General features: G+C 33.0%; 11 protein-coding genes and 2 long non-coding RNA genes across 16 annotated transcripts; 8 read left to right on the top strand and 5 right to left on the bottom strand.

Annotated features, from left to right (window-relative positions):
- The first annotated feature begins 6833 nt into the window (after positions 1-6833).
- Positions 6834-8216, top strand: LOC8274745 (histone H1). Its single transcript, XM_002520951.4, has 2 exons — positions 6834-7201; positions 7298-8216. The coding sequence occupies exons 1-2, from the start codon at positions 6989-6991 to the stop codon at positions 7988-7990; spliced, it is 906 nt and encodes a 301-aa protein (XP_002520997.2). The 5' UTR covers positions 6834-6988; the 3' UTR covers positions 7991-8216.
- Positions 8217-10180: 1964 nt separating this feature from the next.
- LOC112535163 lies at positions 10181-19062 on the top strand. The gene is made up of 5 exons (XR_007214702.1): positions 10181-12003; positions 12779-13932; positions 18301-18547; positions 18673-18797; positions 18926-19062. It is a non-coding gene; the product is annotated as an uncharacterized LOC112535163 (long non-coding RNA).
- On the bottom strand, positions 14575-19079 carry LOC8274746 (calmodulin calcium-dependent NAD kinase). Of its 2 annotated transcripts, none has more exons than XM_002520952.4 (9): positions 18938-19079; positions 18640-18816; positions 18292-18515; positions 17595-17656; positions 16716-16937; positions 16365-16491; positions 15810-16132; positions 15530-15674; positions 14575-15001 (listed from the first exon to the last, which is right to left on the bottom strand). In XM_002520952.4, the coding sequence occupies exons 1-9, from the start codon at positions 18945-18947 to the stop codon at positions 14762-14764; spliced, it is 1530 nt and encodes a 509-aa protein (XP_002520998.2). In that variant the 5' UTR covers positions 18948-19079; the 3' UTR covers positions 14575-14761. The 2 variants fall into 2 exon arrangements, with proteins under 2 accessions (XP_002520998.2, XP_048226541.1); XM_048370584.1 differs by having other exon boundaries at positions 14779-15001; positions 15412-15674.
- A 632-nt stretch (positions 19080-19711) lies between these two features.
- Positions 19712-21817, top strand: LOC8274747 (putative pentatricopeptide repeat-containing protein At1g12700, mitochondrial). Its single transcript, XM_015720406.3, has one exon. The coding sequence runs from the start codon at positions 19859-19861 to the stop codon at positions 21773-21775; it is 1917 nt and encodes a 638-aa protein (XP_015575892.1). The 5' UTR covers positions 19712-19858; the 3' UTR covers positions 21776-21817.
- A 4742-nt stretch (positions 21818-26559) lies between these two features.
- On the bottom strand, positions 26560-28944 carry LOC125369137. The gene is made up of 2 exons (XR_007214684.1): positions 27231-28944; positions 26560-27009 (listed from the first exon to the last, which is right to left on the bottom strand). It is a non-coding gene; the product is annotated as an uncharacterized LOC125369137 (long non-coding RNA).
- A 2642-nt stretch (positions 28945-31586) lies between these two features.
- Positions 31587-33860, bottom strand: LOC107261400. The gene has a single exon (XM_015720347.3). It carries the CDS (start codon positions 33858-33860, stop codon positions 31587-31589), a length of 2274 nt encoding a protein of 757 aa, XP_015575833.2.
- Positions 33861-35895: 2035 nt separating this feature from the next.
- LOC8274748 (fructokinase-1) lies at positions 35896-40097 on the bottom strand. 2 transcript variants are annotated; one of them, XM_002520954.4, is made up of 5 exons: positions 39517-40097; positions 38559-38809; positions 38173-38464; positions 37076-37228; positions 35896-36734 (listed from the first exon to the last, which is right to left on the bottom strand). In XM_002520954.4, the coding sequence occupies exons 1-5, from the start codon at positions 39856-39858 to the stop codon at positions 36348-36350; spliced, it is 1425 nt and encodes a 474-aa protein (XP_002521000.1). In that variant the 5' UTR covers positions 39859-40097; the 3' UTR covers positions 35896-36347. The 2 variants fall into 2 exon arrangements, with proteins under 2 accessions (XP_002521000.1, XP_015575894.1); XM_015720408.2 differs by having other exon boundaries at positions 38559-38849; positions 39517-39653.
- Positions 40098-40546: 449 nt separating this feature from the next.
- LOC8274749 (iron-sulfur protein NUBPL) lies at positions 40547-44890 on the bottom strand. Its single transcript, XM_002520955.4, has 9 exons — positions 44713-44890; positions 44495-44618; positions 44188-44310; positions 43767-43864; positions 43307-43433; positions 42672-42757; positions 41993-42118; positions 41551-41735; positions 40547-41428 (listed from the first exon to the last, which is right to left on the bottom strand). Exons 1-8 carry the CDS (start codon positions 44737-44739, stop codon positions 41565-41567), a joined length of 882 nt encoding a protein of 293 aa, XP_002521001.1. The 5' UTR covers positions 44740-44890; the 3' UTR covers positions 40547-41428; positions 41551-41564.
- Positions 44891-45822: 932 nt separating this feature from the next.
- On the top strand, positions 45823-47884 carry LOC8274750 (cytochrome P450 94A1). The gene has a single exon (XM_002520956.4). It carries the CDS (start codon positions 46101-46103, stop codon positions 47592-47594), a length of 1494 nt encoding a protein of 497 aa, XP_002521002.1. The 5' UTR covers positions 45823-46100; the 3' UTR covers positions 47595-47884.
- A 2097-nt stretch (positions 47885-49981) lies between these two features.
- Positions 49982-53707, top strand: LOC8274751 (probable myosin-binding protein 4). 2 transcript variants are annotated; one of them, XM_048371310.1, is made up of 3 exons: positions 49982-50281; positions 51394-52130; positions 52225-53707. In XM_048371310.1, exons 2-3 carry the CDS (start codon positions 51416-51418, stop codon positions 53544-53546), a joined length of 2037 nt encoding a protein of 678 aa, XP_048227267.1. In that variant the 5' UTR covers positions 49982-50281; positions 51394-51415; the 3' UTR covers positions 53547-53707. The 2 variants fall into 2 exon arrangements, with proteins under 2 accessions (XP_048227267.1, XP_015575839.2); XM_015720353.3 differs by having other exon boundaries at positions 50900-52130.
- Positions 53708-54976: 1269 nt separating this feature from the next.
- Positions 54977-56974, top strand: LOC8274752 (cytochrome P450 94A2). The gene has a single exon (XM_002520958.4). It carries the CDS (start codon positions 55186-55188, stop codon positions 56707-56709), a length of 1524 nt encoding a protein of 507 aa, XP_002521004.1. The 5' UTR covers positions 54977-55185; the 3' UTR covers positions 56710-56974.
- A 1577-nt stretch (positions 56975-58551) lies between these two features.
- On the top strand, positions 58552-59223 carry LOC8274753 (inhibitor of trypsin and hageman factor). Its single transcript, XM_002520959.4, has 2 exons — positions 58552-58712; positions 58875-59223. The coding sequence occupies exons 1-2, from the start codon at positions 58694-58696 to the stop codon at positions 59072-59074; spliced, it is 219 nt and encodes a 72-aa protein (XP_002521005.1). The 5' UTR covers positions 58552-58693; the 3' UTR covers positions 59075-59223.
- Positions 59224-60879: 1656 nt separating this feature from the next.
- On the top strand, positions 60880-61464 carry LOC8274754 (proteinase inhibitor). The gene is made up of 2 exons (XM_002520960.4): positions 60880-61037; positions 61160-61464. Exons 1-2 carry the CDS (start codon positions 61022-61024, stop codon positions 61351-61353), a joined length of 210 nt encoding a protein of 69 aa, XP_002521006.1. The 5' UTR covers positions 60880-61021; the 3' UTR covers positions 61354-61464.
- Positions 61465-70294: the final 8830 nt, after the last annotated feature.

Here is a 70294-nt window from a genome sequence, read left to right as displayed (position 1 = left end):
CACATAAAACAATAAAAGTAAATCTAAACATTCTAAATCAGTATGTTGAGAGGGTAATAGTCATAAATTAAAGTGACTAAACAATAAACAAATATGCAATGCAAATGCAAATGCTTATGATCTAAAACTATATGCTAAAGGTAGTATTTAATCTAGTCATTTATTTAGTAATCTCCTTATTTTATTTTAAGTCTAGATCTAATGAATGAGACGATGATGTGTCTTTTTTCCTAAGTCACCTAAAGCTAATGATGCAACCTATGTTTCTTATACCAACATAGATTAAAGTAAAAATGATATTTATAATACTTTTAAACCTAAAGATTTTCATAACAATTACTATTGCTAAATTAATATGACGGTTAACTAACAATAATAACTGAAACTAATAAAGATATGAAGGTAAAGAAATCATTCATTAAATAAATAAATAACAAGGTTCATACAAAAGTAAAAAGACCAAACTAAACACTTATGAAAATTAGCCTAACATATTTAACCCAATGATCATGGTATTAAATAGAAAGACAAAAAATAATAAAGTAAAAACTCCCTCTAGATCAAGAAATTCTTCAAGTAGGAAAAAGATTGGTCCTCACTCTTTACTTCTTGAAAAGCTCATTAAATCCTAAGAAGAGTAATGAAAACTAAAACTATATGTTTATGGAAATTGTAGAGAATTATGGAGAGAATAATGGTGGCAGGTGTAGAGAGCGTGTAGGAGAAAACTCTCATTCTTTTTTTTTTTTTCTTTCTTTTTCTTTTTGAGGTTTTGGAGAGATTTATATAGAGAAGAGTCTTCCTTTAAATAATTCACTCTAGAGATAAGTATACTAATATAAATCTATCTAATAGATAAGACTTTAAACATCTTTATCTCTACAAAATACTATCCCATAAATAACTCTTAATATAAATTATAATAATTATACAAAATGACTAAAATATTCCTTGGACCTTTTAATTAGTAGTCCATGCGTCTTAATCTTGGGCCTTGATACGAACATGTTCCATTAAGTTTCTTTTAGCTCCATATTTTCCTGTTTTTGCTAATATTCCTGAAAATAGACAATTAAACTCAAGTGAGATAAAAACATATATTTTCACCATTTTAGATATAGAAATATATCATTAAAACTCTAAAATACCCTTAAATATCTATACATAATTTGGACCGATTAGTTAGTATGTTAAATAACCATTGAAGGTATAATGTATCGTTAAATAATATTATATTTTATTATATAATATTTAATGATACAAATTAATAAAAATATCTTATAATAATTAAACATTTTATAATTATTATTTTAGCTCAATTGTATTTATTATTAAAAACATTTATAAAAGTTATTTTAAAAGTAAAAATTTAAATGTAAATTCTACTAATAATAATTTCTAATTTTAAATACCATAATTTTAAATATTATAATTATTTAACTATTAAGAATAATTTTAAAATAATTATTAGTATTTTAAAATATAAACATTTAATTATATGAAATCAATTTAAAAATAAATTATTATTAATAAGGATAATAGTGTCCAAATAAATAAAAGATTAAATTAGCTATCAACTGACATGAAAAAGCTCTAAAATAGAACTAATATAATCAACAGTTGATTAAAACTAAATCAGCTATCAACTGTTATTTCTTAAGTCTTTACCAAACGCTTTAATATAGTTATTAAGTGAGAAATAATTATCAGCTGCATCAAACTTCTAAATCAATTACCCTCTTAGTCCCAATTAATTGTTAATTGTATCAACTCTATTTTAGAATCTTTTCTTATCAGCTGATAGCTGACTTGATTTTTTTATTTATTGGGACACTATTATTTTTGTCAAAACTTATTAATAATAACTCATTTTAAATTGATCTTATATAGCTAAATTTTTATATTTTAAAATAAATAATTATTATTTTAAAATTATTCTCAATAGTTAAATAATTATAATATTTAACATTATGGTATTTGAGATTTAAAATTTTTATTAGTAGAGTTTAAATTTAAATTTCTATTTTTAAAATAAGTTTTATAAATACTTTTAGTAATAAATAAAATTGATCTAAAGAAAATTAACTATAAATTTATTAATTATTATAAGTTATTTTTATTAATTTATATCATTAAATATAATGTAATAAAATAAAACATATTTAATGATAAATTATATTTTCAATAGTCATTTAACATATTAACAACAACTGCTAATAAAATTTTACCAAACAATTTAATTTATCAGTCTTTAGCTACAAACTGCATTGATCAGCTGAAACAAATAGGTCCTAAATCTTTATCCATTTCTAAATCCATACGTCCAAACCGCTCAACCATTTGCACTTGCTAAAATATCTTTCACAAAATAGTTATCGTGTGATTTATTAAAGGAAAAATTGTAAATTTTTTATCTTAATTTCTTAAACTTTTTTTGTTTCAATGTTTAAAATAATTTTTGTTCAATTAAGTCTTTGAATCTGCAAAAATTATTTAATATAATATTTTTAATTAGTTTTATAGATTAAAATACTTATATGACTTATTTTGAACAATAAATTGATTTAAATAATATTAAGTATAATCTTATATTCTCTTAGTTTTTCTTTTTTCTATCAATTTTTAGGAATATTATTCTAAAATATTTCATTTACTTTTCAAGAAATTAAAAAAATAAAATAAAATTCTCTCTTTCATTTATCAAAATAAAAATTAAGAAAAACTAAATGCTATTTTTTATTATTTTATTTTCTTACATTCACTTAAAAAAATAAAAATAAAATATATTCTTTTCTCTAAAAAGTACATAAAAAAAGAAAATTAATCTAATATACTTGCTTTTTAAGTGTTAAAAAAATTAATAGAAAATATAAAGAATTAAAAATATAAGAAAAATAGGATAAATCATATAAAAAATTGTGACTAATGAGAAGTAAGAATTTATATATGAAAAATAAAATAAATTATTACTCTAACATGTAAAACCTACAAAAAATATTATAATATACATAATTAATAAGTTTAATTACTTACTTCAAAAAGTAATTCATATATTTAAATAGAAAAAATTAAAATACTAAATTCGTAATTATTTCAATTTTGAAATAGTAAAAGTGTAATAGAAGTAAATGGTATTAAAAGGAAAAAATGCATTGCGTTTTGAGATTATCTTATTTTGTTTGTACATTTATAATTCAAACTTGATAATTCCTTTTGCTCTCCAGCTTGATTATTAAATTATTTTTCTACAACTATTTTTTTTAAATTTAAAATGAATTAACTTTATTAAAACTGTGCTATTTTTTCTGATATAATTGAATTTAATCATTAAATATCATTCTCATTTTCTGACACGTGTTTTCTAGGTTTCCTTATAAAATATGTTTACGATTTTACGATTTATTTTTTAAAAATTCTTACTTATACATAATGTATTTACTATAATAAATATAAGAGTAACACACACACACACACACATATAGCCTCCAAAGTTTGCTACAACGCAAGGGAGGATTCTAGAACATTCTAGAATCATCTGGAAGAATCTGGAAGCATTTAAAACATTCTAGAATCATTTGGAAGAATCTGGAAGCATCTAAAACATTCTAGAATAATCTAGAAGCATGTATAATGTGTAGATAAGTATGGAAGTGTGTAGAACATTCTAGATACTTAATCTTAGCTATTAGATAAAATGTATCCTCACTGTCCATTGAGGAGGTGGAAGCCTATATATAGCTTAGAGATTTCATTTGTAATCATCCAGTAGAAATCAAGATATTTCTCTTTACAAAAGCTCTCCAAGTTGTCTCTAGCTCTTTAGTATTGAATGATTGTCATATATACTCTATTATTTAAAACTAATAAATATGTATCAATCATCTATTAGTTTGATATACATATAATAATATATATAGAACTGTGCAAGAATTTTCCTTTTTATTTTATTTTATTCTGATTGTATCATTGTCTTTTTTAAATTTATCAAATTAGCACTTAAGATAGTTTATTTGCAGAGTGCTACTCTGGTCCATTTTGGGTTAATATTGTAATAAACTACAAGTTTTATAGTTTAAGGGACAATATATCTCATACAATTCTAAGAACATTGTGCTTTAATATATTTTTAGCACAATTTTAACTTAAATAGGAATGGAATTTAGTAGAATACATGTCTTATAAAAGGTAATCGAATCCAAACTTGTTTTAGAATAATAATTATCCGGAGATTATTCTAAACTTGTTTAAAAATGTAACTTTATTATACGTACCATTCAAATTTGATTATATTTTATTTGTTCATAGATGAAAAAGTAAAAGTAGGACTTAATAATATGTATTGACATATTTAAATTTTCTTTTAGCATTTTCAAAAGGTAATTTCATAAAAATACTTTAATAATCTTGTAACAGCTTTGGAGAGTTCAGTAAAAAAAGTTCACATTAAATATTGATCCAAATTCTAATTTGGCTATAGTAAATATATTTTCACTCAAGTTATACTTTTTTTATCATATTTTCTCCTAGCACAATTCAAATGGTTTATTATACATATTTATCAAAAATTGAATTGATTTTATTAAGGTAGAAGTTGAATGAATGAGAGAACATAGAACCCAACTAATAGATTTGGACTTGGATCTTACCAATATCAAAATAATTAGAGCTAGGTACTTTGTTTGTTGGATAATTATTTTTATAAATTATTTTAGTGATGTGGGATCTCTAATACTCTCAAGTGTAATTGAAATTTGACTTTAACGCTTAATATCACTTGAACTTGAAATTCTCTTCCTAAAACTTGAGATTAAACTTAAAGGCAATGGCAACATCTACCCTACCTGCTGGGACTAGACATTTAGATGAAAAGCTGAAAAATTAAAAAAACCAAACTAGACTTGCTTTAATATCAAATTATAAAATTGAACTGATTTGATTAATGTGAAAGTATAGAATCCGACTAATAGATTTTGATTTAAATTGAATAAATATCAAAATGACTGTAACTAACCGTTTAATTGGTTAGATGTTTATCTTTATAAATTATTTTTATTTCTTATTCCTTAGAAATTGAAATCTCTCACAATATAAGTGTAGATCTATATAGCTTGAGAAACTAATAGCCTAACCCGATAAAGTCACTGGAATACAAACAATTTAGTAAAAGTAACATTTTCTTATATGTATATGAATTATAGAGTGCTTAGTTCATTTATTCACCAACAAAGTCAAATCTATAAATTGATTTACATTTTGTCTGTTTGATTAGCAATGCAATAGATTTGGATGTAAAAAGAATTTTAAGTGTTACTAGTAACCATTTTAAATATTTACCAATCCTTTATTCTATACTTGCATGATGCGATTTTAATTCATAATTGAATTAGAGTATGTGTAATCTTTTTATTATAGATTGACAATCAAAGAAATTTCAATGCATAGTTATCATATTTTTAAGTCATTTCAATATGTTTATGTTTTGTATTTTGGAGTAGTTCATGAAAGGTGTAAAAAAAGTAAATAAAAAGTCATATACCATATGATGAATTTAAAAGCTTAGAATTACTAATCTACTCCACTACCAATTCAAATGGATGGATTTATGATATAGTTCACATGTTGTATGTTTGATGAACAATGCAAGTAGTCTAAGTACAATAAACCTAAAGGTGCACAATTTCTCTAACAACTACCCTAAATTTTCACTATTGCTTTAGTCCATACATGCACGAAGTGATTTTAACTCATAGTTGAAAAGAAGATATAAAATGTTTTTGATATTAATTCAACAAATTAAACATAAATAAATACATGCTTCTTACATTTTAAGTCATTCAAATGTTTGCATGCCTACCCTTTTTAAAGTAGTTGGCAGTTGATGTTAAAAGTAAATAAAAGTCATCATGCAATCTAATTAGCATGCTACATTAGTTTGATGTATACTAACATCATATAATTATGAGATCAATATTATAAGCCGCCATAAAATTTTTTATATAAGAACAAATTTTAAAAAATTATTCACGTGATAGAAAGATATATTAGTTTTTTTACGAGAAATGAGTGAAAAATTCTCGTAAGAAAATAATATAAGTTTATAGTCAGATAATTGTATAAATTACCTTCTTTGGTATTGATGTTTGTTCACATTCTATACTTACATTGGTAACCATTTAAATGTATTAGGAATTATGAAGTAATGAATCATGTTATTTTTTTTTCAAATGCACATACCATATATACATTAGCCTACTTGATATACTTATAATATATGTTCAACTTTAGTCTCATTCGCATCAATAATTTGGCATTCAAAACTTATCGGATTTTCGCGATTCTTCGATCAATATGTTCATTTACTAAGCTATTACCAAATAATACAAAAAAATCCAGAATTGAATCAAGGCATTCTTCTAAAATATCTGAAAACCACAATAACATCAAATGAAACCCTAGTTTTGACCTTTGTGGCTTCTAACTCAAAAATCTCCCAAACTACTAAACCTCACAAAACGTGCCAGGACTCATTGGAAAGCTTATGTAATAAGCTAAAAAATGCAACAAACCTTACAAAATTCCGTCGAGTGTAACTCAAATTAGAGCTAAATAAATTGAGCTTAAAAGCACAACCATACAAACTTTCCCATCCATTCTTCCTAAACCACATCCATTCACACCCCTTCTGTCTAACATTATCAACCGTAGATAAACCCATTATCCAATGGCTATTATTTAAACTTGTAAAATGAAGCGATCCGCGTGCTAGGGCTATTAGCCAATCAGAGCTCGGCTTTTGGATACTCTCTCACACATACTTGACTATTTAAATCCCTTTCATTTCGTCATCTTCTCACACGCTCAGGAAAAAAAAAAAAAAGAAAAACAGATAAACAAAATCACCAGGACAACTCAATTCCTTCTTTAGATCCCAAATTCAATCCAATTCTTCTTGAATTCTCTAAAACCCTAACCCTAGATTTTAAATCTAATGGCAACTGAAGTTCCAGAGCTTCCTGTCGAGCCTGTTCCTGAACCTGAAACCACTGAGCCAGCTGAGGAGGCTCCTCCGGCCACCACCCCTAAGGCAGCTAAGTCAAAGAAAACTAAGGAACCCAAAGCCAAAAAAGCTCCTGCTGCTGCTGCTGCTACTCCTAAGAAACCTCGTCTCCGTAATCCTTCCTCTCATCCTCCTTATGAAGAGGTGCGTATTATATCATTAATTCATGTGGTTCTTGTTTTGATTTTTATTTTTGGCCAAGTGTAGATCTGATTTGTAATTTTTATGCCCTCTTTACAGATGATAAAGGATGCTATTGTGACATTGAAGGAGAAAACAGGTTCAAGTCAGTATGCAATTACTAAGTTTGTTGAAGAGAAGCATAAGCAGTTGCCAGCTAATGTTAAGAAGCTGTTACTTTATCATTTGAAAAAGCTTGTAGCTGCTGGTAAGCTTGTCAAAGTTAAGCATTCGTTTAAGCTCCCCCCTGCCCGGTCATCAGCTTCTAAGCCGGCTACTGCTAGTCCAGCTCCAGCTAAGGCTAAAAAGAAATCAGCTGCTTCTGCTGCAGCTAAGCCTAAGGCTAAGACGAAGGCTACAAAACCCAAAGAAGCTAAGAAGCCAAAGGCTAAGCCAAAGGCCGTAGCTACTAAGCCCGCTGCTAAGGCTAAGCCAGCTGCTAAAGCTAAGCCGGCTGCTAAAACTAAGCCGGCTGTCAAGGCTAAGTCGGCTGCTAAGCCAAAGGCTGCTGCACCTACTAAGGCTAAGCCAGTTGCGAAACCCAAGCTGGCTCCAGCTAGGCCCAAGCCAAAGGAGAGGCCGGCTAAAGCTGCAAGGACATCTACAAGGACAACACCAGGGAGGAAAGCTGCTGCTCCTAAAGCAGCTCCGCAAAAAGCGGCATCTGCAAAGAAGGCACCGGCTAAGGGTGTGAAGCCAAAGAGCGTCAAGTCGCCGGCGAAGAAAGCTGCTACTAGGAAGGGGAAGAAGTGACGACGACCGCTGGTGGTTTAGTTTCGGCAGTAGTAGTGGTTTCTAGGGTTAGTTTCTGTAAATTTGGTGGCTTTGTGGGTGTATTTGGGTCCATGTATGCCCATTTAAAAGAAAAGACATCGGATCTTAATTTTTTTATTTTTTTTTTCTTTTTTGGTTTTAGGGATTTGAAACAGTATTTAGTGTAATGATGAAGAATGAATTAATGAGATCAGTTTTACAGTTATGTTGTGTTTTATTTGTTAAGCTTGTCTCGCACATTTTATTTAATTAACGGAGATGGATTAAGGAAACAGTGGCAGTTATTTTGTGTTATCTCCCACAAGTGTTCATTCATATGGCGCCATGCCCGTAAATTTGATGTTTCGTTCTGTCAATTGGAACATGATATACTGACTAATGGAAAATCGTTGGACGAAAGAATCAGGTCAGAGGGAGTCTGGTGAGTGCACTGCATGCTTAAAGGGTTTTCATTTTACCGAACTACCAATTAGTAGCAGCCTCCTTTTTCACGGCTGATTTTAGTTTGAAGGAAAGCTACGGTTTCGATTCTTTCTTCACTTGTTCACTATCACAGAAAGGAATTAGGTTGCAATCGGATATATGATGTCGCTCCTAAACAGGTACTTACTAGCTTCTTCCTTTCAACTTTACATTGCCCAGTTCGTACTGAAATTTGGGGGCTCTTCTGATTTTTTTTGGCTTACAGGGGATACCCCTGGAGAAAAGACAAACTCTTACATTACAGGATTAGGTAGCTGCTGTGCTTGCCATTGGTTTATTTATTTTCGGAAGGTGGGAGTTTGGAGGCTGTCTAGAGACGTGAACTTCGTTGCTAGCGTCAACACAAGTGAGTTTTTCAAATTCACATGAAACTCTCGTTGATTTTGCTCTCTGTGTTCCATGGACTAGATTTTGGGACCAGCACTTCTCTAAATTCAGGTATACTATTTGCGTTTGACATTTACTCTTATAAACGCTCATTTATTGTAGACTAATCTCACAGTTATAATCTTGGATTCTTCTTATATTATGTGAAGTTCCCTCTGTCAATATTTTTTGGCTCTAAAATTCATCAAGGTTTAGTAAGTGAGGCAAACAATGATGGTATAACCTTGGGGTGGGTTTAGGTGCTTGAATACTCCTTCATTATAAATTATGGAACAATTTAAACCTTCAAGTATATTTGAACAGGTTTATGCCACACTTCAGCGCTTCATACTACCCTAATTTGTAGTATAATACACATTAGATACCTAGAGTAGAAAGTATGATCTTTTAACTATGCGGGAAAAGAAATAAATAAATGATTGTACATAAATAAGTAGTTATTTTCTCAGTCGTGGACTTGGTGCTAGAAATTTTCTGTAAACATTTAGAAAACTTTAAAGCTTTTACATCTGCAGTTTAGGTTTTTATGACATCTACTCTCCAACTTCAGCTTGCCTTTACCCCTATGTAGCTTTGTTGGGCTTACTTCAGAATGGACATAATTACTTGGGCATGATCTCCTAAACATGAGGAAGAAGTACCAAAATTAATGAAACTATGTTGGACGTGGACGTGTCCAATAATTTATCCTTACTCTGAGCAGTATAAGACACGCGTGTCTTTACATTTTAAGCTTGAGAATTTCTGGGTTGGAAGTTTTCAGAGGTTTGGATATTTTGTATGGGATTAAATTTAGCATGTTTAAGTTAACTTGTATAGCTGTAGTTATGTGGAAGCTTTAACTGGAATGAATTGATTATACAATAATCATAGGAGCAATTATTTAATATCGTTTTCTAGATGGTAAATATACGACCTTTAATCATTCATTGATATCTTTGGTAACTCATTTGATTAATTTATTTTATTGATGGTTTTGTCTAAGATTAATGATGACTGACATTTTGTCTTTGGTCTGGTAATGGATAGACAGCGTGTCGGATGATTAAATTAGTCTTAGTAGATTCTTGAATTTGAATGCCCCTTTACTGATTCATAATTAAAGTAATATGTATATTTCCTTTCTTAGAAGCTAAATCAATGTTCATGATACCCTTCATATTGTGTTTTCTTACCCTTACATGCTTAGTAATTTCTTTTTTACTTTTGTAGTATATGCTTGCAGTTCACAATATCAACTATTCTGACTGTGGGGACTAAGTACAAGGGGAAGCAGGGAAAGTGTGAGTAGATTCCATGATTGCATAATTGATGATTAAATATTCCTCTGAAAGAAAAAGAAACCCTAGATTGAGCTATAGCTGAAGAAAGAATAGTGGATTTCTAGTTGCAGAATTACTTAGGAACTGACTGAATCCAACTAAAAGCAACAATCTCTATAGTATCTTCAGAATTGTCAACGATCGATGGGTGCATTTTTCAACATGAGCTCGTCAATCATTATAGTAAATCTTATGATGTTTTTTTTTTAACATCTAGGGTTAAACATACTAATTCTATTGTTTGCAATGTTATACCTACTATTGTTCGATTGGCAGGTTATGGCAAAAGTTTATCTGCCTTAATATAACAGGATCTAGTTGGAGAAGTATTGGTGGAAAAAGATCGAATAATCTACTTGCTAAATATGGTGCTTTTCTTGCACATGTTCCCATTATAAAGAAATACGAATTTAACAAACCGCATGAATAGTCTTGCATAAGTTTTGCTCAGAGCTGGCATGATCTCATGAGCATTACTTAATTATCACGACTCAGTGTTCTGTTTGCTACAAGGGGAGGTGAAACTATTGTTTGATAGTAGTGATACGACGATGAGTCAATTAGTTTGTTGAGGAGGAATATCATATGTATTATGAGAAGCGTGCTTCATTGATGATGATTTGAAATAGTTGATGTTGATCTTAGAAACTCATGAACACTTGCTTACTTAGGAAATGGACCTATCAATGATAAGTTACTTCTCATGTAATATACAGGAAGTGTAACTTCTCTTTAGGGAGAATCTATCAAAACTATTTCTTTCCTGCCTATAATATCATAGAAGTTTTAGTTTCAGCTATCAGACAACCTTATGAGACTATTTTGTTGGCACCTGGCATCTGTCTCTGCAACTTTTTGGAAGTTAATTTACTTAATGGTTTCCATTATGTCCCCGTTTCTCTGCTGAAAAATATTCCTCTGTAGTCTTCCTATTTACGCTAGAATGATTTTCTTTTTCTTCTTTTTTATTTATTTTTTATTTTTTAATAGACGATCTCTTAGCCGTTCATATAATGATTTTAAACACTTTATCATATAACTTTCTTTAGTTTTCTCTAGAGTTTCCATAGTTTCCACATTTTACACCTAGCCTAATTTTTCCTTTCCTATCATCTAGGCACTCATCCACATAGATAACTGTTCTTTTTTCATTTATTTAATTTCTCTGCAGTTTTCTTCTTTGATCTATGATTTTCACTTAACTAGTTAACTGCATAAAGTTTCTGCCAGTAGAAAAAGTTGTGGTTAGTCGTATTACTTCAGTAAGCATCAAGCCAGTTATCATGGTCAGAATTATGCAAGCAGCTTTAAGTTTTATGATTCTGCATCATCCTTTTAGGCTAGTGAAGCATAAGACTGCATATCAGACTGTTGAATAACTGTTTGGTAAACTCACCTGTTTGTATATTTTAACATTGGAAACAAGTTTGAAGCTTGATATTTAGCTTATTTATTATGAACTAGCTAAATTGAGAACACTCAAAATGAGCTCAAATTAGGTGCTTTTTCTTTGCTTTATTGACGCACATTGAATAAAAGTAGAACGTGTAGGGAACCATATTTTCTCAAATCCATATGTAATTAAGTTATATATCTATATATTTGAGTAAGTTTATGTTATAGTTCTAACTATTATATCTAATTCTTGGCCGAGTAATGAGCTTCAGCTTGGTTCATGCGCTCATTAACTTGTACCAAGCCAAGGTTGAGGACTTGAAGTGACTCGAGCTCAATACCTTTATGAAAGCCAACCTATGCTATTCTAAGCTCTGTTAGGCTGTCCTGAAGGTGCACTCAAAAGTAAGCGTTTTACACACATCTATCAAATTAACAAGGTTAAGGTTGAAGTTTGCACTTACCACGGAAATTATTTATAACAATCTGGTGTATAATCTAACATAGATGGACTTTGGTACATACCTGGTTTGTTTTGGTGACTTTATGAAATTGAAGCGCATAATTCGGTCAAATGGTTTTGGACATCTGCATATTGCAAATAGCAATACGTGTATACAAGTATGCCAACTGTTGGATGGGAATTCGAATCCAGTGATTGGCATGCTGAACAGCAAACTAGGAGTTGTAAAATTGAGTTGTATACATGTGGTGGCAGTGGTTAAATGTTCACGATTTGTGGGATTTAATCAGTTTGAATTCACATTCTCTCTTCTTTGTGGCACAGTTCTGCACTTTATGTTTAATGTAATGAATCATTGATTCCAAAAATCCTAGCAGGACAAACTCAGGAGTGAGGAATTTTTTTCAATTCAACTTGTAAGACACATGTCCCTTGACAGTGTACTTCTACACGTTCTGTTATAAAGGTTAACAAAGTGGATTATTTTGATATAATCAACAAAGTTGTATGGTAAGGTTGGTAAGTTAGTTAGTCGTATAGAGGAGAACCATAAGAACTGTCGAATATAATAAGCTTGCATCAACATGAAGGGTCGAGTCCTCGTCTAAATTTCCGTGTAAAGCAGGCGTATCTCATATCAGCCTAGGACTGTTAAGCCCATAACTTGATTTACTAGTACTTTGAGTATTAATATCCTTTATTTTTGTTATTTTGTAGGCTGAAACTTTCTTGTGCTGGTAATGGTGAAAGAGCAGGCAGGAGACGGCAACCGAGGACACAACAAGAAAGAATACGTTAAATTTCTTTAGTTGTGGTTTTATAGACTTCAAATGACAGATCTACAGATAGAAGAATAAAGATTCTGAACTTTTGTGTTATTATATATCATGTATCTCTTGTCAACCTGAAAGAGGATATGCTTGTGATTAAGGACAAACGACTGCCCACTGCAAAAAGAAAAGGTGTAGGTAAGAGGGAGTTGATGATATAAATGGTGAAACAGTAGGGAAAAGAGGAGCAAAATGGAAATGGTTAGAGGGTTGGAGGAATGACATGATTGCCTAGGATTTCCTATTAGTATAGCCCAAAAGAATAAAGTTTATTCTTTCTGAACCGGATTAAGAAAAAAAGAAAACTTGCACACTTCCTTTTTCTAGTTTTCTAGAAATTTTATATGTTTAGCTTTGCAAATTGGCATGTTATCACTCTTCTTCCTGTATTTTATCCTTATGTTTACCCGATTTCACTAACTGTATCCTTAAGCAATGGGAATGCCTCTATAACAAATGAATATATTGACCAATTATGACTCCTGCAAATTGATAAAGAGAGGTTGCAACACATGAATCAACCATGTTAGTGAAAATACAAAACTATGTAACCACTGATTTTGCTTTTCTCATGTTGCTTTTTGTTGAGCATCAGTGGCAAAACTTGCTTGAAACTGTGTCTCGCACTGGTGAACTGTTTTTTGGTGCTGAAATCTGGACATGACTCTCATTTTTCCTGTTGGGGTGGTGGTTTATCACTGGAGCATGGTTGGGTCCTCTTTACATGTAAAAATCAGTCTTTTAAAGTGAGTCCCTTAATGTGTTCGTGTTGCTAGTTTTACCCATGCTTGTATTATACGCTTATAGTACAAATATTATGGTTGAACCTATTTATGAATAAGATTTTCCACTTTATTTGTTCAAACATATCTCCATTCCTGAATTTTACTTTTCGCTAATAATCTCTCCTGTTTTTTTCTTCATTTTTCTTTTTAGTTTGTTTGGCATGATACCGCTTGCTTTCCAGCTATTGAATGCCAGATGGAATGTTGAACTGTGATACCATCAGTGGTTGTTGATATTGTCGACGATGGCCTATAGGTATGCGCTAATTCTATAATTTTTCTTTTGTTGGGTTGCTGATCTTCAATTAATTTTTATGATAGATCATCAATCTATGTATTGGTCAGAAACTTGTGCTAACAATATTTCTAATCTCACGGGCATACAGTAAAAGTAAAAAAATTATTAAATTTCCCTATTCCACTGATTCTACTGATGTAGAATAAGGAAAAGGTGTTGATGCTAGAATTGTTTTCTCTCTTATGATTCAGTAGCTACTGAAGCCACTGATCTATTTTGATATGCCAGATGTTTTGCTGTTAAATTATACATTTAGGAATCCAAGTTTGATCCAATGCTAAATTTTTGAATTCGATGTCTTAATGTTGCCAGAATGTTTGTTTTTTACCCCACAGCTTGAGTATTCATATTCTTCTTTTGAATTTTACGTATTATTTTAGCACTGGCAAAGCTGAGTGAAGAAAACACCCGGTAAATGGATATGTTGTAAATATGATTCTCTCTCTTTTCTTTCTAAATTTCTTCTGTCTCTTCTTCAATCTGATGTAAACGACGCCCTGTATCTTCAGCTTCGCATTCCACTCAAATTTTGTAGTAGATATAAATTTTGGTGGGGTTAGAAAGGGATGGACTACCCCCTATGGTGTAGAACAAGTCTGATGGGCCGGACAAAGTAAAGGCATAAATTTAAAAGAGGAACAGTAAATAGTAGATCAGTCATATTTAGTACAACCCAGGTGGGGTATTCCTTTAACAAATATGGTGAAAATCATATGCCTGCTTCTGTCTGATCTTTTGCTTCACAAATCTTAGAAAGCTCAGAACTTGATCTGCCTTGCTAATTGGATTATGATTTTGATCTTTCTACTTTCTGAATGCAATACTTCAACTCCTTTTGAATGTTTAACCTTGATGGTGATAATACTATGTCGTTCCAAATTGAACCAACAGCACAAGCGGGGTTAGGAGACTTGTAAAGCTCATATATTGAGTCTGCTGCCTCGTTCAAGCTACCAACCCTTTTTAGACAGTCTATTTCATCTGGATCAACTAGCAGAGTCTTGTCTCTTTCTTTCCATCCTATCAGCTTCAGAGTCATTATTATGTTAGTATTTTAATGAAGCACATGCAAATAAACGTTTTGGTTACAACAAAACATGACAGCTATGGATACTTGTGTGATTCACTTTTCTAACTTTGTTATTTTTGTTTGTTCTTTTTTAGCACTAGTAAGTCAGTGGAGTAGGCTTTTCGTAGAGAGAGAATTAGGCTTGAGATAGTTTTGGTAGCTTCAAGGTTCCCTCAGCCCTGTATTCTTTCTGCTAATTAGCGTTCCAAACTTGTGAGCTTCCAGGCTTTATACCTTACAAACTTCCAAAAAAAAGGTCCCCGTCTACGAGGCACTCAGTTTCATGAGATTTAGGAGAGGGCCTCTATGTTATATAATTTTCCTTTCTAAATAAGAAAATGCAAGTTCAACTATCACATGCAACTTACCCAAGTTCAAGTGAAATCAACTCCTTACTGTGCTTCACTTAAACAGACATTCTTCTCCAGTTAATGTAGCCTGATTAAGAGTAATCAAGCAAGAGATGGTTAGTTCTCGAACTAGTACCTTAGGAGCGCCTTCCAAAGCATTGGTGCAGTATAGCCTGGCATTATCAACTAGTTGGCAGTAGGTTAGAAATGCATTTGCAAATCTCTTGTGGGATTTCAACTGTGAATTCACCCTCACTGCTCTTCTACACATAATAGCTCTCCTGCATTCATCGACATTGCTCCATTCATTCAAGCATCTCAGGGAGAAACACTCTTATTCCTCTTCATTTATCTAGTAAAAGATTTTAGACACAATATACGATCACATGCACTAGATTAATAATTTGCTACATTACCTTATACCTCTGGTAACGGCTAAATAAGCATCACAAACAACCCCAACCAGCTCGATCCTATATGGTTTTCGCTTTTTGCGTCCATCTAGCAGTGGCTGTTCCTCTTCCATTTGCTCCCAGTAGTTCTCAGTTATAGTTCCGCCACTTTCTTCTTTATAACCAATTCCCATGCGATAACGTCTGCGATGGACATTTCTGGCCATTGTTATTGTCTGCACAACAAAGGGCGCCCAGGAGAGAGTGCCATCCATGATCACATCCCGCCCTTCATTCAGTGCTGTCACCAAAAGAGAAGATGCTGCGTTTGTGGATGATTGGTGAACCTGTATGATGAAAAAAAAGAAAAGAACTTCATCTGAACTTGGTAATATTTGTAGAATCTTTTCCACAAAGTACCAATGTTAAGGGGGAGGTAATCTTGGAATTAACTCTGTGTGAATCTATTTTATCTAAATTTCCTGAAATTATTATTAAATGCTCTTTCCAAGATCTTGCAGTTTGGGTGGTGCTGGTAGTGTTAGCGGGGTTGGGAAAAGGGGTGGAACATTATCTTACCAATTCAGCTGTTTGGATCATATCAGCATGTCCTCTGGAGCTAAGGGCTCTGTATATGACGTCTGACTCTTTGAAGGCATCTGCCTCAATAATCACTGCATTTCCTGCTGCTCCTGCCCAAAATGGTCTGCTCATGATTCAGAAAAGCAATAAATGTTGTATCAGTGTAGTTTGTTTTGTTGGTCTTTGTAAGTCTGGTTATTCATCTTTTAGAGAGCTGCTCTGCTAACATATTTCTCTGAGCATAAATAGGTGTTATAGATTTGATGCAAACTTGAAGACAGTAAACAAGTACTTTGCAGATGCCTAGAGTGCCAAAAATCATTAAATACAGAAGAGAAATGTTCTTACTCTTTCAGAATGTCCTTGAGCACAGTACTCTTCCCAGCACCCATTCCACCACCCATGAAAAGGAGCACTGGACTTCTATCAGAGTGCGCCACTGGAGCCATGACCTCTGTGCATTGTGAGTCATCGTTTGATGCTAGTCCCATTGCTTTCATTTCCTCTACCAGTGTATTGAACACCCTAGCAACCTTCAAATTCTTGGTCACCCTCTCGAATCTTTGTTCCCTGAATTAGGAAAGGAAAAAGAATGACACGAGAAAGAAAGAGCAAGTAAATGTATTGCTCCTGTTCAAATGGTAGCTTATCTGAATGATTTTTTCCATTTGATCTTGAGATTTATAGAGAATGCAGTCTCCATAATGCAAGAGCTGAAGCTAGACAGACTAAGAAATTTAATTTTTAGATGATCAGTTTCGTACATTCACAATCTTCTACAAACAATTTTAACAACCATTCCCTGCATTTTCTTATTAGATGCTTGCTTATATTTCATAAACTATAGTTGAATTAGGGAGAGAGAGACAAGTGACATTACAACTCATTAATGCCCTGCATGAATAGCGCTTAACGTTTATTAAAACTGGCTAAGAAGTACTGACACTTCTCGTAGGATGGAGTATCTGAGTTGGACACGTATGGGACACGACACTAACACCAACACTACATTTGTATCACGTCTTAATATTTTTTTTCTTTCTATATAACCGTATTGGAATTTTCGTGTCATATAGTGCTTGTGTCCCGTGTCTGAGTTTGTACCTTTTATGTTACAGGGTAAACTCTAATTTTCTTGATTTTATCTCAAGTCAAATTCTGATATTTGATTCTCTACATGGATACAAGCCTCAATTCACATTGGTTCTAACAGTAATGATACTGTACCTTGTTGCTGCCATAACAATATGCTTGAACTTCCTTTTGGGTTCCGCATCAGCGCTCAATACCTGAAAGTTGATGGTTAAAATGCAATAAAGGTCCAGATATGCATGTTTTTCTTTTAAGAATTCATTTGTCGTTAAAATGTTAAATACTAATGTCATTTATGTTACAGAATGGAAGGTGCATTTCATTATTTGTAGTTTAAACTCGAATCGTTTATATGTTTATCTCTTAATTTCTAGCATTTGATAAAGTCTATCGCTAGGAAAATGTGTGAAAGTAAGAACAAACCTGTTATTTTTTAATAGTTAAATATTTTTTTTATCAAAATGGTTATATATTAACTGTTATTTCTTTGATCTTAATATTATGGTTTCAATGCAATTATCAAAATGTATTAAAATTCAATAGATTATTGATAATTTTAGCATCACTTATATCTATATATAGCAAAACTATTTACTGTTTGTATTAGTATCTCGTGCATCACACATTATAGAATGACTAATGATTTCCATATTCAACCAGTGAAATTATTCAGATCGACAATTTTAGATTCTTGATCCATTATGATCAACCTCTTATCTCATGATCTTGTTTGTAATTGTATAAATACCAGAGCATTACTGCTTGAAAAAACATTTTCTTCATAACATCTCATGTACTCAACAATACATTTAGCTACCCAGATCTTAATTACCTGATGCAGAATAAGATCAGCATGGCTCCAGTGGAACGCGAAATAGCTAAGAATACACCTCTCAAACTCCTCCAAAAGCTTCACGAAAAGCGAATCTGCTTCAAGTTCATCTGCAAAAAAAGCATATATATCTTCTTCACAGCTTTCGCTCTTCCTGATGTATTCTGCAGCTAACTTGCAGAGGTGTGGACATTCTCTCCTATCCTTGAATCCCATTTGCCTGGCTGCACAATCATCAATGAGATAGATTTAGATGGTAGGAAGCATTGGAACATGATATTCATATTATCAGAAAACGTTTCGTATGGCTTGTGAAACATAATTTTATGTGTATGCATGTGTATTTACCTACATAATGAGAGAACCTTTCGAGCTTCTCAGTTTTGCCTCCTGCCTTTTGCTTTAAACGAGGCATGATCTTCCAATTTTTTCTCTGCCGGAGACGATAATGAACTGCTGCTGCAACGAACAAACCAATTGAAGAGGCTATAAAGATCTGTGTGAAGGTCGGTTTGCTGTTATAATCTGAAGAAAACAAAAAAGAAAACGAAAACAAATTTTATTTGACAGTTTCTCAACTAGATCAACACAGAAACAAAGAAAAGGTCAATGTACTAATTTTTATTCTTTTCAGGTTATTGATTACCCCTCTGCATGTCTGAGAGCTCCAGGGTAGAGAATTTTGTATCTGATTTAATGATGTTCTGAAGACAGGAAACAGATTTGCCATTGCTTCTTTCTTCGTAGCTGCATGGTCTCCTTTATATTTGCTTAGGGCCGTAGCCATAAGAGTTACAATGGGCGCATGCCTCGTCACAGCAATATCAAGTGGTGACACATGTAATAGCTTTAGCTCCTGTAGCATGGGGACATGCAATCTCACTTTGAGGTTGATTTTGTGGATGAGAGGGTATTTAGGGAAGGGCCATAATGCTCTTAATTTATGCATTTACAAAGAATTAGGAGATAATATGCTCATATCCCTGACATGTTTTCTTCCGATTGATTAAGAATCTACAATTTGTTTTTCACTCGCTTCCAATGTATTAGTTGTTTTGCTATAATATGCCACATGATATTTACATTTAATCATTATCACACATCTACCGTTAGTTATTCTCTTATGCAATGATTTCTACTCATTGAATATGAGTAGGGCTTTGTGTGAAAGGGTCAGTCTTCAATTTTTTATAAATAAAATTTTAATTTTAATAATTTTTACTTAATATAATTGAAAACTTTTGGATGATAATTTTATAGAATTTATTATAAATTTAAATTTAACTTTTTTCGTAAGTCAAAACAATCTATAAAATTTTAAAAATTTTCATCTTTAAAATTACTTATTTTTATAAATTTAATTTTCTTTTTATCTAAAAGATAAAATATATTAGTTTTTAATGAATAATAAACTTGGGGCGTGTTATGTAGTTCCCAAACTAGGGACCGACTGAGGCATACTATTACTAATTTAGCTTTCCGGGGTGTATAACTGTAATTTAGTCCCCCAACAACCAGAACAAAACCCGGTTTCCATGACGATTTCCATAACTCTCTCTCTCTCCAAATGGCCCGCAAAACTTCATCGTCTTCTCTATACACTGCTACATCATCGCTTTCTGCTGCTTCTACAGCAAAGTTATCATCTTTATTCACAAGCCTACATACCCACGCAATTTCTAATCTTAAAACCTCTCCAAAAATTTCAAATGAACAATTCATCAATTTCAAGTCCAAAACTTTACCAATAAACTCGACCCCTAATACGCAAAGCGACAACCCACTTGAGCAATTCTTGGAAATAAATTGCAAGTCAGGTGATTTTACTCTCCATGAAGCACTGCACTTCTTTAATCAAATGATCCATATGCAAACCACTCCTGCATTGTCAAGATTCAATAATTTGTTTGGTGCACTGGCTAAGAAAAAGCAATACTTGCATGTTATTTCTATGTGTGGAAGAATGAACTCAATTGGGTTGTTGAAAAATTTTATTTCGTTGAACATTTTGCTTAATTGCTTGTGCAGTGTGAAAAGAGTTTTTGAAGGTTTTGTGGTTTTTGGGATGATTTTGAGAAAGGGTTATAGGCCAAATACTCGTACTTTTACTAATTTAGTTAAGGGATTGTGCTTGGAGGGTAAAATTGGGGAGGCAGTTAGGGTTTTCAAGATAATGGGTGTATTTGATTGTAGGCCTAGTGCGATTACATGTGGAGTTTTGATTAGTGGGTTGTGTAGAACAGGGAATACATGTAATGCTCTTAAGTTGCATGAAGCGATGATTAATGGGAATAGTGACTTTGGCATCAATTGTAAACCTACTGTAGTTTCTTATAGCTGCATTATTGATTCTCTTTGTAAGGATGGCTTGGTAGAAAGGGCGAAAGAGTTTTTTGTGGAAATGAAGGAGAAGGGGATTTTTCCAAATGTGGTTACGTATACCTCTCTGTTACATGGTCTATGTTCCGCCAGTGAGTGGGAGGAAGCCAAACGTTTGTTTATTGAGATGGTTGATCACGGTTTGCTGCCTGATGTAGTAACATTTAGTGTGCTCATTGGTGCACTTTGCAAAGTGGGAAAGGTAAAAGAGGCAAGTGGATTGTTTGATCTGATGGTTCAGAGATATGTAGAACCTTCAACTCGTACTTATAACATTTTGATAGAGGGATATTGTTTGGCAGGTATGGTTGATGAGGGGAAGAAAATTTTTCTGTCTATGGTGAATAAGAGGTGTCAACATGATGCTGGCAGCTATAGTATATTGATGAAGGCATACTGCAAGGATTCGGAGGTACATGGAGCTATGATATTGTACAGGGAAATGATGGACAGAGGCATTCAACCAACTGTTATCACATATAGTACTTTATTGAATGGTCTTTTCTTGGCAGGTAAGGTTGGAGATGCAAGGAAGCTATTTGGGGAGATTCAATTTCAGGACATGGTGTTAGATTCAATTTCATATAGTATATATAATGTTTATTTGGATGGGCTTTGCAAGAATGGTTGTGTTTCAGAGGCATTGGATGTGTTTTATGGTTTAGAAAACTGCAAGTTTGCATCAAATGTTGCAATCTTTAACTCCCTCATCAATGGCATGTGTAGATCAGAGAAGCTTGAAATTGCTTGGGAGCTTTTCAATAGATTGTGTAATGAAGCTTTGCAGCCAGATGTTGTAACATATACTATCATGATCTATGGACTTTGTAAAGTAGGGCAACCGCAAAAGGCATATGATCTATTTTTGGAAATGGAGGAGAAAGGCTGTGCTCCAAACGTGGTCACATTTAATACACTCATGCGTGGACTCTGTCTTAATAGTGAGAGACCAAAAATAGTGGAACTTCTTCATAAAATGGCAGCAAGAAAGTTATCTCCGGACGCATCCACTTTATTGATAGTAATGGACATACTCTTGAAGGATGAAAATTACCATGAATGTTTGAATTTGCTTCCTACATTTCCTGTTCAAGAGGCAATGTAAATGTGATGTGATGAATGTCAGTTGTTAGCATCGTCTTCTCTACTTTCCTTCCTTTCTTTCTTTTTTTTTTTGGAAGAATTTTGGGTTCGAAATCATTTACAGAACTTTTTCCTGTCATTTCAAGATTGAAAGTTAGTGATAATGACCACAAAAGAAAATGAAGGTAATAATTAGATACCCACACTTAGGACCCGCATGCCTCATCTTGCACCCAAATATTATTATCATGTGCTAATTAAAATGGTACTTTTAGAGGAATGATTTAATTAAAATTATTAGGAATCTTTTTGGTATTTATTATTAGTTTGTTTTTTAAAATATAGAATTACAGAAAACTAAATCATAAATTTGAATTTTAACTGATTAGCAGCTATGAATAATTAGGTACCAATACTTGTTTAATGAAACATTAGTTTCTTCCAAATCTATACTACAAAAAGTGGATTCTGGAACATACACATGACAAAGTCTCCCTTGAAAGTTGCAGCATATCACATGGATTGTAAAGTGTTATACTAGGTTGTAGTGCCGACCCTTTGACATGATAATAATTTGTTTTATTCTTTTTAATAAAATTTCTCATTTTATTTATTTATTTATTGCCAAATGGGACCTAAAGATGTACTTGGGGGATTATTGTAAGATGCTAAAAAAAAAAGGGTAGATTTGTATGAACTACTTTTATTTAACATTTGGCAAACAAATTTTAAAATTAAAACAGATAAAAAAAAGAAAGAAAAGCAGTTGAGGTAATGGACTGTAAAATGGATAGGAAATGAGAGTTGCATAATGAGAAAATAATAAGTGATAAAGTTTGTTGATTAATTGAATTGATGAGTATTATTAGCTAAGCTAAACAACAACACTGTGCGATTGTGATGGCCTACAAAAGTGTTGTCTTTTTTTTTTTTTTTTTTGTTGCTGAATGGTGTTTTATAATCCAATGGCCACATCGTATATGTTATGCAATAACTCTACCTAACCCTAATCTTTTATTTTCATTATTCACACAATTTGCTCTTCTCATTTCAGATTTTAACCCACATACAGCTGTCTTCTACTCATTGCATTTTCCTATAATAAACTTAGTAAAAGACTCCAATCTTAAATAATTTATATTCCATTTACTTATGTTTTCAGGAGTTAAGAAGTTTGCTATGTTATTGAAGTTATTAGAGTTCATCCTATAGCTAATTGCTACAGTTTCTTTATTATCTTTCTTCCTGGGTTCTATTTTGTATTGTCTGTTGTTATAGTTTTGTTCTGCAGCATGTGAATCATCTTGGACACAAATTGTCACCACACCATAATTCCATACATTAAAACAATATAATAAAGTGTTAACGATGTTGTATATTTCTTATAATATCCAGAAATATTTTAGATAATTGTATAAAGATTAAATTTCATATTAGCTTTCTCAAATTTACTATATATACAACATTTATATTTGGAGTTCAAACAAATAATTTTATCAACTATATTCAAAATTTATACTCCATATTTACTTTATAGATGGGTCACAATATATATATATATATATATCAAGCGGAGATAATGATATAAATTGTTACTGCATTTTGTATTTAGTTTCATTTTGATTATAAAATTTTAATTTGTTTCATCCCAATCATTCAACTCTAATTTTGATTGCAATTTAATCACCTCACTAGTAAGAAATTGACATGTCACATTTTTTCTTTTTTATTCTTTTCTATTGGTCTTTTTTGCAATGTGACTAAATTGAAATAAAATTAAAATTGAATGATTAAAATGAAACAAATTAAAATTTTGTGACTAAAATAAAATTAAATACAAAATTCATTGATCATCTGTATCATTATTTCCCGTCAAGTATAGCGTTCTCTAAAAAAAAAAAAAAGTATGTCACGTTCCTTAGGAATATGAACAGTTACTTAATTAATTGTAGTGTAAAAGGCAGAGAAATCATCAAATCAGAGAGTCTTCAAACTCCCCCATTATAATTTGTTAATATTGAATAATACACTTCCAAAAGGAACATAAGAATATGAATCTTTTAAGAGGAAATCACGACTTAAAACATGGACTTGGTTAATGTGTATAAAATTATGCTTGAGAAGGATGAAATGTGAAGCACATGAGAAGAAAAGAAAAACATTAAGAAAATGGTGGAAAACAAAGAGAAGGATATGTATTTCTCTTGTCTGGTAACCCTAACCCTAGACAGTGAGAAGCTAGACCTCACTTCCATTTGTGTATATGCATGCAATTACTTATCATGGGGAACACATAAACAAACCAGACCCCATAACTTTGGTGCTCTACTTTTCTAATACTCTTTTGATTCCTTCAATTAATCTTCGTCCTGTCAAATCCCATAAAAGGGGCTAACTTTGGTCCCAATTTCAACTCTACTTTTCGCACTGGATTCACAGTAAACACATAATTTCCTGGCAGACATTGATATTGTGTCATTTCATGTATACAACAGCATACTTATAACTGCTTCTTGCTTTTTCTTTAGCTTGTGTTCCTATATCGCTTCATATGTGACCAATGATTGACTAATTATTTTATTTTGGGATGGATCAGAGAACTCTGAAGCTCCAAATATTCTTTTTTCTTATAATTCAGAAGAAAACAAGTTTAAATTTGAGTTTTTATTCCAATTGAAATATGTACTCACTTAAGACTAAACTGCACTTGCGAGCCCATGCTTAATGACTGCTATTATCAACATATACATGACAACTTCCGTGATCACCTCCAGATCTGACCCACCAGAAATTATTATAGCTTCACATGTACATGGTAGTTCTAGTCTTTGCTTTTTTATTTTCTTTGTATATATTCTTAACCGACCCATACGGAATTAATATGTGACCCACTTGGTAGATATAGTTTGTCATGAACAAGAGATGTTATTATAATGATTCTCAAGATGAACTCTTTTAGTACTTTGTATTTTCCTTTGCAGCTGCTCTCTTCAAGAAAATTGCTTCTAATGTTTAGACTAACCAACACAAAGGACAATTGCATTTTTACAGTCAAATTGCTTATATTAGCACAACTATTTTTGCCAAATATAAAGCTAAAGACATTAAAAAAGTAAAAAGATTGGAAATGAAATCATACCGCTGGCCGCCTTTGGGTGGCTGAATTTTCATCTCTGCTTGCTTAGTTGATTGCATCAGATCGACACCAACAATTTCAAAGATCCTGCAGAGATTAAATCATTCGAGAATACATAGTTATAAGGAACTAACCTTTCTCGTATTTCTTATTTCCCTTAGATTGAGAAAGAACTGATAAAGATCATTGTTAACATACGATATTATCAATATTCAGGCTTCTTGGTTAAAGAAAGAGAGTATTTGCAAAACAATTAGTGTGTAAATATGGAAATCAAACCTAGTTGGGGGGAATGAAGCCTGGTCCGAAATCATTCAGTTAATGTTTCAGCTTCACAAAATGAATGACATCGAACCAGACAACATTCACCTCAACTGTTAATACATGTGAGAGAGAATGTGTGTGTGAGAGAGAGAGAGAGAGAGAGAGAGAGAGAGAGAAAGAAAGAGATATGGGATCTGAAGAATTTGTGATATGGCCATGCATTTTATATTATATCTTCATGGGGTCCTTTAATACGTATAGGAATGATATATATATATATATATATTAATTGTTGGTTTGAGTCACAAGACAAGACACTGAGTCCACTTTCTACACCATCTCTAATCTTGTTTTCACACATAGGGTTTGGTAGTTTATAACATAGTTTTTCTACTAAACATTCAAATAATAATTGCTTTTGTGTTGAATACCTTTTTCTTCGAACATCATAAATTGGTCTTAAAAATTAGGTGTCTGGTGGCGAGGTCAACCCAAACAGCTTCTTTTAGCCTCTATAATTTTCCCTAAGGGGCTCTGGCCAGCAAGCTTTCTGGTTTATCTTCTCAAATTCTCCCTTTCAAAATCACAATGATAACTCATGCATAGATGTTCTAATCATGATTAATCAATGATACCCTTTAGCCAGCTGAGCTTCGGTTGGTTTTTCTACAACTTCAATTACAGTTTAATTTAATTAGATGATTTATGGGCTATCACGTCTAGTTAGCCAGACTAATTGGTCTAACTCTAGGGTTCCAGCTTTTATGAATAAGGCGGAAAGTAAATTTACTTATTAACTGATTGCTGATGATTGAATTATTAAGTGTGTGTGCATTTGGCATGCACTTTGCACTAACAAGTAAATAAATACAATGGCAGTCATTGTAATAAAGATAATATAGGCCTAATTATTGGAGCTAAATTAGTTTTGGAGAGTTTTGCTTGGAAGACCTTGATTCTGTTTCTTTCTTTCAGAATCTCAAGCAAAGGATTTATCTTTTGCTTGCCACTAAGGTAAAGGGTGGGAGGTGGAGAACCTTCACCAAATGATGGCACATGCAGCTTGTTTGATGCCAAGCTTAAGCCCCAAGCTTAAAACAAATTGACTTGCTAAAGCTACACCTGCAGCATTGGCTGAAAATTATGAAAAAAGTCTCAACGACATGGACAAAAATAAAAGTTGAATACAAATTTAACCAATTCTTACTCAATTAATAATTAAAATGTAAGAGTTGGAAGAAGGGTGCGGATTTCATTTCTAATTTTTCTTCTGTTAGTTAGCTAGCATTAAAGTAGGTATCTTCAGATTTATGTTGGAAAATATTATAAGAAAAGAAAAGAAAAGATTTGCAAGTGCTGTGTTGATTTTTTTCCAATCTAGTAAAGTTGCTTTTCATAAAGGAACAAAAGCTAAATCTGAGTTGGTGTATTTAGCATATTACTTTGAGTAATGTATTATTGAAATTCTCAAAACATACGTGAGAAAGAATATTATCATCATCAGAATTACACATGATATGCAGTCATGCAGAGAAATCCACAATATTCCTTTTCAAAATCAACTTCTGATTATTTAAAACAGAAAAAAGAAAAGAAAAGAAAAGAACATATTGCTTTTTCATATCATCCTTATTCTTTCACAGATTGGTTAAATTAGATTGATCCAAGTCCTTCCTTTGTCCACCCATTAATTTCTTCTTCTTCTTCTTCTTCTTTTTTTTACTGTAACACTTATGTGTGGTAGAATTGATGAAACTTATAAATTCTCAGTTCTTAATAAGGAGGCCTCTTGAAGACATGAGACATGACATTCCGTTTGTCCTATAGAAAACATTTCTGTACTTAATTTGTTTTCTCTGCAGATAACATCAAGTGGATCTTATTATGTAATATTATCAACATAATGAACTAGTTGTGGCTGAGGTGCAGAAAATCAATTAATCAAGCAGGTTAAAAATTCAAGACTTGGCTACAAAGATGGTAGTTTTCATTTCTTTCCATGAAGTTTGTGCTTATCATTATATTCATGCACTAAATAATGCAGGAAAGAAAATGATAGCAGTGTAGAGAGTTGTACCTTCTTTAAAGATCCTTCAATCTTATGTATACAAATCAAGAAAAGAAACCAATGTCCTGCTATCACAACTTCCATGCATGAGAGTTTGGAAACAGAAAGTTTCTTGAAACAAGCTTATTAGTTCTTATTTGTTGGAGTACTAGAAGGCCATTATTCCAAGAATGTCATGCATACATTCTGCATTACTTTCTTTCTTTCCTTTTTTTTTTTCTCTTTATAATTTTCTTTTTCAGATTTTATAGTCTTTCATGCAACCACTATAATTGAGTGGAATTCTGCAAAATATATGTTCAGGTCAGATGACAAAGTACTGTTGCAGAATTCTCAGTCCTCTGTAACCTGTAACTTGTAACAGATGTTCATGTGGTGAGTCAATAGAGCAAACTTTGCAACAGATGTTGTCATAACTAATTAAATATAATATAATAGAGGATGAAATGCATTAGGTGGCTCAAATGATGGCATACTTGCAAATAAACAAATAATCAATTAATTATTACAACATTTTCTATACTTATTTCTAAATCCAATTAGTCCCATCAAACTTATGATGCCTAACAAGCAAAAGAGGATCCTGAAAGCAGAAAATGGTGCAATGGATGAGACAACAACATATACACAAAATAACTATTGATTACATCTTGGATAGACCATTATTAGGATAGGAGATGTAGTAGTAGTACTACTGGATGAGATAGCAAAGCCAGACAAGTTAACAAACATTTATGAGATCCAGCTAAGGTACTCTGTATTATTATCACATTCCTGTGGACACTAGTCATGGTGGAGCTCCACCACCATGAAATTCAGCATCAAAAAAAGGTTTTTAAAAAGATGGGTTAGCAACACCTCTCTTTGCAATACGTCCAAAAGGGTTCTTGGCCCAGAAATCTATATATTGTGAAGAAGAAGAAAAAATATGAATCTTTAATAGAAAAATGTAGAGTTAAAATAGACCTTTTGGGTCCCCTTTGTTTGGAATTGTTGACAGAGATAAAGTTAATCTTGAAATGAACTTCCAAAGAAAATTCATAGATCTAGCTAGTAAACCTAATATCAATTGAACACAAAAAGTGAAACGGAATCATTGCTTAGGGCTTTAATATAAATTTTGATATAGAAAATAGCATAAAAGTCAAAGAACCTTTACTAATAGCATTCTGTTTCTACATTTCAAGCAAGGTCCATTATTGAAAAGTGTGGCATTTTAGATCTTTGAATAGAGGTATAGAATTGAGAAGTGGTAACAATTTTCTATAAAGGAATTGTACCTACTGAACGAAGGGTATGTAGCAGTCACTTTTTCCTTTTAGTCTGGTTGAATTACTTAATTGTTAAATTATAATTATTAAGCAATAATGTATCCACCAATATGTCTTACATAGAAATGGGTAGGTCCTTTTTGCACTGATATTCAATTCCATTGAGTAAAATAATGCTTGGATGCTAAAGTATTACTTACCTGAAAATAGCCAATAAGTGTAAAAGTGAAGTTGAGGAAACCCTTGTTTCAACAAGGAAATGAACTACTAGGAACAGGAGTCATGATTTGGTGCTGATATATTTGTCAAAGCATCTCTATATACAAAGACATGATGAAGGAATGACTTGCCTAAATCTCAAACAAAAAGCCCTACATAAGTATGTACATAAAAAAATATCAGAAAACCAAACAGAACCAGCACATTAAGTTGTACATAATGTAGTGTCCTTTACCAAAATGGAAATATGTATATATACACACACACTGTGTCAAGCTTTTATAATTTTGGCACTAAACTGAATAGTAACAAAGACTCAACCAGGCTTGCCAGCTTTTTTTTCTTTTTTGGTGAGCTGCTTGATTTATTTGTCCTCAAATTCTATTCTGACTGATTCAACATTATTTAAGATTGAAATGTACCAGAATTCAATTCTTATCAATCTTCCAATCCGAAAAAATTATAACAAGGATATGATGAAAACAACTAAATCCTGAATTAAGCAATGAATGTTTAGGACAATAACAATATAAAACCTTGCATCTTCCTTCTTATGTTTCGTATATAAGGAACTTCAAAAGGGATCAAACACGTTCAGACAAGCATCAGAGCCAGAAATTCATCAAGATACAGTTATGGATTAACTTGCCTGGCAAAGGGAGACAGAAGTAGTAATTTATCAAACAATAATATTGGTCAGAATTGAGCAATTTATCACATGTAATCGTAATGTAAAGGCTTTGAGATGATTTGGTGTAGTGTAACTAAAAGTCTTCTTTTCCGAGCTTAAATTGGAGACTATTAGGCCTGTGAGGATTATTGAAAGCCATAATCAACATGTTTCAAGAATAACAATGTATTAATATGAGCAGACAAAGAATGGTGTTCCAAAATGTCTGCATAGAGCAGCAAGTTGTGACCCTTTACAAACATTATATATATATATATGTTGGTCCTTAGGGTTCAACAATTTCTCCATTTGTCCTTAATATGTGTGCATTTACATCTTACTTTATTTCCTCTTCAAAGTAGTTTGCTATGGTCGTAAAGGAGAAACTCAAATTTGGTTATTAAACGATGCTGGCGCCCTTTCCCATTGTACACACTAGCTAAATTAAATGCTTCTAGAACACCATTTCTATGCAAAGAAGTTATATGGAAACTTCTCTTTTTCTTTTTTAAAGAGAAATATATATATTTATATAAAATAGTTCTATCCAAGAATATCTAAATGATATTCTCATTGAATATGGTAATTACTATTTACTTTTTTAGACTTTGACCTATTATATTATTGTCACACTGACATTTTAAATGTATATTAAAATGTTCTCTTTTTTCTGTTATTATATTAGAATTTTTTATTTAGATTTTTAATTAATTAAATGTCAATTTTAGATAAAATTATAAAAGATAATTTCATCTTTACCACCGCTATTTTTCTCTTGCTCTACTCAAAAGTCATTGAGAAATTAAAAAGATATAGTACGGAAGAAAAACATTTCTCTTTATGCCAATTAAATACATCTTATTCATAACAAAACATAGAAATCCAACATATAATTTCTTTTGATTTATAAATTCTTTACTTAATATCCTTGTTTTGTCTTTCACTCTTTCAGAAGATTTTGAGTCAAGAAGTTATCCAAATAACGTCCCACAAACTTTCATTTTTCCTCCATTAAAAATCAAGCACTATCATTCTTACTTGTTCATTTTATTTCTCTAATTTTTTTTTTTTTTTTTTTTTTACTTTCTTTTCGTTAGCCAAACACTGACCCAAAATGAAATTGATATATATAATTATCTTTCTCATATTTTCTCCTGAAAAAAATGAAAAAATGAAAAGAAAAGAAAAGAGGTTATGTTTGTATTTTTATATCAAAGTTAAAAAATAAATAGATGTGAGTTTTGATATAATATATCTTAATATATTTAACGGGATATGACCCCAATAAAAATTATCCTATAAACATGCAAATTGATGAAAATGTTGAGATATATAATATTATTTATTAAGCATAGAATTCACATTTATTTTACTCTTCTAAGGAACTTTGCTATAATGATGTATTTGAAATTATTCGATTGATTATTATCTGCATCTAAAGCGAAAGAGGATCATTGGCAATTCGGCATCATGGCTGTGGAATACTTTTACTGGGCTTCGATGGACCAGCCCACCACTTTTTAGACGTTTCCTCGCAAGCTATAAGTCTTTTAATAAATATATAAGTTTTACAGGACTGAAATTAAAATTAAAATTAATGCTTAAATACGATGTTAAAAATTTAAAAATTATGTGATTAATTTAATAATAAATATAAATTAATTTTTTTTCATCGTTGATTCATCCGAATAATAATAATAATAAAAGTTTGTTTTAAAATTCTAAATAATTCTACTAACCGCGATAGTCCCTAATTTGAAAAATAAAATTTCCAATAATTTGATAAAATCATTTCACCACCACTTTTAAGAAGAAAAAAAATAGTAATAGAAATTAGAATATTCTGATATAATATATCGGTTTAGTTAGTTCATCTTCTAATTTGACTAGTAGCCACCTCCAATCGGTAATTATTCATATTTTCCTAGGAGGAAAGCCAAAAGAAAAGAAAAAGAAAAAACTAAAACTAAAAAGGAAAGAGCAAAAGGAAACAGAATCAACATGGAAGGCACTAGATAATTACTGTCATATTCTAAAAAGTAGACTAACCATTCTATAATATCATACATCTCATTTGACGTATTTTTCTTTCTTATTCTTTTATATATATATTTATATTTCTTCTTTTTTAAGGTGCATGTAATCTATTAGCATTCTGATGAAACTAAAGCACCTGAAGCAACTAATTCACCAACTCCTTACAATCTAAACAAAACTAAAAGCTGAGTTCCTTCTATACAATGAAAGAGACTTGAATTCCAGCAGCATGTATATGGGGACTGTACATGTTGTTCTAAAATGTCCACTTTGATGGCAGCGGCTGCAATGCACAGTTCGTTTAACTCGGCCACCATCATCAGCACGCGCTCGTTTCTTCCTTGGTTTTCCTGGTGGTGGCTGAAGCGAGTTTGGCGGGTTTATCACAGTTTCAACATCACTCATCAGTAATCCTTCATACGTCTCTCTCCAAAGTGCTCTATCAGGAATTGGGTGTATGCATTGTGAGTATGCTTTTCGATAATTAGCCACTGTGAAAAAGCTTTCAGTATACTTGTATACATTCTGCCCACAAGAGATGAGAGCTCCCACACCATGGACACAGGGCAATCCTCGAAGCTGCCATCCACAGCACGAACATTGACGGCTACGAATATTTACTATATGGGATCCTTCATTGGACCTGACTTCAAATTCAGCATCATTTGCTTTGAAGACTTGGCAAGTTTTTGCAAGCTCAATAGCCTCGAACACTTGCCTTTCAGCAGATGGAACGAGTGTGCTTGTCCATTGCATGCTCATTTCGCGACGATCATAGAACCAAGTCATCAGTTTGCGACGGATACACTCCATCATTTGGATTATTGGAAGTCCAGATGCTTCTAGTGTTAGAGTTTTTAATGATTCACCTATATTAGCTGTTAATTGCCCAAGTCTTGTGCCTTCAAAATATGCCATAGCCCACAATCGTGGGTCAATGCTTCTTATCCAGTAGGCTGCTTCCTTTGACATCTCTTCAATCATAAACATTTTCTGCTCAAACTCTAACATAGTGAGAGCATTAGCAGCTTCCCATAGAAGGTTGGGGAGGATGGTGTTGTTGAAATCCTTCCTGAAACTGTCAATGAGATGATAAATGCAGAAACCATGAAAAGCCGTAGGGAAGTAAGCTTCTACTCCGTCAATAGTTCCCTTGTTTCTTTCGGAAAGAAATGTAAGCTTTGGCATGTTTTCTGTGTTGGCTTCAAGCAGATTATGCAGCTCGGAGAGGAACCACATCCAATTATCCACAGTTTCATTGTCAACAACGCCAAATGCTAACGGAAAGACAGCACCATCACCATCAAAGCCAGAGGCAAAAAGCAAGGTCCCAAGGTACTTGCTTTTCAAATGAGTTCTACCAAGTACAATGAGATGTCGGCAAGCATTTAAAAACCCGTAAATTGATGCTTGGTACGAGATAAATAGGCGCTCGAAACAATTGTCAACAGGATTCCCATAAACCACTGCAATGCTTCCAGGATTCGTCCTTCGAATTTGATCACAATACTGTGGAAGGAGGTGATATTCTTCCTCAAATGATCCACGAAAAGTGGCCATGATTCTCTCCTTTGCCCTCCATGCCTGCTTATATGATAATGTGATCCCATGAGCTCGATGAATCTCCTCCAGTATCTCCTTTGGGGTACAATGAGGGTTTTCCATTAGGCGTCTTTTCATGGATTCTGCAACCCATTGAACTGATGCTTGTAGGTGACCGAGATGTCTTATTCCACCACAAGCATGTTCCTCATTAATTGTCCTAATTGTGAATGTAGGAACACCAGGAAGCTTTGCAGCATGAATCCTCCATGGGCATCCCTCACTCGCACACTTAGCTGTGAAACGAGCCTTGTCAGACTTGATCGTCTGCATCTCAAAGCGAAAAGCAATAGCTGCATCCCTCAGTGCTCTTCGACAGCTATGGACATCAGGGAATTCTTGCCCAACAGTCAGCTCTACTGCTTGAGAGTAAGAGACAAGAGAATTTCTAACCACCAATGGTTGTTGAAAATTCACATCTGACATAGGAACAATACCCAGCTCCTGATTTTCATGATTCTCCTGTGAACCTCCAGTGCCCAGCTGATTTTCGTGATCTTCACCATTGATATGGCTTTGATTTACAGTAGCATCGTCACCTTCATCAAAACCTATTCCATTCTCTTTAAAATGGTGCACATCTCCATGTTGCTGAACAAAAGCATGTTCACTGGTCTGCCTGAGAACTAAACTATGGTCATGATTGTGTTCTAAACCCCCGTCTTGAACATAGTCAATGCCAACCTCTGCATCCAAATTATGATAATTGATGTTGTGTGCTGATCCAAAGTTATGACTCTGAACAATAGGTGAACTCTGACTATGTCCTGGTTCTATGTATTGATTCTGGCTCAACAGAGAATCCTGATTGTTCCCAATTATCAAACCATCATTCTCCATTATAAATGAATAATAACACCGGCCCTGTGAACATAGTCAATAATCCATCAACATTATTTTCCTTCAAATTTACAATCGTATATTCCTTTTTAAGTCCAAAAATTAACTAAACCACACCATATCAAATAATAGAGTCTAGCAAAGAATCATAAACGAAACAGTATTCACTAACCAACAAAAAAATTTAATGACAATTGTGGAATACATCAGATATAAAAGATTTAAAAAAGCTAAACGACAAACGTGCAATGTCAACACAGAGGCCATGTTTGGTTACCCAAAAAAAAAAAGTTGAAAACTGAAAAGTACTTAAAAGATGTTATTGAAAAAGCTTCCAAACAAAATCAAACCATGCATTGATTTGCATCAACCTCAACTTTATCAGCAACCAAACAGAGTACAATTTGAAAAAATAATAAAAGCATTAAAACAAATACATAATTAATCAGAATTATCTAAAAGAGATTTGTTTAAGAAAAGAAAACAGATAAAAGGGTTATTTTAAATAAAACAAATTAAATTAAATTTTGGCGGGTGGTTTAGAGGGAATACCTGCAAAGGCAAAGGGTAGAGAAGGGGAAGACTGTGAATTGGAGGGGCAAAAAAGGGCACTCGTTTTCTGTTATGATGATGGTGATTTTTGCTACTCGGGGTTACCCTATTTTGAGGGTATTTATGTCATCCTCTGTGACCTCTGCTACCCTTCTGCTTCGCCAAGTCCCAACACGTGCAAACTTAGTATGCTGTCCTCAAATTTTAGTCTTATGATCGGTCTCTTGGGTATTTTTCCTTTTTAATTTTTATAATCATTAAGGTAAAAGATTTTATTGGATATTATTAATAGAATGTTACATTAGTTTTGAAGTGATCTTATTTTAACATATTTTATATATAAATGGGCCAATTTATGATTAATAAATTTTATTTATTTCATAATTTTAAATTTTTTTATTTGGCACATCAGTGTGAATATATAGAATCCATTTCTAGTGATTTTTTTATTACACAATTATTTTTATGATAATTTTTTTACTGTATTTGCTTATAAATAATTATTTTTTTGATAATTTTTACTATATTTGCTTACAAGTAACCATCTTCAAGGATGATTTTGCGAATTTTATAAAATGATATATCAATATTTTTTTAATAATTATTTTAGAATAGGAGTTAGAATTTGCCATTATAAATGATACAAATATAAATTTTAAGATTATTTAACTAATAATTATAATTTTAAAATAACAATTTTCTAATATGTTGAAAGTAATCATATAGTATATTCAGTATAATATTGTAACTAGCAATAACATATTATAGAGTAGAAAAATAAATAAAAAAACTCCAAAATACATTTTTCTTACTCAAATTCAAAATATACTTGATACGCATATCAATTAGCAGCGACTGATTTTTTTAAGTTACCAAACAGGTAAAGTGAGTTGGTGAGCTGCTTGCAAATTAAATCATTCCTTCATCTGTTATTTAATAAATAACTATTTAATTTTTTTAACTTTTTATTTTAGCAAAAAAAATTTAACTATTTAATTTGAATTCAAGGTGAGAGAGTAATGATAAATCTAGACTAAATCTATTAGAACACATGAATCTACACAGTAATTTTTATCATTTTTTATACTTTAATAAATTAATATATAACTTATTTAATTTATAAAATTAAATGTTTTATCATCAAATATTGCCGATATGGCAATTATATAAAACACAATTTGTAAATATTTTTTTCTTCTTCATATATGCGCTGCATCAATAAATTGGTGGGGTGTTTCTTTGCTAATAGAATAACCCACAGTTATGTAAAGATTTAAAATTGATTAAAATTAAAGCACCTTTTTTTTCTCTTTTTTTCCAAGAAATCCCTTTCCAAGGGTATAGGAAAGTAAAATGATTTAACCTACTATTGTTACATAATCTTATTAATTATTAAAGCTTTCAATTCCAATTAAAATCCTTTGTTAAGCTTTTACTCCCGAAGAAGACCTCAGACGGTACAAATTCTGATAGTTGCTTAAGGTTTATATAAGAAAGCTCAAGAAATATCTATATTGATCTCAAAGGGATTTCAGTCACCTACTTGACAAGTATGATATTGCAACGGTGCAAGAAGTTAGAACATCTTTACAAGGGTATAGGAAAGTAAAAATAAAAACCTCGCCTGAAGAACCCTAATTTTAATAAGAAACAAAACCCTCCCACGCTTTTATTGAACAGATTTAATGACCGAGGGAAAGCTGATAAAAGAGGAACTTCCTAACTCTTCACTGGGGGAGCAAACAATTTCCCAACAAACATCTCGATCATCCTTTTTCTACTAAAGATGATCTCATGTCTAAATAGCCAAAAATCATGCCTTAATTGATGCCAGTAGATCTGCCACTAAAATAGGGGCGCAAAAACAATTAGCTCCTTCATAATCACATTCATGGCAACGGGACATATTTCCCATCACATACATATATCAGGAGACTATTTTCCATCCAATCTTGCTGATTCGAGCTTAGGCAACAGCTCAGAAACCACCTTTTGTATCGCAACACGGTTCAACCCCTTGTTGCTTGACTTGCTTCCATTTATGACCATTTTAGACAGAAAAGCAATTTCCTGAGCATTCAAATTTTTTACAAATAGTTCAGCCCAAAATGCATCATCCTCATTGATGTTTGATCCTCTCACAAGTTCTATTACTTTCTCCAAGGTCGCTACATTTCGACCAGCACCACAGCCCATGGCTGTGGCAGCACCCACAGCATTGGCAATTGTTAATGTATTTACCAAAGGCATATTATGTATGAAGCCAAATGCAATAGCGGCTACGAAACTGTCTCCACACCCAACAGTGTCGATGACATTCACCTGATCACATTAACAAAAAAAGCTTTAGCTGGAAGATTCTGGAATATAACAGCTCAAGAAAGAAGGGAGGAAAGAAACAAAGCAGGCAAGTTGGAAGCAAACATAATCACAGTTGAGCCCTGTTTCTTTTTTGACAAAAGGGCTTAGGTAATGCCATGCCAGCAAATAGACATGTGGAAAACATGGTTTAAATACAAAGAACACCTTATCAGAATTACCAATACTCAATTAACACCCAAGGCGAAAAAAAAATTTAAAAAAAAAAGAAGAAAAGAACGCTCGTAGAATATAAAATTGATACTTGAGGCAAGTCTACAAGAAAAATTGCTGAAACATCATACCTTGAACGCAGGTGCACAAGATATATTTGAAATACTGACTAGAATTGAACCCTTAGAACCCATCTTCACAATCACCCATTTTGTACGTAATCCATTCCTTAGCAACCCCTGCCCTGCTAATAGCGGATCTCCTATGCCAGTCAGTGACTCAGCCTGGAAAATCATTGATACAAATGAACTAAGCAATTAGCTACTTATTAAATGCAAGTTCTGGGATGAGAGCATCCGATGTAATAACGTGAGAGTTAAATGAACATGATTGAAACAAATAGTAGCACAACTTTGCAGCAACTCTGCTATAAATTCAATGGTGTGTAATTATTTCAGTCAGAATTCTATTCTAGGCTACTAGTGGACCAGAAATCATAGTCTGATGACCCTCACCGGAGAGGATATCAAGCCTTAAATGGCCAGAGTTTGTCAAGACTCATAACCCATGCTGGTAGTGGCATGGGAAAAACTATCGTGTTTTTAACCCACTGAAATCAAAAGTAACTTCAGCTAGCAGTTTTAGGTGTTGGACACATAAAGAGAAACAAAGCAAATAAGTACTAACATAACTGTCTTTCATACAAGTCCTGAAGTTCCCAATAGAACTTTAAAAGTTTATTGCTCATATATTGTTTAGCCAATCTGCACTCAGTAAATGCATATTAGGAAGCCATAGAACTAAATGTAACTGTTTGATCGATGAAATATGAACATTCCAAAACTAAGGGTGGAAAAAGACAAAAGACAAGTAATGCTAGTGTCACAGTTATATACATCATATATACAATGCAGCACTGCTACATCAGTCATAAATACTATTACTACAAGTAAAGTGCAACACATCTACTTTTTCCCCAAACATCGCAAATATATAAAAGACAAACACCTTATATAAAGCTTATGTTCTTTTAACCATGGATTCTCAATTTAAAATTCCATTCAAAAAGAAAACTAGTTTTGCCATAAACAATGGAAATCGTATATGGATGTCGAAATAAAACTGCATGTTACTTTAGAAAGTAGGACTGATTTTTATAAGATTTTGATAGTAGGTGTTTTGAAGCTGAAGATGCGGCTAAATGCTAATATAAAATACTAGCCCAAACCTCATCGGATGTTAAAAGAAGAACATCGCTCATCTTCAAAAGATGGTGAAGTGCATCTCGTTCTTCAGGTGTTCCAGTAGAAAGACTCTTTCCACGTGGCCCAGGATCAAAGAAAATGCTTGTCCCAACTTCAACAGCATAATCCACAGCAGAGATTATCAAACTAGGAGAGAGTTCATCAAAGCCATAACCATTGCAGAAAAGGACCTTTGATTGCTTAATAGCCATCTTTACTTTTGCTGATAATTTGCTCATCCAGCTAAATGCAGGTTCCTTAGTAAAATCAGCTCGACTGAAAAAAAAAAAAAAAAAGTTGCATAAGAGTTAACTTAGAAAGATGACATTCATGCAGCAGAAAACAGGAAAGAATGGAGCAAGTAATATACCTACAAAAGCCATGTCTTTGCAGAGGATCCACAAGAACCCAGCATAAAAGAGTCTCATAAGAGGCACTAGAACTGTCAATAGCATCAGTATTATCACTCATCCCAACCATAGTAATCCCCTCATCGCGAAGCACATCCAGGAGGAACTTTCCATAAATTTCATTGCCCACATGACCAATTGTGGCACAACGAAGACCTAGTCTTGCAGCTGCTATGGCCATATTACAGTTACCACCAGCTTCCCAGTATTGCTATGTGAAAAAACACATACACAACCAAAGAGGTAAACAGCTGATAGAAATGATCCATTAAAATCATTAAACTCTTGCTTGAAAAATGAGAGAAAGAAAATAAAGAACCAAGAATATCCAAAGAAGTAAAATCTAAAACCTCAAGAGAAGAGAAGATAATTTATGAGATTAAATTTGATCTTATTACTTAAAACATAAACTTTATGCATGGTTCACTATCTGTAAAATCCAATGTGTTTCTCAGAGTAGCATGATTGGCACAATCGTAATGAGAATAAAGACAATATACTATCAGCGTATCTTTTTTAAAGCATTAATGGAACAAACTCATTTACATATCATATAATTACTATTCTTATGTGTAAAAAGGATACTACTTTCTACAACAATTACATTTAATTATAAGATAGTTATAATGCCAATAAAGAGGATGAAATGGTGGTTATAACATGAAATCTAATTCAAAAAGAAAAAAGAAATTTAACTATTTTGTCGTGCATGCTTTAAGAATTCCCAGTTCCCAGTTCATTGATGTTATTCATCTTTCTTCAACATAATTTTTTTTTTTAAAATTCTTATATGAGATGGCTCAACTCTCAAAAGCATTAAATAAATCAATTTTGCAGTATTAACCAGCAAATGCTTAAAAAAGAAGCAGAACCTGAAAGAATGATGGGAAAAAAAAAAAAAAAGAGAAGAAAGAAAACCTTGTGAGGTGGAGAAGTGGATAACTGCTCCATGTAAGCTTGGCGAGCATCGGGGGAGCGAGGGGGCAGTTTGGGAACATTGAGAACAATATCAACACAGAGATTACCTAAGGTAGAAACATCAATAATTTTAACACTATCACTCCTCAAATTCCAGTCCCGAAGAGCGCCGCTGTTTGGGAGCACAACAGGGGTGGAGCAGTGGTGGCTGTTATAAGAGAAAGAGGAGGTGAAGGAAGATTTTGGAGGAAGAATTAGATGTCTAGGGTTTAGAGGGAAGATGGAATGAGCATGAGATGGGCGAAAGGGAGTGAATGGGGAATTGAGGGTGAGGCTATGCATTCAGAGAATGTGAAGGGGAAGAGGCTGGAGCGGAAGAACAGAGAGAGTGAGCTGAGAAAGGGGATTGGAAGGAATTAAATAAGGAAGGTTTGTTTTCTTCTGTAGCGCTGCGCTAGTCAAGTTGACGGACACTTGCATCTTTCAAAAAAGTGTCTCTTTTCTTTTTAGTTGCGTGATTCTACGCATTCTTTGATCATCTTTTCTATTTTTCTTCTCATTTATTTATCGCTCACAAGTATCAAATGACAGTTAAACGCCACTTCTCATCAATATATATATATAAATAATATTATATATTCTTTTTTTTTTTTGCATGAATTTAGATTTACTTCTGAATTCTTTTTTATATCTATACTTACTACTGCACTATTTTAAAAATGAATGTCGGAATTCATATATAAATTTTTATAATTAAATAAAAATATTGTCATTTAAGTGTTTATTTTTGAAGAAAAGAAACAAAACTCTTTTATAATATGTAATAAGTTTAAGGTCTTTTATTATGCCAACAATATAAAATTCTCTTTCTTTCTAAAATTTAATGAGATTTTGAATTCTAATACTCATTTCTAAAATCTAAAATGATACAAATGATATTTATTCAACTGTTATAATAATCATAATAATTAAAATCATCAGATTTTAGTTAGATTTTTAGAGATCTAATGTCAGAAGATGAGGGCTCGAATTTGAAATTGTTACAACTATTTCTATAATATATAAAAAAATAATTATTATAATTACATAGCCGCTTTGGGCTCATTTGAATAAACGATGTTTAAAATTGGCATAAATGTTAGCATTTAAATAATTAGACAGAAAACAAATAAACTTTCAAGAACTTTGAAAAGCATAAATAAATAATATCGACTTGGAGGGCCTATGTGCGCCATGCTGCATGTAGATTCCTCTCAATGGAGATTATGTACTCAAAATCCACCCAAATAAGACGTCCCAGCAGAAGAAAGATGGCCTTTTTCATTGCAGGTTTGCAATCCGCTCAACACTTAATACTTTCCTCAACACAGAACAGAATATATTCAGTATTCAACCCAGACGTGAATATTGAACTTTTCCCACATACTCAAATTCTCGATCTTGTCAATACAACAACGCTTACATATACCAGTTTAAACTTTTTCACTTTTTCTTGTCTTTTCAAATGTACAAGTCCACAGGGAGAGAGTGCGTGCGGCTTTTCACTCATCATCGTTAGGTTTTATCCCCAAACTAGTCAGAAGTTTACAGCAACTATTTAGATCAATTTCCCAACGTCTAACCACTAACAGGTCTGCAAATTCTGAATGAGAGAGAGAGAGAGAGAGTCATCTTGTGGCTAAATATTAGAAAAATTACAGCAAAATTGCCTCTGTCTACACCTGTCTTTCAGAAACTCATCCTTCCCTGAAAGCTTCCCTCAAAGTGTTGCCTATGTACTTGACAATTTGCAATCAATCTGGTGCAAATTGGTCTCAAGTGTTCTATACCCTACTAGGTGTAGGGATATACTCAGGATAAGTGCGTACTTCAATCCTAAGATGGCCTAGGATGCATTAGTTTCTTCTTCAAACTGCGAAAAGGATAAATGAATCAAATTGGTATATCATTGTGTTGCCTAGAGAAATTACAAGAGCATAGCCAAGTATACTAATTATTATGACCATGTTACACACAGTTAAGGCAATTGCATACCAGGCAGCTCAATTTCACAAATTAATCTCCGGTTGAAATGTCTTTTCCTTTGTCAATTCCTCAAGTCTCTTCACAACATTTTCCGCTGCACCACTATATGCTTTTGAGACTACAGAATCAGGTAAAGATATTGTTATAGGGATGCCTTCGTCGCTGCTTTTTCTGATCTCCACTTCTAAGGGTATCTGCAAAAGGAAGCACATCAACATGTGATTAAGGTAAAGACATACATCCATCTTTCACCTAAGCACCATGTGGCGTTGGATTCAATATTTTAAATGCACAAGCCTTCACCAACTTGAGTGTTAATACACCATGTCAAAGATGCATCTTATGACAAAAAAAGAACATGAGAATAATTTAGAGCTCCTATTTTCCCAAGAATGAACCTGCCCAGAGTGAGGATGAGGACACTTGATCTTGCTTGAAATATTTAGCATACCTCACCGATAAAATTATAACCCATTGAAGCAGCTGTCTTTCGGGTTCCTCCTTCCCCAAAAATATATGAAGGTTCACCACAATGTGGGCACTTGAAGCAGCTCATGTTCTCTATAAATCCCAAAATCTGTAAAAGTGATCAGAATATTCATCAATAGAATGATAATGGCAGCTTTTTAATCTCAAGTAAAAGGACTTGAGAAAAATGAATTTCAAACTTTTCCATGTAGTGTATGAGAGCCAAGTATAGTATGAGAGCCAAGTATGGGAAAACGTTTCTCCTGTCAGCTTTTAGTTATCCTAAGATGTGGACATTGCATCATAATAGAAGACACCATAGCAAGAGATACATTCAAGAAACGCTGTGTGCTCCCATGTCTGAATATGAATATCAACAATTTAGCCCAATGCTTTGTGCCTTCAGCCAATGAGGATTTAAATTATTTTCTTTTGTGACACATATACCATATACAGTCATTATCTTTAAGCTGAAATTAGTGGGACAATGTAACCAAATGTTATATTGCAAATCAAGCATTTATGTGTCATCTAGCATAATCTCCCGATGGAAGCCAAGTTCTTAATTAGTATTCCAAGTTATCGAATGGTCCCACCAGACACTAAAGGTAATAGACATCTTTCAAAAATTCGAAAAAAAAAAAAAAGGAGAAAAACCATACTGGAACTTGAACTTTAGAGAACATTTTAACTCCTCTACGAGCATCTATTAACGCAACATCTTGTGGAGTCGAGACAATAAGAGCACCTGCCAGTAAATCACCAACAATTAGAAACATACTTATAATAAATAGACAAAGTTACTCCCGGGAATAAAATTAGAAATAGAAAAACTATTTTTTCCGCTACTTATTTATATTTTTTGGAGGGATTTGTCCTATTTTCTGAGGAATTGCCTAACATATGGAAAGAAATGTGTAATCTGTTCACTTATTATAGAAGCAGAATTTTACAGGAGCTGCTGTGAAATAAGTTTCCATGAAAATTAAAATGATAAAGCCCAAAAGCAATATTCAAAACCTTCCAATTACATTTTTTATGCTGCCAACACTTATGAAAATGTGGTGTCAAAACAAGCGTATTGCTATATCCATGAAATCCCCAAACGGGAGGCCAAGAACAAAACATAATTATTGTAAAATAAACAGAAGAAACACAAGCTTAGCAGTTAGCAGTATAATCTCAGATAAAATGCTAGTCAGCAACAGTGGCATAATGTCACCTTGATAATCAAACTGGTTAAGTGCTTATTTACTCATTCAATGAAAAGAGTGAAGAATAACAAAGCTTCACAAACCTGATAATTGCAGATTTTGACTCACAGTCAGCTGTGCGTCGCCAGTACCAGGGGGCATATCGACTACCAGAATGTCAAGATTCCCCCAATCAACTCCCCGCAGCATTTTCTCAAGAGCACTCATGACCTTCCAAAATAAGAAAAGAAAGGTTAATTGAACTTTTCAAATAGAGAAAGTTATTAGTTATACAAGTGAAATGCACTATATCTTTGCTGCCAGTAACTATCTAAAGATTAAACAGCATCTCGGTACTACAAATCACATTCTAGTACACAGAGTAAATTTAAAAGTTAAATCATTTTTTATCTTCATTTTCAATATTATCAATGTTGATTCTAGTGAATATAATTGATGCAAATCATGTGATTGTGGGTAAAATGTTCCAATATTGAAAAAACAAAAAGAAAAAAAACAGAAGAAGAAGAAGAAGAAGAGGCAATATATAGTGGAGTGGCATACCATTGGACCTCTCCATACAATAGGGGCATCCTTCTCCACAAGAAATCCTATTGACATACATTTAACGCCATAATTTTCAATTGGTATCATCTTTGTATCTGCAAAAGAGAGGGGAAAACAGTTAATTTTGTTTTAAACTGATGAAGCTGTAATTACAATGACAAGAGTTTCCTTGCACATTTTTTGGTGTTACTATCAGCTCAAGTTCCTACTGGATGTTTATTTTACAAGTGTGCGGTTAAGGAAAAGTGTGTCAGCGGTGCATTGTTCACTAGTATTAAATTTAATAGTACTTACATATACCATAATGTCTTTAGAGACGCATAATTCTGAAAGGCATCCAACCCAAACAGGATCAACTAATTCATGGATATATCTATTTTATAAAATTCCCTTACCTTAAGAATAAATTAATTATTACCTGCAGTAACATCCGGCTTTCTATCAATCCTCATCATTGTTGGAATTGATGGTCCATAAACATCAGCATCAAGCAATCCCACCTTCAGTTGACACTTGGTAGCAAGTGCAACAGCCAAATTAACTGCAAATTTAAACCAATACGCCTATATAAGTCTAATCAAAAGCACTAAAAGACTACCTTTTTACTGAAACATAAAGAAACTTGTTTATTCTTGACTTGTCAAATATTAAACACAAAATTTATAAAAAAAGTTAATGATTTCAAAAATGTGAAAACGAGCAACAGAAAGAAAGTTAAAAGTTACCAGCTGTAGTGGACTTGCCGACACCGCCTTTACCAGAAGCTACAGCAATGACATCCTTAACACCTTCAAGCCTTAGCTTTGATCTACTAAACGATGTCGCGTAGCATCTATAACCTCCGAGCCTCTGTACCAAGCTTAAAAGAAAAAAAAAACATAAAAAAACATACCAAATTTAAAAATGCAATCCAAAAATGACAGAATTGAAACGAGAATATTACGCCTAAAGGTCGCAAAAAGCCCTTCATCAATCTCACCAAATTTTTTGCAATTTTGTTTTTTCTTTCAAAGAATCTAAAACAGGCTAGATGGCTGTGAAAATTGGGCACTAGGGAGGTTCACTTTGCAGTGAGAATTTGACCGGACATGGAAGAAACGGAACGGATGGGCTGTAAAGAAAGTCTTATGGGCTTCAATTAGATCAGTTTGGGCTTTTGTAGTTTAACCTACCAATAGACTCTAGTGTTAATTGCTCCGTCTGGCCCGAGGAAAATATTTGTTTCTTTTCGGAAAAGTAATTCATTTTTCGCTTAATTGCCAAAAAGATACTTGCCGATTTATATTTGTTATCAAATTTAGCTTTTAATTTTAAATAATAAAATCATCAATTTATATTTTATTATTAAAATATATCAGCTAAATATGTAAATTAGTTTTTTAATTTTAAAATTTTACTTACTTAAATAATAATATTTTAATTTCTTTAAAAATATTAATTTGTCTCTTTTCTTTTAACAAAGTTTATATCATGTAAATAGATTTAGTTAATAATTTAAATATAGATTAAAATAGAAATTAATATTAAAATATGTTATCAAAATTAAAAAAAATTAATAAAACACATGTTATTATTTTATTACATTAAAATAATAAATAAATAAGGAACTTCAAAGACTAGTCAGAGATGGAGCTGCCCGCCAATCACTAGTGAAATGAGTCAATAATTCTAATACTACTTATTATTATTATTATTATTATTATAATAGGTGGAATTATTGACGGATTAATAAATTTGGGAAAAAAAATTTTGCAGAAGCTAATATTAAAATAAATGTTAAAGTATATTATTAAAATAATAATAAAAAAACTTTATTTGCCAATTAATTCAAGAAAAAAGAAAAACCACAGTGAAGATCTAGAAGACTACAAGTCAGAGAAAAGACATAGAAGAAACAGCCAGGAAAGGAAATACGGGCTGCAGAGAAAGCGAACAATAATGCTACCACCACTCTCTTGTATTGCATGCAAACAAAACAACCAGGAAGTCAATAATAATGCTAGTCTTCTTCTCCCCTTGCGAAACTAAACTCAACACCACATGTGACCATGGAGATCTAATTCTAAGTTATGTTCTGTAATTGTTTCACGCACGTGCCATTGGTTTCTATTTTTTCTTTTCTTTTTTCTGATTTTCTTGGACATCAATCAAAACCAAAATTGACTTCGTCTAATGTGTCTATATCTGAACTACGTATGCACCTGATTTAAATATCTCTGTAATGCCTTCCCCAACTTGCATCCACCATCAAACAACCATTCCTTAGTTCTTACTCCAATCTTATTTCTCTCTAGCCCAACTCTGAGAAAAGAAAACAAAAAGAAGACGAAAATGTTAACAGAACTCTCACTGTCATTTTTCTTTATACTTCTCTCAATATTCTTCATCTTCAAAACCCCCAAATCCAAGAAATCAGTCTCAGCTAATCTCCCTAAGCCGTACCCGATTATCGGCAACTATCTTGATATAAAAGCAAACTGGAACCGCCGTTTCCAATGGACATCTGATTTGCTCCAAAACTCACCTTCTGCAACATATGTGATTCATCGCCCTCTAGGTGGCCGCTGGATCGTAACAGGCAACCCAGCCAATGTTCAACACATACTCAAGACTCACTTTCATCTCTACCAGAAAGGTCACACCTTTCGCAGCGCTCTATTTGATTTTCTTGGCAATGGGATCTTTAATGTTGATGGCGATACTTGGAAATTCCAAAGACAAGTTGCTAGCCATGAATTCAACACCAAGTCATTACGTAAATTTGTTGAAACTGTTGTCGATACTGAGCTCATTCAACGACTAATCCCATTCCTCTCAGCCGCCGCCGAAAATGGAACTGTTCTTGATTTTCAAGATATTCTACAAAGATTTGCTTTTGATAACATATGCAAGATCGCTTTTGGATACGATCCCGCTTATCTGTTGCCATCACTTCCACAGGCAAAGTTTGCACAAGCTTTTGAGGATGGTGTCAGGATAAGCAGTGACAGGTTCAATTCACCATTCTGGCGAATCAAAAGAGCTTTCAATATTGGATCAGAAAAAAAACTCCAAGAAGCCATTTCTCAAGTGCGAGATTTTGCGGCGCACGTGGTGGAGGAAAAGAAACAAGAACTTAAAGAAAACTCATCGCTCGAATCTGTTGATCTCTTATCAAGATTCTTGAGCTCTGGCCATTCAGATGAGACATTTGTTATCGATATCGTCATCAGTTTTATATTAGCAGGCCGCGATACAACATCTGCAGCACTAGCATGGTTTTTCTGGTTGATAAATAAAAACCCACAAGTAGAAACCAGGATTCTTGAAGAAATAAATGAGAAGTCAGAGATGCCGATTTTTGAAGAAGTGAAAGACATGGTATACACTCATGCTTCTTTATGCGAAAGCATGAGGCTCTATCCTCCAGTTCCAACTGATTCCAAACTCGCTATCGGCGACGATGTTTTGCCAGACGGTACTGTGGTGACAAAAGGATCAAGAGTTACATATCATCCATATGCTATGGGAAGATTAGAAATGCTATGGGGTGCGGACTGGGCTGATTTTAAGCCAGAGAGGTGGCTTGAGAGAGATATAGTGAATGAAAAATGGAATTTTGTGGGGAGAGATGCGTATACTTATCCGGTGTTTCAAGCTGGGCCAAGGATTTGTCTGGGTAAAGAAATGGCCTTCTTGCAAATGAAGAGGGTTGTTGCTGGTGTTTTAAGTAAGTTTAAGGTGGTGCCAGCGTTTGAGGATGGTTTTGAGCCGGAGTTAGTTGCATATCTCACGGCTAAGATGGACGGTGGCTTTCCTGTCAGGATTGTGGAGAGGGCCAAGTAAGGATTGCTGAGTTTGCCTGTTCATTGTTTGTTGAAAGGTCTAAATGAATATACAATTAGGGTCAAATACATTGATTGAGAGGCTGGCTGTTTGGGGGGGGTTTAATGATTAGATGAACAAGGTATGTAAGGAATGTTTTCTTCTATATATGTAGTTTTGAAAGATTGCTGTAGTAGCTAGTAACAAAATTGTAAGCAATAGCGTTGATCATTGTTATGCTTTCTGTTTTTGTATAATAATTTTGATTTGGAAATCATATAAATGGAGGCAGTGTTTCATTATTGAGATCATGATCATAAGTTCAAGCATGTCCAAAAAAATTGAGAAATTCATAGCAGGTGTCTCTTGCATTATTCTTAAATTCTGGACCTCCTTATGATTGGCATTTTTCTTAATTTAAGGTCTTTTAGAAAGTACATTCCTATTTTAGCATGAAATTCTACATAATTTCAATTTTAGAGTGATTTTCGATAGTTAAAATGGTCAGATTGAAAAAAAAAAAAGTTGTCCACCTCTAAATCAGACAGACATAAATTTTGCAAGCTCTGTGTGGCGGCGCTCTTTTACGCCGATACAGGGCTGAATTTTGTTTGATTCTTTTCTTTTTTGCAAGTCTTTTTTTTTTTTTAATTTTGTTGTATTTATTTTAAGTTTTTTACAATTATAACAAATCTAAATATTAATTTAATTATATGATGATATTTCTAATTTTGTAGGTAGATTTAATTATTTATTTTAAAATTTTTTGATAACTTCCGAGCTTCTGTAACAAGCTTAAAAGAAAAAAAAATATAAAAAAAGATACCAAATTTAAAAATGCAATCCAAAAACGACGTATTTAAATTCATAATCGGTGGTATGTGCATAGAAAACTAAACCTCTAAATATCTATATTCACTTATTTAGAGAAACAAAATAGAATTCTAAGGAAATGCTTGCTGATGCTGAAATTTATAATTTACTGGATTATAAAACTGATCAATTTATTATAAATACACCGATCATTAATTATTATATTATGAAGTTTTTCACAAACAACTTTTAAGTGATTATACTTGTGAATTTAAGATCCTGAAAATGATGTTGCCGCGAATTAGGTTTGTATGGTTTACCTTGTTCAAAGGGTTTGAAAAACATGCATGTTCCTTTCTTGAACTTCAATAGCAAAAATTCCAGCAACAGTACATGTGTGATGCTCGTTTTCAGGATTGACATACTCAATCAGACTCGCGCAATGAGACATGATAAAAAGTTCGTTGAATTCTCTCTCTCTCTCTCTCTCTCTCTCCCAAAGAAATTGACTCATCAACAGCAATCAAACAGACATAAATTTTGCAAGGTTTATTACTCTATCACTTGGGATTTAAAAATACTATAATAAAAATTAATATCTATATTTGTGCATTGCACGACCATTATAATTATTTTTTAAAATTAAGATTAAAATTATTTTATAATTAAAAATTAATTTATTTTGAATATAATATTAAAAATTAATTTAAGATGTTATTTTCTAGAATTATAAGTATTATTTAATTATAAAACTAATTTATTAGTTAATAAAATATTAAAATATAATTAATATGCTATTTTTATGATAGAATTAGTATCATTATCTGATTAGAAAACTAATTATTAGTTAATAGAATATTAAAATATAATTAATGTATTATATCTTATGATTAGAGTCAGTATTTATTTAGAAATGTAACTTATTAACCAATAAATTAATAGAAAAACTATAAGATTATACATAAGCTTAAATCCATATGTAAAAAATAAATACACATGTCAAAACAAATAAGTATATATGTCAAAACAAAAATTTTATGTGTCAAAAATTAAACACACATGTCTAAAAAGTTTTAAGTCTCAAAAATTAATATTTGTATAAATTACAAAACTATTTCGTCAGTTAATATAATATTAAAATATAATTAATATATTATTTCTCAAGATAGAATTAGGATCGTAATTTATAAGTGTTTAATTAGTTTTCAAATATATGTTAATTGATTCATGATTAATTCACACGCATTCGTAAATTTAAAGCACATTCTAGATTGTTGAAAAAAATAAGAGTAATAAACCTTAAAAAGAATTTAAAAAGATTACGAGTTTGTGTCTCTAATTCATATGGTGAATTAGAATGAAAAGTTACTCACATCAGGAATTATAAAAACGAGGCAGTTATCTCTTAAAATAAGAAAGTTCCTCTTTAATCTTTACTTTCTATAAACTATATTTTCATATTAGTCTTTTGATTTTTCTTTCCAACGTACCAAAAATATTCATATTTGAATGATTTTATTTTATAATAAAGTTTCGATATTCCTTTCCTATATATTATTAAAATAAGCTATAAACACAGGTTATGAGGAGAAGGATATTCTTGTATGGGGACATATAAAAAATTATAATATCAGCCGATAGAAGTCAAATGAAAAATATATTCTTTTGGTAAGGATAGAAAATCAAAATCAAAATAAATTTGGAAGCTTTTTTTTTTTTTTTTTTTTTAATGATGATTATTTGGAACCAAACAAAATAAGAAACAGTTAACTTTAACGGCCATTCTCTCTCTGAAGCCGAGAATGTCCTTGTAATTTTGTTTTTTTAATCAACATTGATATGCAAATGCCCTTCAATTCTCTTCTTCTCTAAAATCATCATCATTTGTCACCCAGGTATTCCTTTTTCTCTACCTTTCATGTTTCATTTAGATTGATTTTTATATATTCAAACCGCTGATTTTTGTTTTCGCCATACCCATATTGGTTTTTTATTTTTTTTTTAACAATCTAATTTTCATGGTTTTTAATTTCTCATTTGTTTTTGTTTAGTTTTAATCTGGAAATAGTGCAGATCGTGCAAGTATGAAATGTCAGTGCTTCCATTCTCCTTATTGTTTACCTACATTTGACAAGGAGATGGGATTATTAAAACTCAATTTAGTTAATGTCCAGAATTACTGGTGTTAGTTAATGGTGTTCTCCATTAGAAGAATTTAACCCTACTACCCATGTTGATGAGGATTTTGTTTTATTTATTACCATTAGAGTCATGGCTTCGATTTTAGTTACAGAGGAAGGAAAAAAAATGAACGGCAGATATAAGCGCTTGCTTACTGAATAAAACATGATGTTGATTACCGGCTATATTTTAAATCATTTATGGAAGTGATCTCTCCATTTTCCATGGTTCTTTTTTTGTTATCATGCATTTTCTCTCTTTTTTCCTATTACTGTAGTTTAATATATGTTTTGGCGGATTAAAAACTGATAAATTGTTCCTTGTCTAAGCAGATTGTTGCTACTTTGTATTGAATTTGGGATGAAAACCTCATTTTTGCACTCGGGTGATCGGTATATGTATTATGTTGAGGCACTAAAGTTTTTCTTTACTCGCCCAGTTCAGATTTGCATAGAACTCTAAAGTGATTTCTGGTAGAAATGGATGCATTTAGCACTTCGTTTGTTGAAATATGGAAGAATTTGCAGGCTTTTCTGATAGTTCTGGAACATGCAGCTTGTGAATTATTTTTGAATTGTTTGCTGCTTATTGGTGCTGTATTCTCATACCTGCTGACGAAATTTGCACGCCAATGCGAATTGGAAATACCTTGCATTTTGTGTTCCAGGCTTGATCATATATTGGGCGATGAGAAATCTGGATTTTATTGTCATCTACTGTGTAACAACCATAGATCAGAGATATCATCTCTATTCTCTTGTTGCATTCATGGCAACCTTGCTGATGGTAATAGTATGTGTGAGGAATGTCTTTTGTCATTTACCAGGAAATCCAAATTAAACCCAGATATGGACAGGCTTTTCATGGGTAAGTTTGGGTTTGATCTCAGTGCTTACAGTTGCCAGAATGCACTGATGAGAAGGGAATTTGTTCCTGGTTCTATGGGCGTGCAGTTGTGTTCATGTTGCAATAAGCCTTGGAAATCAAGACAGAATGCTAATAAACTACCTCTGGCAAAACCACCTAGGAGTGGAATGACTCTGCCTAAAATTCCTTTGCCAAGACGTCTAAATCATCATGAGGGCTTAAAGAAGATGAGGGAGAGATTTTCCGGGTCAGCAACACCCGGCTATCTTGGAAAATTTGGTTTTGGTCCCTTGTCTCCTGTTGGATACAAAGAACTCAAGATCACTTCTGATTCAGAGTCAGAAATCCCATTTTCTGATGACGGTGAGGGTTGCAGTATTACTCGTAGAATGAAGGAGCCTAAGGAAGTCCCACCTGTAACTCTTACCAATATTTTTCATTTTGATGCCAATATGGGTTGTGACCGGGGCCAGCAAGCAAATCAGCAAAACTATCCTTCTGCACTGCCGGAGCTTATTTCTATGGATGATTTTCCTGCTTTATCCCATGGGATTGAATCAACCGGGAAGTCTGAGCGCAAATTTCACGTTTCTCAGAATAACAATCCTTCTGTGCTATCCGAGCTTATGTCTCTAGTTGATGCTCCCTCATTATTCAGTGTTGTCAAAGGTCCTCTTGAATCATCACAATGGAAGTGTAAGCTCTCAGTCTCGTTCTCTACTTGCCTGTTTGCTGTGCATATGTCTATTTTAATGCAACTTATACATCTCTTGTGGAATGGTCCTAGCAGCAGATGGCCCTGGAACAAACAGCATCGCAAATAGGCACGAGGAATTTTTGAAGTCAGTAACGGCAACAGCAGGAGGAGGTGTTAAGGTTGATCAGGTTGCTAACGAAGTGGCGTCTATAAATCCAATTTACATGAATCAATCTGAAGTTTTGAAGTCCACAATTAGCAGTATTGAGAATGAAGAATCTGCCAAGGAACCTGAACGACTTAAAGGAGATACGGAATTGTTCGTCTCTAAAAATCCTTCTGCTCAAGGGGTTGATTCAATATCAGATAAGGGAATCCCGGTTGCTCATCAGGGACATGGTGATGAGTTGCAGAGTATTGATCCTTCCAACTCTAATGGAGCTCAGACGGTTCAAGAAACAACCTCCATGGAGTGCGGTCTCGAATCAAATGATGGAAGCTCTATCAGTGAGATAGATGGTGAAGGTGAAAATGTTGTCGGTCGATTAAAGAAACAAATTGAGAATGACAGAAAATGCATAAGTGCTTTGTATAAGGAATTAGAGGAAGAAAGAAATGCTTCCGCAATTGCAGCAAATCAGGCAATGGCCATGATCACAAGGTTGCAAGAAGAAAAGGCTTCACTCCATATGGAGGCCCTTCAGTACTTGAGAATGATGGAAGAGCAAGCTGAGTATGATGTAGAGGCATTAGAGAAAGCTAATGATCTCCTGGCTGAGAAGGAAAAAGACATTCAAGATATGGAAGCAGAAATCGAGTATTTCAGGTTACAACTGTCAGATGAGCCAGTGGCGGAGACTGTATCCGACAGAAGCCATGATCTGAAAGGGAAAAGTACAACTTTAGATAATAGTAGCAGCACACGTTGTGCAGAAGATGTTGTTAACGTTGTTTCTAGCTCAAATGACCAGGACAATCCTATTGATGCCAAGTCTTCATGGACAGAACTTGAAGATGAAAAGTTTTTTATTTCACAATGTCTGAAGGATTTGGAGAGGAAGTTTCGTCGATTTGCTGGTCAAGATAGCGACTCTGAAGAAACTGTCGATAGAGGGGTAAACAAGGAAGAGTCTCTTGAAAAGGCTAACACTTCAATTCTTGGGAACGGAAGTACAAGCATTCATCCAGTTTCAGGCAAGCAAAATGAAGAAACTGATTTGGTGAATCTTGAAAATGAAATTGCAGACCTCAATGAAAGACTGGAAGCACTTGAGAATGATGGGAACCTTCTTGAACATACTGTTAACTCTCTCCAAACTGGAAAAGAGGGTCTAAAGTTTGTTCAGGAAATAGCCCATCAACTACAAGAATTGCGAAAAATTGTGATGAGGGACAGATCCCAATTTGCTCCTTGAGTTATACATGCATGAATTTGAAGTTGATATGCAAAGAAAGAATTAGATAGTTTTTTTTTGACATGATCATGCTTACAGTTATCAAAATCTCCCCACATGTACAATTTACTGTTGTAACGTCTTCTAAAATTCCACTTTAGCATATAGTTTTAAATTTTCCATACGCACATCATTCTTTCTTTTATGCTTGTCTTCTTTCGTCTAGTTCCCTTAACCTTTCTACTTTTCTAATATGCTGTATAAATTTACTGTTTACAAGAAACGGCATGGTTTCATATTCATTATTGATTTACTGCCAGGTTTTAGACTCAAAAGAAAAAGTTGTCCGAGTTGCTTTTCAAGCAATGAGGCCTTCAGATTTTATCAGGATGAGAATTGAACGGAAGATATTAGCTTTTGCTGTGAAAATCTAAAGAAACCATATCAAGACAAAAAAGAAACGACACTTAGTACCCAAACTTCCTTTTGTCGCAGGCATTTTTCTTTTTTCTAACAACGCAGGAGAGGCATTTTTAAACATTTAAATGTTTATCATTTTGTGATTTTAGTACTTGATATCAACCAAATAAATATTTTAATTATTTTTTTATAATATGTAAATACTTTTTAATGTATTTTTATATTTAATATGTCTATATAATTACTTTTTTCTTCTATTAGATTAAATAAAAATTAGAAATATTTAAAAATTATAAAATTTAAATTTATATATTTATTAGATTAAATGAAAAATTAAAATATTAAAATTACTAAATAATCATAAATGAAATATGAAAATATGCATTCCGATGTTTTAAATGCTAGTATCAATATATACATAATAATATACGCTTGTAATTATTAAAAAAGAAAAAAAAATCATGAAAGATGCAAGTCATACAATGAATTTGGCCTTTTCACCTTCTTTTTCTTATTATATTTTGAGTAATAGTTTTTCTATAAAAATATTTATTTTTTGTTATATAATCTTATATTTTCTATATCTAAAGATTTTAATTTTTATTAATAAGACTGAAAATATTTAAATTTTATTAAGAGTTTATATTTATTTATAATTAGGAATTGATAATATTGGTATCTATATATTTGTATCGTTTTTATTTAGGGCTTTCACTAGTCTAATAAATTTAAAAATATTTTCTCTAATTTAATATTTTTTTCTCTAGTTAGAAAAAAGTTTTTAGTTGATTTAAATTTTTTACTTTACAAAACCCATAAAATAAACGAGGTCCACATTTTTTCGTATTATGCTTAAAAAAAAAAAAACTAAGATATAAAGATGTCGACTGGTGGGCCTTTGTCGACATAAGATACACTTTATATCAATTATTATTAACTTTTTCACATCACATCAAACAGAATTTAAACAAATGAGGATCATATATCAGGCAAATTTTCAATTAAATTCTTCTTTTAATGAGTATCATGAATTCAGGTTCAAGCAATATGTGGTCCAGGCAAAGTAATAATATATTTATTGTATGGTTTGGATTGCCATATACGAGGAGTAGATGAAATCCATTTTTCTATATACAGATAGGGCCTTCAAGCCTTGGCCAACTGTGATATCCCATCAAATAAGTTTCCCTATCACATTCTGTTACCTAGAGAAATCCATCAATCAAATACCTTGGTTCTCATGTCTGTAGTTGAGCTTCTGCTCTCACTTTTCCTTCTCATTTTCTCTTTAATTTTCATCTACTTCACAATCACAAGATACGGCGATTCTAAAAGATCTTTACCCATCCACATCCCTAAATCTTACCCTTTAATCGGTTCTTCATTTGCTATCAAGTCGAACTTCGACCGACGCGTTCAATGGACGTCAGATATTCTCCAGACCTTGCCTTCTGCGACGTTTGTCCTCCACCGCCCAATGGGCCACCGCCAGATCTTCACAGGGAACCCTGCCAATGTCCAACACATACTCAAGACTCACTTCCATCTTTACCAGAAAGGTCCTTTTACTCGTTACACTCTCTTTGATTTTCTTGGCAATGGCATATTCAACGCTGATGGTAACACATGGAAATTTCAGAGAAAAGTTGCTAGCCATGAGTTCAGCACTAAGTCTCTACGCAAATTTGTTGAGATTGTTGTCGACACCGAAATCTCTCAACGATTAGTTCCAATCCTCTCTGCAGCTGCTGCCAATAAAACAGTTCTTGATTTGCAGGACATTCTTCAAAGATTTACTTTTGACAGTATTTGCAAGATTGCTTTTGGGTATGATCCTGCATATTTATTGCCATCTCTACCACCGGCACCATTTGCAGATGCTTTTGAAGAGAGTATTAGAATAATCAGCGACAGATTCAATTGTGCATTCCCTATATTATGGAAAATCAGGAAGCTTTTAGGTGTTGGGTCTGAAAAAAGACTCACAGAAACCATGTCCCAAGTACGCGACTTTGCTAAGAACATTGTCAAGGAAAAGAAACAAGAACTCGCGAAAAATTCATCCCTCGAATCTGTTGATCTTTTATCAAGATTCTTGAGCTCTGGAATTTCTGATGAGACATTTGTTACTGATGTTGTCATCAGCTTTATATTAGCTGGCCGCGACACTACATCTGCGGCTTTAACATGGTTTTTCTGGTTAATCTCTCGTAACCCACAAGTCGAGACAGAGATTTTTAAGGAAATACAGGAGAATACAGAGGCACCCATTTTCGAAGAAGTAAAGGATATGATATACACTCATGCTTCTTTATGCGAGACCATGAGACTGTACCCTCCAGTTCCTGTGGATTCCAAAACGGCAATAGGCAATGACGTTTTGCCTGACGGGACGCCAGTGAAGAAGGGAACTAGAGTCACATACCATCCTTATGCAATGGGGAGGTTGGAGGCGCTGTGGGGTGCGGACTGGGTTGACTTCAGGCCGGAGAGGTGGCTGCTGCAGCAAGATGGAGCGAGAAAGAAATGGAGTTTCGTTGGAAGAGACCCTTTCACTTACCCGGTGTTTCAGGCAGGGCCAAGAGTTTGTTTAGGTAAAGAGATGGCATTCTTGCAAATGAAGAGGGTGGTTTCAGGAGTTTTAAGTAAGTTTAAGGTTGTGCCAGCTATGGAGGATGGTCATGAGCCGGTGTATATTGCTGATTTTACTAATAAGATGAGAGGTGGCTTTCCGGTGAGGATTGAGGAAAGGAGAAATAACTAAAAGATAAAGAAGGATCATTAATTCAATAATATATTAGAAGGAAGGCCATTGTTGTCTGTTGTGATTTCTTGTATACGACGCCATTTAAGTGTAATCTGGAAATCACATTAATCTCGAAAATTGGCGTCCATAATAAGTTAGTGCGGTCTATGTTAGTTAAAGCTTGAGATGTTGAGATTCGTGTTTAATAGATTACTTTTCCATGTTATGAAAGTGTAATCTTGTTACGTCAAAAGTAAAGTATGGCTTTAAGTGTTAAACAAAATGTAATGTGTGTTAGGACTTGCTGTTTTTAAATAATGTGTTTTCTCCCAGTAAAAGTTGTTGTAATGAAGACAGTAGTGTCTAGAAGAAATGAAAAAAAAAAATGTTAATTTTCAGAATTATATTTTTTGAAATTTTGCTGTGCTTATTTTACATTTAAAAAGATCAAGTTTAAATTCATTTTTCAAAAGTTTTAAACTTGCTATATACAAGGAGGCTACCCTGAAACTAACTTCAAACACTCATTGATTTAACTAATCCACAGATTAACATCATGGGAAAAGCCATGTCAATTCTTGAAGTCTTTTGTTCCAGACGAAGGTTTGCTTCATCAAGCTCATATTTGCTGTTATATCATGTCTCTTACTGTTTTATGACATCATGCCTTGAAGGAAGAAAAAAAAAAAGCGTTTGAAAAGGGACCATGCATGTCCCAAAACTGAACAACTTTTGTCTAAAGAAAAGGGGATGTCTAGAAAAAAATCAAAAAAAAAAAAAAAAAGAAACATCTGAAAGACTAACATGTTAAAATAAATTGAAATGTTGTTTGTATTCAAGTTAATATGTAAAACTGTAGATGCTCGTCTCAAATACTTGAATTAAAAACTTGACTAAGGGACTTAGATGTTTTCAAATTAGATTGAAATATTGAAGAGGATCAACTAGGCCTTAAAAATGAAAAATGGACCAATATGTTTATAAACTAAAAATTGGTGTGGAACGGCCATGAGGCATGATTTAACTATGAGATACTCTTGAAAGGAGGGAGTTTATTTCAGGGAGGAGATTCCCGTTCGTGGAACTTAAAATGGTTGCCAATGTCCAAAGAAGGAGGAAAGTTGCAAATTCCTCCGAGAAAATAAAGCCTTGGAAGGGTTGGAATTGGGAGAATCTCATCAAGGAGGACATATTTATTTAATTATGTCAGACAGGATAATTAAAAAGTTTTAACAAAAAATTATTTATCTGAGATAATTATCTTTCTTTATTGATAGAGAAAAGTAAGGCATGTGGTTTTTATTTCATTCAGTTCATATGTGGCAATGACAAAAATAGGCCCACGAACGTTGTCGACCAATATAGTCACTCTTAGTATTTAATATTATCTGATACAGCATTTCGTGCAAGGATACGTGAACCATAACTTGTTTAGGGACCATTTTTGGTTGTAACGTAAGGTGGCCTTTCTTTGTGCCCCAAAACAACCATCCAACCTTTTCTACGTGTATCTGCCAAGTAACAATCTCCCGGGGCTCTTTTCTTTCATATTATATTTGAAGAATGGGAATATAGGTGAGAATTGAGTATTAAAATATAAGAGATTTTGCTTTTCCTTGTAGTATAAATGTGGTTATTTTTATTTCAAAATATTGGCAACTTCTATAAATCCAATTAAAGATAAGAAGTTAACAACTTTGGGAATTACAATGCAAATTGAAACTGGGTCCTCAGCACGTGGTCTTTCTGGAAATGGCAAGATCAATAATAATAAAATCATAAAGTTTCAAGGGGTCATGAAGTTGACATTTTGATTATGGATATAAATACAAGATAACGAATGTTGAATTTCAGCAGCCGACCTTTTGCAAAATTAAGCTTCAAAGATCACGGCTGCCCTTTGTACTATCTTCCTCTATAAATTTCAATTCTTTCCTCTTCGCTCTTCACGCAATTAAAAAGACAAAGAAAACCGTACGTAACACAAACGAGAGAGATATCAATGGCAGACATATGCACTGGTAATTAAGCATTCTTCATTTGTTTAAGCTGTACATGTACACACATGCACAATACTATTTTAGTTGTAATTCTATATTATTATTAAACTAAAATATTAATTTGCGACCATGCATATATGTTAATCAGTTGTACTTGTAAATGTTTTAACTATATATGCATAGATCCTGGGAAAAGATCATGGCCGGAGCTAGTCGGAATCAAAGGAGAAGTGGCGGTGGAAATCATCGTCCAAGAAAACCCTAAAGTTGGTGCTACGATAGTGAAGGAAGGAATGATGGTGACAATGGATTTCCGTTGCGACAGGGTTCGTGTTTGGGTCGATAAGTACGGAATTGTCAAGGACGTTCCTCATATTGGTTAGCCAAGTTCAGAGATTATGTACTATATTAATCTTAACGTATAAAAAGGTTTCCTATAAATCTTGTAATAAATATAAAATACGTATTGTCAATAAAATTGAATGTTTATGTGGATAAGATGAATAATAAATGGCTTCATTCTCTTTCTAAACTTTGTACTCAATTCTCCAATTTTCTAGATTATTTGACCTTCATGTACGTACGGTCATACCTTCATGTTTGATGCCTTTTTTAAAAATATAATATACATATTTTTTAATTATTTATGTTGTATGAGAGTATATATTAAAATAATATATTTTTTTATTTTTTTTAAATATTTTTATTTTGTATTTTGACATCCGGTATTTTTAGAGTTGTTTTGTTGGGTGTATTGGGATTGTCGATTGGCATTGATAGATCAACTCAAATGTAAATTTTTTCCTAATATTTATTTAATAATAAAAATGATCTTTATAAAAAAAAAACAAAAAAAATGTATATAAACATATATTGCTCTAGTCAAAAGTATTAGCAAACTATTTAAGTGCAATACTAACTCAAGAAGGATAATTAGTTCATTCCTTTCTTTATTAATTATAGTTTAATTTTCATAGAGAGTATTTTAATTGTTTTGAATGTAATAAATTGATATAAAAGAGTGTATATTGGAATTTTCTGAGACATAAATAATTAAAGAAAGAAAAAAGAAAAGCAGATCAATTGTTTGCAAAGAAAAGCATATCAAACACAAAGTACGAAAAGTGCATTCAACAAAATTTAAAAGCCATAATTAACTAAAGAAAAGATTTTCCTTTAGTGTTCCTCCAATCAAATAATTATATTATATTATTTAATTATTTATTTAGTCTCAATTTAGTCATTAAATTTCAATTAATTAACTTTAATTTAATTTTATTGTAATTTAACTCCATATTTCATTGAGAGGTTGATATATTGCTATTCTCTTATCAATTTTTTTTTTATTGGCTATTTTTATGATTTACCAACTCTTTCTTTTGTTGGCTATCTTTATGATTTGCTAATCTCTTAATGCCGTAGGTGGCTAAATTAAAAGTAATAAATTACTAAAATAAAATAAATTAAAATTTAACGACGGAATTGAAACTAAATACATAATTCATTATTTATATGATTATACCTACTCTTTAATTATGTATGAGTGACTGGTTTGAAACAAAAATAAAAATAAAAATAGTTAAAATATTATGACACTTTTAGGTAATTAAGCCTTTTTTTTTTCCTTTCCTAAGTATGAAAATAAAAATGAAAAATAAAAATTGAATTGTTCAGTCTATAATTAAACTGATCGATTCCATTTACTCAAAAAAAAAAAAAAACCAATTCAATCATCTAATTCTTTTAAATTATTATTTTTTTTCTCTCAAAGTAAATTCTTTTAAATATGTTTTAAACTTGCGGTACTAATGAAGTTGTAAAAAATGTGATAAACATGGATTGTGAGAAGCAGCATTCCTATGTCAATTTGTCAATGTGGACAGAGGAATGAGGGTCCATGATAATGCAATAGCCACAAATAAACAAAAATATTTAAGACCAAACTTCTAAGAGTCAAATAAACACATTAATTTTAACTTTGGTATTGCGTCCGTAGTATGAATATTTAAAGATCAAACTCCTGAAAGTCAAAATAAACAAATTTATTTATTTTTGGTAGAAGGATACAGATAAAATCCTTGCCTAACTTGTGATAATATATTTAATTGCAATACTTAATACAAATAAATGAATAGTAATATATTCCACGTGAATGTCAACATTCAAATATGCCGGCAACGACTATATTTGCTATTTAAAATAAAATCCTTGTCAATATAAACCTGCACTATTACAACCATTAATATGCACTGGGCCTTCCATCTGTGAAATTTTCTTACTACTGGTGAGAGAGAGAGAGAGAGAGACAAATACCTACAGAGATCAGAACAATGGCGGATTGTCTAGGTAAATCCTTTCTTTTATTTTTCTTTTAAGAACAATAAAAGAAGAACGATACTTAATTTTGTTTTAGCATCATCATTCTCCAATTTTCAATTATGTGACATGGAACTTGCGGGATTTTGCAGGTAAGAACTCGTGGCCGGAGCTCGTAGGGGCAAATGGGGATGAAGCGGCTGCTGCCATTGAGAAAGAGAACAAATATGTGGACGCTATTGTGCTGAAGGAAGGAACTCCGGTGACTAAAGACTTCAGGTGCAGCAGGGTGTGGGTTTGGGTGGATGAAAATGGTGTGGTCACTCGAACTCCTACGATTGGATAAAGATGACGAATGAATACATAAATTCTGTTAAATAAATAATCAATGGTGGTGAATTCTGTGATTTATGAATCTACCGTAATAATCAACTATCAATAAATTGTTTCTTATACAGTTGGGTCCTTATATTATTTAAATTTGATTGAACCATTAACTTTACAATTAGATGTGGTTTATTTTTGGCATATAATCAAATCACGTTGTGTGCATAAGGATAATGTGTTTTGGCGGGTTGTATATTAATAATATAATTGATTAAGAGATTATTAGAAATTCTTCTGTTTTTGTTTTTTTAAGGAAGAAAGGAAGCAAGACAAATCAGAATTCAAATTCGTTACCTTAATTAGATAATCATATCGGGGCATCATAGCATGTTTGGTTTATTCTAGAGTTAGGAAGTGTGTAATTATTGCAATGTCTTTATTTTTAATCCACAAGAAAAAAGAAAAGAGGAAGTCCACACTTTTCTTTGACTTCCGAATGACTTGAATTCATATTAAAATTAAGCAATTAATTTAATTATGAAAAGATATTATCGCTCTAATCATGCTTAATGAGCTGGCTCTTGAATATTACGAGCTCAATTTTTTTTTCTTTTAATATTTAATAAAATATATTTCAACTGACCTTGAATTATAGCATATTAATTTTTTTTTATAATAAACAAATTAGTTATAAATCGAGTTCAAATTATTGTATACTTAATTATTTTAATCGACTTGAACTCTAGATGTACTAAAAAAAAGTCAAATTAAATTCGAGATTTAGTTAAATATCTATAAAAATCATTTAAGCAAAATTTGAGTTTGTCAAAATTCAGTTCCTTCCTCTTTGATTATAACTCTAGTGATTATAAACCCATGTTTAATTATAGGTCTTTTGCTTACAAAATGTCATATAATGCTTCAATTAACGTAATAATACGTGGTGTGAGTTGAGCTTTTGATTGCTGTTATAAGTCATGCCATAGTAAAACGAAATGAATATTGTAATAGATTTCGTATGAGATCCGACTTTACCCAAACTATTCACTCCACACGAAACAAGTCATGCATATTTTTACAAAATTTTGGTATTTTGATATATTTTTAATTATTAATCTTAATTGATGATTTATTAGGTTAAAGATTAAAGTAAGCTTAAATGTTTTTAGCTGCATAGGAGACAAAACAAGTTGCTCCATTTTAGCTACAGATGCTATTATGGATCCAGGCGTACCATGAAAACGGTCGTGTTTTTGACATATGTTAGTGCATGCTGTGAACTTTGAGGTACTGCGTTTTTGTGTTTTCTTTAATTATACGATGAGGAATTGTCTTGGCCGTACAGGTACAGTACAGGGGCAAGCCTCTTGTCTCCGGGCAGTTAGAAGGTTCTTATGACACTTTCCCCATTCAAAATTAATAAAAGAACCTATTAATAATATGTTATAAAACAAATAAAAAATACAGGAGGTGACAGGTATTTACTATTTGGTTTTCTTTTGTCCGTGTCTGAGCAAGAACCGCTGACGGCATGAATATGTATTTTTCCTTGCAAGGATTGTCGGCCGGTGACGATGTTCCGTTGCAGTAACTGATTGTTTTTCCTCCTTATGGTGGCGAGGATTGACGAGCCGAAAGTTGGGATTCGATCCATGGAATGGAATGTTTGGCGTCCTTCAATTTACAGGAGAAGGAGGCCGCAGTTTATATTTTGATTTATAAAATATAGACATAAATGTGAAAAGATTTGAATATGAAAACTTGAGATGTTTATTGATCAATTACGTGTAATTATATTGTTTATGTATTCTGAGTTACAAGATGAATATGCATTCTGTTATATACAACATGAGTGTAACGGTCCTATTGCTAATTTGTTCAATTCCAACATTAATTTCTTGATAGGGAGAGATAGAAGCAGCCTTTTCCCTTAGGGGAGAGGTGTTGCTCCTTCTTTCCTAGCTAGGCCTGTGATGATCTAGAAGTCTGAGGTCAGTGACCATCCGTCAAAGACCGTCAGTCCTTACGGGTGGTCTTTGCCTGCTGAGCTTTGCCATTGTGGTATGATTTGGTTCTTCAACATTCCCCCTCAAGGTGGGTGCGAATAAATTGATAAAACCCATCTTGCTTAGAAGTCTTTGGTGGCTTGCTTTGTCTAGGGCCTTGGTGAAGACATATGCCAGTTGTTCGTGGCTTCTGACAAACGGGGTTGTGATTTCTCCTGATTGGACTTTTTCTCTTATGAAGTGGCAGTCAACTTCAATATGTTTAGTCCTTTCGTGAAAGACTGGGTTTGATGCTATGTGTCTGGCTGCTTGGATGTCACAGTACATCTCCATTGGATCCTTGCACTTTACTCCCATGTCAGTGAGCACTTGCTTAATCCAAACAAGCTCGCTAGCTGTTGATGCCATGGTTGACTTCAAACACTAGATCTTGCTATTACTGATTGCTTTTTGCTTTTCCACGTTACCAGATTTCCTCCTACAAAGACACAGAACCTAGAGGTTGATTTTCTGTCGCAACTGCCTGCCCAATCTGCATCGGAGAAACCAGCAACGATGTTAGCATTATTATTATTCTTCATCAAAATACCTTGGCCTGGAGTACCCTTGAGATATCTTAGGATTACATCGACCGTATCCGGTGGGCGACGGGAGCATGCATAAATTGGCTAATCATGCTTACGGCATAGCTAATATCAGGCCTGGTGACGGTTAGATAGATCAATTTTCCTACCAACCGCTGGTAGTGACCTATGTCATTTAAAGGGTCGTCATCCTCTAGATTGAGATGGTTTTTCGTTTCCATTGGAGTATCTACAGGCTTGGCTCCTATTTTTCCTGTTTCTTGCAGAAGATCTAGGACATACTTTCTTTGAGATAGGAATAGTCCTTTATGAGATTTGGCTATTTCTATTCCGAGAAAGTAAGTTAGTTGACCGAGATCCTTGATATCAAATTCTTCCTTTAGAGCTTGTTTTACTTCCTCAATCTCCTTATTACTATTTCCTGTAATAATAATATCATCCACATATACTAAAATAATTATGGTGTGAGTGTGCGTGTGTTTAACAAACATAGAAGAGTCAGAGGTACACTTGCTGAAATTAATTTTTAAGAGAAACTGACTAAGCTTGGCATACCATGCTCTCGGTGATTGTTTCAGCCCGTAGATTGCCTTTTTTAATTTACATACCAGGGAGGGCTCAGAGGCTAATGTATGGCCTGGTGGAAGTTTCATGTATACCTCTTCGGCTATGGACCCTTGAAGAAATACATTCTTGACATCCATCTGAAATAAGCTCCACCCTGAATTAGTAGCAACAGACAATAAAATACGGACTGTGCTCATTTTAGCTACTGGGGCAAAGGTCTCGTGGTAATCTACACCATAAGTTTGGGTAAAACCCTTTGCTACTAGCCTGACTTTGTACCTTTCAATGGTACCATCATGCTTGTATTTGATCTTATATACCCATTTATAGCCAACTGGTTTTTTATTTGATGGTAGGGTAACAAGATCCCAAGTTTCATTTTTTTCAAGGGCCTGGAGCTCTTCTTTCATAGCCTTACACCAATCAGGATCGGTGTTGGCATCATAGAAAGAGGTAGGCTCAGTGTGTGATGTGAGAGTATTTAAATAGGTCCTGTATGAGGATGATACAGAGTTATAACTAATAAAGTGATGAATAGGGTACGATACTGAATTGGACACATAGTCCTTTAGCCGAGCAGGAGGTCTGGTTGGTCTAGTAGATCTTCGCAGGGCGAGTTCTTCTGTTGGTGACTCATTCCGTAGGGCAAGTTCTTCTGTTGGTAACTCAAGATCTCCCCCTGAAGAAATTGCCACAGGAATGGAAGGCATTCCCCCTGAAGGGTTAGGGCTAGGGCCAACGATGGGCACACAGGGGTGCTCCTGAGCGGAAGAGGTATCCTGAAAAATGCTGTAAAAAACGGAAGAGTTAGAGGGAAATAGATCTGCTGAGGGAACTGTGGGAGGAATGGGATCACAAGGAAAGTAAGGGGGTGGTTTCGTGAAAGGTCACATCTCTGGAAATGTAGGATTTGTAAGTGGTAGGATCATAACATTTGTAGCCTTTCTTTTCTGAGGAATATCCTAGGAAGATGGTTTTGACACAACTTTTGTCCAACTTATGATGACGTCTGATGTGAACAAAGGCAGTGCAACTAAATATTCGAATATGACTGAGGTCAATTTTTCTTTGTTTGAGAAGCTTCAGAGGGCTGAGATTGTTAAGAACAGAGCTGGGGAGCCGGTTGATGAGATAAGCGGCGGTAAGGAGGGCATCCGACCAAAATATGTGAGGAACATTGTTTTGAAAAAGTAGAGTACGAGTAACTTCAAGAAGATGTCTATTTTTCCTTTCGGAAATTCCATTTTGTTCAGGGGTATAAATGCAAGTAGTTTGGTACAAAATACCGTTTTGAGAAAAAAATTCAGAAAAGTTCTTATTGACGTATTCAGTGCCATTATCTGAGCGAAAAATTTTAATTTTGGCGTTGTACTGATTTTTTATAAAGGTAAAAAAGTTGAGGAAACATGTAAAAATCTCATTTTTGCCTTTTAGTAAATAAACCCAAGTAAGTCGTGAGTAATCGTCAATAAAAGTGACAAAATAGCAGAAATGATTATGGGAGGTAATGGGAGCAGGTCCCCAAACATCAGAGTGGATTAAATCAAATAATTTTTCTGATTTGGTAGACGATGATGGAAAAGGTAATCTAGTATGCTTTGAAAATTTGCAAACATCACAACAGCTTGAATCTATTTGAAGTTGGAAAATTTGTTTCAAAATTTTGTCGGACGGATGCCCAAACCGCCTATGCATCAATAAGCCTTGGTTAGAGGAAATGGTGGTGGTCAGACACTGACTAGGAGTGGTGAGATAGTATAGGCCATTTTGAAGGTATCCGTCACCAATCGTCTTCCCGGTGAGTCTGTCCTGAAAGATTACAGTAGATGGTGAGAAAAGAACATTGCAATTTAAAGTTTTGGTGATTTGACAAACAGATAATAAATTAGATTTAAAAGTAGGCAGAAGAAGAATATTTGGTACTGTTTTATTAAACAATTTAGATGAGCCAAAACCAGAGATTTCAGCTCGATTTCCATTAGCAACGATCACATGTTAGGAATTTGTCGGGACAAAATTATGTAATTTGGTCGGATCCCAGGTCATGTAATCCGTTGCACCGGAATCAATAATCTAAGTAGAGTATTTATTTGTAGCGTGTTGCGATACCAAACCTGACCCCCTTGAATTCTGAGGCTGTAGAAGAGATTGGAGCTGAGAAATTATTTAGGAAATTTAGGAATTTTCGGTTTGATGAATTTCTGGGCGGGTTGGTGGGCTGGGCCGAGTCGGATCCGGGTTGGCCCAGGCTGTGTGGGTGGGTTGGTTGTTTGGCCATGGAGGCGGGTGAGCCATGACCGTCGGGTCGGGTTGGAAGGTCCGACCCGCTAGCTACATCTGATCCAGTAAACATGTCGAAATTTTTAGGTTTCGACATGTTTACGCCTATGCCGCCAAACCTTTTTCCCTTCCTCTCTTCTCTATCCTGCTTGTTGCCTTGTCTCCCTCGCTCGCCTCGCTGCCGGACGTGTGACCTACTTTTTACAGTGGTCACACTTCTCGACGTGAGTAGGCATCCCCCTGCCTCGAGCCGTTTCGCGTGAGTGCGAAGCGAAAGCTCTCCCTTCTGTGTCCTGGCCCTGTGTCGTCGTTCCCATGGTGACCCGTCTCGTTTCCTCTTGTTGTATGAGGGCGATGAGAGTGTCGGTAGGAGGTTGTGAGACAAAAATCCGGGACCGAAGAGCTTCATAGGTGGAGTCGAGACCACCCAGGTACGTGTAAACTAAGTCTTGCTCTACCCTCTTCCTTGCTTCTTCGGGGTTGGCAGTAGGTGGGAGGTAACTCTGGAGTTCCTCCCACCGAGTCAATACCTCAGTCTTGGTCCCTTGTTTGATATGGGCTAGTTCTTATTTCAGATTAAAAATGTGTGCGAAATTCTGTTCTTGGCCGTATAGATTTTTCATTTTTGCCTATACTGCCTGTGATGATGCCAGAAGCATACACAATCTGAGGCTCCATCGTGTTTGTTAGCAAGGACATGACCAAATGGTTAGTGGCCTGCCATTCTTCGATGGCCTCCAGTTCTTCCTTCGTTGGTTGGTTTGGATTCTTTACTTCTGGCCTGCTTAGGGTTCCTGTTATAAACCCTAGCTTCTTCCGGCCACTAAGGCCGATGTACACAGTCGTTGACCATTCGAAGTAGTTCTGATTGCCTCTTAACTCAATGTTTGTGAGTTTTGTGAGGTCGCTGTGAGACATGATGAAGTTTTTATGATCTTACTGGGTAGATGATGACAGGATTAATCCTGCTCTGATACCATGTGAAAAGATTTGAATATGAAGGCTTGAGATGTTTATTGATCAATGATGTGTAATTGTATTGTTTCTGTATTCTGAGTTACAAGATGAATATGCATTCTGTTATATACAACATGAGTGTAACGGTCCTATTGCTAATTTGTTCAATTCCAACGTTAATTTCCTGATAGGGAGAGGTAGAAGCAGCCTTTTCCCTTAGGGGAGAGGTGTTGCCCCTTCTTTCCTAGCTAGGCCTGTGATGATCTAGAAGTCTGAGGCCAGTGACCATCAGTCAAAGACCGTCAGTCCTTACGGGTGGTCTTTGCCTGCTGAGCTTTGCCATTGTGGTATGATTTGGTTCTTCAACAATAATTTTTTTTTTCAAAAAGTGACCGTTTAGTAGTTTTTATAGTTTTAAGTATGTCTTTTTCGGACGAAAAAAATTATAGTTACAATTCCTAAAAGAATATATTTGTTAAAAAAAATAGAATTCGTAAAAATTTAGTTATTTTTATTTAAATCAGCTATCATTATTATATTGATGACATTTAATAATATAACTTTATATTTTTATTGTTTGATCATTAAATTTTAATATAAAAAATTATTAATTCAATGAGATCGATTTGATAATAAAATAATAAAATTAAAAATTATTAAGCTCTAAACTCACTTTTTAGACAACATAATAATAATAATAATAATAATAATAATAATAATAACTGATAGGATTACAAATGACTAAAATATTTTTTTATTATAATTAGTAATTACATATGAAAAAGATACATATTTAAGATTTTATTTTAATGAAACTACTATATATTTTTTAAATTTATTCCTAAAATATAATTAGAGAAATAGACAAAATAATATAGATATAAACCATTTAGTCTCTCGGTTTAAATAAAAGAAAGTTCGTTTGCACCATAATTTTATATTTGCACTAGAAACTACTATATATTTTTTATTTTATTTTGTTCAATAAATATTAATTTTTTAATTTCTTTTAGGAAAAAGATTTATTTTTAAGAGTAAAAGCTAAAAAATAGTAAAAATCAATTTAATAAAATGTATAAGAATTTGTAACGTATTAATTACAATAAAGATAAAAAGTATATTTGACTCTGTAAATATAGAGAGTCAAATCCGTTATCTATTTTATATTTTAAAAATAATTATTTTGTTAAATAATTTTTTATAATAAAAAATTTAACTTATATAAAGAGTAGGTTATAAGAAGTAGGATTGTGGTGTTGATAGCTATTGCTTTCTGAAACCATACGGATTGACAAAATTAAGGTAAATACATGGATTAAGCAGTTTGTGATCAAATCACTGGATGCTTTATTTTAAGACTTAAAACTAGAAGGCTTATTCTCTTTTTTAGTAGACAAAAGAGGAGAAAAAGCTGCACAACAACATGACAGTAAATACCTTAAAATTGATGCTTTTTTTTCAGATAAAGATCTAAAGTGAAATTTATATATTTACAATAGACTCCTAAATAGTCGATATGCTAAATTGGAGTCAAAATCCCAGTATACTATTAATTGAAGATAGAGTTATCTTTATCAATCTTTCTTAATTACCAAAATTAGTTTGTCTTTTTGTTAATGAATACCATTAATATCCCATTAAAGCCAAGATATTAATATCCACTCGAGTAGAAAGGGACAAGAATGAGTGCTCTATATAAATTACAATTTTAATTTGATTAATAATAAATCATAACATATGCCATTAGATAATATTCATAGTTCAACTAACCATAGATCAGTTCATATTTAGACTGGCTCAATTAGAAACTGAAATTCATTGCAGGTTAAATAATTTAAAACATAAACTATTTTATTGAATTAGAATTTCTTCTTTTTTCTTATTAATTATTTCATTATATTATTATTTCTAAAACTGATAAAGTAATATTTTTCTTTGTATCATTTTACCAATGTTTTAATCATGCTCTTTTATTTTGTTTTGTTTTCTCGAAATTATTGCTTATTTATAATATATTTTAAGAATTAAACTCTCATTTTTTAATTTAATCTAATGCTTAATCCAGCAATGCTCTACTTAAATTTATTATTTTTATGACGTATAATCTTGATATTATAATTGATTAAATTGTAATAAATTAAATTAGATATTAAAAAATAAGTTAATAATTAATAATTAAACTATAATTAATAACTAGTTAATCATATTGGAAGAGTGTAGAAGATTAACCATTCATTTGTCCACATCTTTTCAGAACATTTTTAGGTGCAGAAAATTGAAGTCCACAATACTAACACGTTAGCTTTCCCTCCATAATAAGGATAAAATCCTTGCCTGACCTTTTCTTTTGTTTTGGTTAAAAGAATCCATAGGTAGCCTATGATAGAGGTAAGATAACATATATAATTACAATATTTAAGAAAAATAAAAGAATAGTATTATATTCAACGTGAACCTTAACATTCAAAGATGCCCACAATGATAATATGCTATTCCCTTTATTAAAAGAAAAATTGATGTTTTTAGACAAAGATTAAACAACCCCATCAATAGTTTGAATTATAAT

Source organism: Ricinus communis, chromosome 1, assembly GCF_019578655.1.
Source record: "Ricinus communis isolate WT05 ecotype wild-type chromosome 1, ASM1957865v1, whole genome shotgun sequence".
In the NCBI taxonomy this organism is placed as follows: Eukaryota; Viridiplantae; Streptophyta; class Magnoliopsida; order Malpighiales; family Euphorbiaceae; genus Ricinus; species Ricinus communis.
The sequence above is the reverse complement of the archived record's forward strand: the minus strand, read 5'-3'. Positions and strand labels throughout refer to the sequence as shown.

Coding starts and splice junctions, on each gene's coding strand:
- LOC8274746 (XM_002520952.4), bottom strand. Junction 16,492..16,715: donor CTCAAGGACATTCTGAAAGA/GTAAGAACATTT, acceptor AATCATGAGCAG/ACCATTTTGGGCAGGAGCAG. Junction 16,133..16,364: donor TGATCCAAACAGCTGAATTG/GTAAGATAATGT, acceptor TTCATCATACAG/GTTCACCAATCATCCACAAA.
- LOC8274752 (XM_002520958.4), top strand. CDS start 55,186: ATGTCTGTAGTTGAGCTTCTGCTCTCACTTTTCCTTCTCATTTTCTCT.
- LOC8274747 (XM_015720406.3), top strand. CDS start 19,859: ATGGCCCGCAAAACTTCATCGTCTTCTCTATACACTGCTACATCATCG.
- LOC8274751 (XM_015720353.3), top strand. CDS start 51,047: ATGGATGCATTTAGCACTTCGTTTGTTGAAATATGGAAGAATTTGCAG. Junction 52,131..52,224: donor TGAATCATCACAATGGAAGT/GTAAGCTCTCAG, acceptor TGGTCCTAGCAG/CAGATGGCCCTGGAACAAAC.
- LOC8274748 (XM_002520954.4), bottom strand. CDS start 39,858: ATGCATAGCCTCACCCTCAATTCCCCATTCACTCCCTTTCGCCCATCT. Junction 38,810..39,516: donor CCACTTCTCCACCTCACAAG/GTTTTCTTTCTT, acceptor TTTTTCACATAG/CAATACTGGGAAGCTGGTGG. Junction 36,735..37,075: donor CTTGTGCACCTGCGTTCAAG/GTATGATGTTTC, acceptor TAATGTGATCAG/GTGAATGTCATCGACACTGT.
- LOC8274749 (XM_002520955.4), bottom strand. CDS start 44,739: ATGAAGGGCTTTTTGCGACCTTTAGGC. Junction 44,311..44,494: donor CGGCAAGTCCACTACAGCTG/GTAACTTTTAAC, acceptor TTAAATTTGCAG/TTAATTTGGCTGTTGCACTT. Junction 41,736..41,992: donor GTTATAATTTTATCGGTGAG/GTATGCTAAATA, acceptor TTCCTTTTGCAG/ATACCCTTAGAAGTGGAGAT.
- LOC8274745 (XM_002520951.4), top strand. CDS start 6,989: ATGGCAACTGAAGTTCCAGAGCTTCCTGTCGAGCCTGTTCCTGAACCT. Junction 7,202..7,297: donor CTCATCCTCCTTATGAAGAG/GTGCGTATTATA, acceptor CCCTCTTTACAG/ATGATAAAGGATGCTATTGT.
- LOC8274750 (XM_002520956.4), top strand. CDS start 46,101: ATGTTAACAGAACTCTCACTGTCATTTTTCTTTATACTTCTCTCAATA.
- LOC107261400 (XM_015720347.3), bottom strand. CDS start 33,860: ATGGAGAATGATGGTTTGATAATTGGGAACAATCAGGATTCTCTGTTG.